The sequence below is a fragment of the Dermochelys coriacea genome, chromosome 7, assembly GCF_009764565.3.
Source record: "Dermochelys coriacea isolate rDerCor1 chromosome 7, rDerCor1.pri.v4, whole genome shotgun sequence".
Classification (NCBI taxonomy): Eukaryota; Metazoa; Chordata; order Testudines; family Dermochelyidae; genus Dermochelys; species Dermochelys coriacea.
The window spans coordinates 87961214-88033302 of record NC_050074.1 but is presented as its reverse complement, the minus strand read 5'-3'; the positions used below and the strand labels follow the sequence as shown (position 1 = coordinate 88033302).

Here is a 72089-nt window from a genome sequence, read left to right as displayed (position 1 = left end):
TCATCAAGAATCAGATGAGCACCGAGACCCTAGATTCCTCTACTACTTATAATATGATTTTTTTATTCCAATTGCTGTTAATTAACCTACCTTTGGATGTCGGCTTCGCCACTCCACTTTTATACATCACCAATTTCCGCTGAATTTCATGATCCTCTCTTTAGGCCTAGTAGGGACTGTTTTTACATGTTGTCTTAGACCCAATGAATTTAGGATGAGGCTCAGCTCTGCCATTTGTAATCAAATTCATGTTCCAAAAAGGGTTCAATTACCTTTTCCGCTATTGATATATTCTTCTTCCATTTTTGTCTCTGCCATACTCCAACACAGATATCTGGACCTCAAATACATTACTATCTTTTATTATAGCAGTACCATGGACGTTGGTGTCCTCCAGTCACTTCCCACGCACTCCCAAAATCCATTCCCCTTAGCTCCCCCATTCTGCATTTCACTGCAGTGCCACGTGAAAGTTAAGGAGCTGAGGCAAGCCTACCAAAAGACAAAGGATGCAAACAGTTGCTCTGGGTCAAAGCCCCATACATGCCGCTTCTATGATCAACTGCATGCCATTTTAGGGGGGGATCGTACCACTACCCCACCACTGTCCATGGACACCTGCAAGGAGGGAGTTTCATGCAGTGGGGAGGAGGATTTTGTGGATGAGGAAGAGGAGGAGGAGGAGAATGCGCAGCAAGCAAGTGGAGAATCCATTCTCCCCAGCAGCTAGGACCTTTTCATCACCCTGGAGCCAATACCCTCCCAAGGTGGGTTCCCAGGTCTGGAAGCCGAAGAAGGCACCTCTCGTGAGTGCACATTTGTAACTACACTTCAGGGGTTAAAACAATTGTGTTTAATGTTTAATTTGCCCTGAAGAATTGGGGTGCATTCACAGCCAGTATAGCTACTGGAAAAGTCCATTAAGGTGCCTGGGGATGGAGCAGGAATCCTCCAAGGACATCTCCATGAAGCTCTCCTGGAGGTACTCGGAAAGCCTTTGCAGAAGATTTCTGGGGAGGGCTGCCTGATTTTGTCCTCCTCGGTAGGACAAATTACATACCAAGCCAGTAGCAAATAGTATGGAATCATCACAGCACAAAGCATGGCAACGAATGGTCCTGGGTTTTGGTCACCTTCATGCAACATTCAGTCTTTATCTTTCTGTGTCAGCTTCAGGAGAGTGATATTATTCATGGTCTTCTGGTTGAAATAAGGGAATTTTTGTAAGGGAACAGTAAAAGGACATGCTGGGCTGTTTGTGCTTGGCTAAAAGGGATCATCCCTGAGAATAGCCATGCGGTGGGGTTGGGGGGAGGGATGTTCTGCACATCCACCCCAAAACCACAGCCCCTCCTTTTAAATGGCAAACCCAACTGGTATTTTTTGCTGTGGGAAAGGAGGGCGCTGCAATTTGAAACCATTCCCACATGTTATGAAGGTGGAAGAAGCCAACCCCGCGTACCCTTTGGCTTACAATGGCTGCTTGGAAACTGAATTCTGTTGCCCAGCCATGTGTGATGTGTCACCATACCGGCAGGTGCTCAATATAAAAGGCAAAATGCCACCTTGTACCTAAAACACATGTGCTGTCTTCTGTGAATTGCTTGATTCACTGAGAAAGAGTCTCCCTTTTGTTCTCAGAAATGTATAATAAATTTTACTCTCCCTTTTTATCCCCCTTGCAGGTGCAAACTATTCTATGCTCCCCGTATCATCTCTGTCCCTGAGGTTATCGCAGATTAGAAGGCAAAAAAAATGCACTTGCAGTGATGTGTTTTCCGAGCTCATGCAGTCCTCCTGCACTGACAGGGCACAGCTGAATGCATGGAGGCATTCGGCTGCAGAGTCCAGGAAAGCATTCAGTAAGCATGATCAGAACACCCAGGAGGCAATGCTGAGGCTAATGGGTGAGCAAATGGACATGATCAAGCATCTGGTGGAACTGCAGGAAAGGCAACAAGAGCACAGACCCCAGCTGCATCCACTGTATAACCGCCTGCCCTCCTCGCCACGTTCCATATCCTCCTCACCCAGATGTCCAAGAACGCGGGATGTGGGGAGGCTCTGGGCACCCAGCCACTCCACTCCAGAGGATGGTGCAAGCTACAGAAGGCTGTCATTCAAACAGCTTTGATTTGTAGTGTGGTTACAATAAGCAACGTGGCCTTGTCCTTCCCTCCTCCTCCACCCCATCTGGGCTACCTTGTCAGTGATCTCCCTTTTTTTTTAATAAATACAGAATGCATGGATTCAAAACAATAGAAATTTTACTTCCTTTGCCAGCTGTGGTCGAAGCGGGGAGGGGGATTGGCTTATAGGGAAGTAAATTCAACAAAGGGGGTGGTTTTGCATCAAGGAGAAACACACAAATTGTCACATCTTCGCCTGGCCAGTCATGAAACTGATTTTCAAGGCCTCTCTGATGTGCAGCACGCCTAGCTGTGCTCTTCTAATTGCCCTGGTGTCTGGCTGCCCAAAATCAGCTGCTAGGTGATTTGCCTCAACCTCTCACCCCGCCATAAACATCTCCCCCTTACTCTCACATATATTATGGAGCACGCAGCAAGCAGCAATAACAATGGGAATATTGTTTGTGCTGAGGTCTAACCTCGTCAGCAAACAGCACCAGTGAGCTTTTAAATGTCCAAAGGCACATTCTACCACCATTCAGCACTTGTTCAGCCTATAGTTGAACTGCTCCTTACTACTGTCCAGGCTACCTGTGTATGGCTTCATGAGCCATGAGAGCAAAGGGTAGGCTGGGTCCCCATGGATAACTATTGGCATTTCAACATCCCCAACAGTAATTTACTGGTCTGGGAAGGAAGTCCCTTCTTGCAGCTCTTTAAACAGCCCAGAGTTCCTAAAGATGCAAGCATCATGCACCTTTCCCGGCCATCCCACATTGATGTTGGTGAAACATCCCTTGTGATCCGCCAGCGCTTGCAGCACCATTGAGAAGTACTCCTTGCAGTTACATACTGGTTGGCAAGGTGGTCCGGTGCCAAGATAGGGATATGTGTTCCGTCTATTGCCAAACCACAGTTATGGAATCCCATTGCAGCAAAGCCATCCACTATGACCTGCACATTTCCCAGAGGATTGATAGCCTTGATAGCAGCAGCTCAGCGATTGCGTTGGCTACTTGGATCACAGCAGCCCCCACAATAGATTTGCCCACTCCAAAATGATTCCCGACTGACTGGTAGCAGTCAGGCTTTGCAAGCTTCCTCAGGGCTGTTGCCACTAGCTTCTCAATTGTCAGGGAAGCTCTCATCTTGGTATTCCTGTACTTCAGGGTGGGGGAAAGCAACTCACAAAGTTCCAGGAAAGTGGCCTTATGCACGCAAAAGTTTTGCAGCCACTGGGAATCATTCCATATCTACACCATTATGCAGTCCCACCAGTCTGTGCTTGTTTGCCGGGCGCAGAATTGGCGCTCCACTGTATCAACCTGCCCCACTGCCGTCAATTGCCACATCCCATGCTTTCAGGAATGTCCAAGTCCTCCTCACAATCATCCTCGTGCTGGAGTCTCCTAGCCAGGTTCTGCACATAGTGTAGAATTAATGTGCGAGATGTTTAAAATGCTCACAGCAGCAGCACTGAGCTGAGTGGGCTCCGTGCTTGCCATGCTATGGAGTCTGCACAGGTAATCCAGGAAAAAAGGTGCAAAATGATTGTCTGCTGTTGCTTTCACAGAGGGAGGGGAGACTGATGACACGTACCCCAAACCACCCACAACAATGTTTTTGCCCCATCAGGCATTGGGAGCTTCACCCAGAATTCCAATGGGTAGCAGAGACTGTGGGCTTGTGGGATAGCTACCCACAGTGTGCCACCCCGTGAGTCAATGCTAGCCATGGTATTGAGGATGGACTCCACCGGCTTAATGCGCTTAGTGGGGATATACACAATCGACTGTATAAAATCACTTTCTAAAGATCGACTTCTATAAAATCGACCCAATTTCGTAGTGCAGACAAACCCTTAGTTTGATACTGTACCTCCTTCCATTCCCAGGATTCCCAGGAGCAATTTCTCTTTTGCATAGCTCAAGACATGAGGCTAGGGTCAGAAAAATATTAAAGAAGGTTCATAAGTTGAATATTGAAAAATACTAGCGATAAGCCCAGGTCAAACTCCAGATTCAAAAACTCTGGAGGTGAGATCCTCACTCCTGTGCCAAGTGCTACGCAATGGGTAAAATGAAAAGAATGATGAAAAAGGGCTCTAAAAGCCCTGACTCCAGCTAGAGGAGCATTTGCTCAGTGCAAGCACTACACAAGACAGATATAATGCTGACTCTTGAGAACCTCCCTTAAGCCTGACACCTGGGGCCAGAAAGGGTGTGTCAGCAATGGTGCCACTGCACCTAGGGCTGCTGAGTTTCTGAACCCATAGGGCAGGCTTGAGAGGTCATGATTTGGCCAGCTGCTCTCTTAGAAGCACAACACAAAATCTTACCCTGGATTCTAGAGATGTTTGGATCTTATTCAGGCCTATTCAATAAAACCAACCAATCAAGCCAAAAAAGATGTAAATTTACAAATTAATTGGTAACACAGCTAACTAATCTGATAAAAACATTGCTTTGTTAAAGTAAATGTATTTTCCATACCAAAATACCTTTTATAAAACAGAGCACTCAAACTAGTAACTGCTAAGGGAGCAGTACTGGGGAAAGAATCCAATGGCCATACACCAAGTAGAGCTGGGCAAAAAAATTTGGCTGCAACTTTTTTGCCAAAAAAATGTAGATTTGACTCCACCAAAACATTTTGTGAATTATCCAAATTGTTTTGGTAGAATTCTCCTCTCACCTAAAAAAACAACCAACCAACCAACCAACCAACCAAACCCAAAACAAAAAAGCCTAAAGAAACCAAAACATGAAGTTTCAATATTTTCAAAACAAAATGTTTCCATTTCAAAATGAAAAGTCATTTGGAATTTATTTCAGTTTTATTTTAAAAAATATAACACATTTTAAAGAGATCAAATCCAAAAGAAAACATTTTGTTTCAGGTCAAACAAAATGTTTTACTCAACCCCAAATTATTTCTTTTCCTTAATGTTTCGATTCACCACTATTTTGTCAATTTTTCGCAAAAGCTAGTGAATTGAAAAGCCAGTTATATACACAACTTTAATACTAAGGTTATTATACATTTAACTTATTCCCACTGTATTCAATAAAACAAATAATTTGGCCTAACTGCTCCTTTTCATTTCTACAAGAGGAACCCAAGCCTGCAAAGTGATGGGAGGGTCTGTTAGGTCTGCAGCATCCTCCCCACTTCATCAGAACTCCATGAAAACCTTATCACAAGTGCCCCCTCATCAGGGTCTGCCAGCGCTGTGTGGGGCTGGTGAAAGGAAGGAGCCACATTTCCCCTTCCAGCCCATTGAACCTTGGCCTGCATTATTTTTTCCATATACTTCCTGCTATGATTCCTCAGAGCAACTGTGGCTACACAAATCAGATGTGAAGAATTATAACATTCAAAAACCAGTTGGAGAACACTTCAATCTCTTTGGTCACTCGATTACAGACTTAAAAGTGGCAATTCTTCAACAAAAAAATTTCAAAAACAGACTCCAATGAGAGACTGCTGAATTGGAATTAATTTGCAAACTGGATACAATTAACTTAGGCCTGAATAAAGACTGGGAGTGGATGGGTCATTACACAAAGTAAAACTATTTCCCCAGGTATATTACCACCCCCCATTGTTCCTCAGACATTCTTCTCAACTGCTGGAAATGGCCCACCTTGATTATCACTACAAAAGTTTCCCCCCCCCACTCTCCTGCTGGTAATAACTCACCTTACCTGATCACTCTCGTTACAGTGTGTATGGTAACACCCATTGTTTCATGTTCTCTGTGTATATAAATATCCCCACTGTATTTTCCACTGAATGCATCCGATGAAGTGAGCTGTAGCTCATGAAAGCTTATGCTTAAATACATTTGTTAGTCTCTAAGGTGCCACACGTCCTCCTGTTCTTTTTGCGGATACAGACTAACACGGCTGCTACTATGAAACCTGTGGCTATAGGGGAAGGGTAATATTTGGAGGTGCAAACCTCCTGTCCCTGATGGAAAAATCTGAGAAGACCTTGAGCTCACTCACATAGATATTACTGAGGGAGGGGATAATCCAGGACAAAGTGAAGAAGCAGATATTTTTGGCACTTGTATTAGTTCATTGACTGTAATTCATTTATTTTTAACTAAGCTTAGCTTTTTTCCTACTTGCTTGAATTTGTTTAACATTTTCTATACAAATTCAACCTATCTTTGTTTGTAATTCCACTCCTGTTGCACATAACCCATCCCCTTCTTGCTTCAGACCAGTGGGTGTTGCAAAGTTCAGCATTGCAATGCCAAACTTTTAGGTTCCTTGAAAATCACTTGAATCCACAACATTGAGTTTAATGCATAGGTACCCTCTACAATGCATGGGGAGAGACAGGTGCCTGAAAATGGGATTTACAAAACTAGCATGCTAGGTGACTCCCTGCCTCAACTAACCAATGGAAGATGTCAACAAAAGGGAAAAGTGCTGTGTCCTTAGTCCTTCCCTTCTTATGGAGTTAGGCACCTAAGTCTGGGCTGCAGGAAGGGATCCATCTGTTTGCGATCCACAGCCAGGAACCCTCTCCTGGAGTCAGGTGCTTAAACTGTTTCTTGCAAGAAATGGCTTAGACACCTACCTAACTCCACACAAAAGAGCTGTGGTGGGAGGCGGAGGCAGTGGCAACCTCTCTTACAACCTTTAGGGTACTCACCTGGGATATTGGACACCCCAGTTTAATTCCCCCCTCTACCTGAATCAAGGAATTTAAAGAAAGGTTCCCTACCTCTCAGGTGATTCCCTATTAGACTATGGGAGACTCTGATGTGGGGTCTCTCCATCTCTTTTGATGAAGCTGTTCCACTTTGTATAAAATAGTTAAGCATTAATTGGAGAACGACACTTTCCTCCAGTGGATGGAGTACACATATGAGAATTGGGAATCCCCCTGTTCAAATCTTTTCTGCCCTCCACCTGAGGGAGGCTTTGAACCAGGGTTTCCCACAGCCTGGGTGAGTACCCTCACCACTGGGCAAAATGTTACAAAGGAGACCACTGCAGCAGTTGCTTCCTTTAACATCCTGCCCTGTCCCCTGCCTGTGTTAGCCATTTTGTGTGGAGCTAAGCATGCTCAGAGCACGCTCATTGCAGGTGAAACAGGCATTGACACGCCTATCTCCACCTGGTTTGAGGATCATCTGGGGGTTAGGTGTGATACCTGGACACCTGCCTGAGCAAGCAGTGCACATGTTCTATGGGCACCTAAATTTATGCCTCTGTACCTTTATAGATAAAATGTATTTACTGAGTGAGTTTATGTGCCTGCGGGGATATATAGCAGTTGAGCAGGGCTTTTGTGAATTGCAGTAGCTCCTAAATCTGGGGTCTAGGCATCTATGTCTTTTTGTGGATCTAAGCTCAGGAGCTCAACCCATATTTGCCCTATTTTGCTCCAGTTTGTTCCACTAGGGCAAATGGGTGGTGTCAAAGAATTTCCTGAGTTGGTATGCTTTCCCTCACTGAACGATGCCTATTCAGAGTGGTTAGTACTAGACAGCCATAGGTTTGGGGGCTTTTTTAAGTCTATCTGCCCCGGTCAAGCAATTCATTTTTCCTCCCCAAAGTGGAGGAAATTAATTACAGCAAGTAGGTTTGAGTTTGAAATATATTTTAAATATTTAATTGTCTTTTCTATTGTAAAAAGAGGGAAAATGGTTCTTCTAATGTAAAGGATGACTTAGAATAGAGCATTGTAGACTGACAGTTTCACATATTTATGTAAATGGAAATATAAAACTTAATGCACCATGCCAATTTTCATTGTGCTTATCATCTGCTTCCCTGAAATAAAAACAGAACAGCTCTAATGCAAACCTAGTGAATTTAACTTTGTCAGAAATTAGCTGAAGAAGTTTTTCCCTGTCCTCCCCTCCACTCACTGCTACATATGCCTTTGCTATTGACACCCCATGTGAATAAAACGATCTTGGTATACAAATAAACAGTTGAGACTCTCTAGAGGGACATTATTCTCATTCAGTAAATGTAATTTCACTAATTCAATAAGCGTAATTGTCTTTTCCAGATCAGTCCATGCTTTGTTGTAAATTTTACACCTTTCTAGGTGGCCAGTTTGTTGTAAATGATACACTGAAATGTCAATGTATTTTCCAATTCTAAGAGAATAAGCTGTAAATATTTAAGAACAGGTGACTTGATTTTTATATCTGTATCTGACTTACTTGCTAACAGTATATTTTCTTTTATACTTTACTTAAATACTTTTTCATTTTGCTCTTACCTGCAAATAATATGGAATAGAGACACCCCACCTACACAATTCCAGACACTAGTGTTCACTGTTGCCACACACATGCACACAAATAAACTCTAAGCATTTATCTAAGCAGTGATAATTATATGCCTCTCTCTATAAGTAGAATATGCTTTAAAAATTTAAACAGTGTGGTAAATTAGCTTGGTAGAATCTCCATACTGCATTTAGAAACATGCCTATTTCAGGTTTCAGAGTAGCAGCTGCGTTAGTCTGTATTCGCAAAAAGAAAAGGAGTACTTGTGGCACTTTAGAGACTAACAAATTTATTTGAGCACAAGCTTTCATGAGCTACAGCTCACTTCATCCGATGAAGTGAGCTGTAGCTCATGAAAGCTTGTGCTCAAATAAATTTCTTAGTCTCTAAGGTGCCACAAGTACTCCTTTTCTTTATGCCTATTTCAAAGAACAACATTCGAGACATTCGAGGCTTGTCTGAAAATTGCTTTATGATGTGTTACAATAGATTAGCACCTTTGCCTAATGTTAAATTTTCTAGAAAACTATTATTTAATTTCTAACATGAAGTAAGATGTTCTTTTTATTACTTGCAATAAAATCCTAAAGTAGCCATAGTTACAGAGCTCTTAAAGAGCCAGAAAGTCTTTCTGGCATTTAACAGCATCACAGAGAGCAACACGAACAGAGCAAAGTAACTACAATGTGTTGTGGTGTTTGAGTCAATTCACCATATCATTGTACTATAGCATCACAGCACAGTGTCAGAACATCACAACATAATTATTTTGTTGCCCGAGGTCACTCTATTCAGTGCACTCTCACACTTTGACTACTAATACATGGGAATGAGCATGGCCTTTTCCTCTCTCTCTCTCCTGGGAAGGAAATGTTTCTCCTTGCCCACCAAACTGTTGGGTGGAAGAATGAGGGTTCCTAATGCTCCTATTCTTATTTCATGGAAGAGGAAGGGGTTATCACAGCTGGTCCCATACTACCACTCTATGCATCCAGTATGCCTTCAGCAGCCTCCCCTGCATCAGTAAGTCTCCTGGTCTCTGGTCCCAATTCAGCAAAGCACTTATGCAGGTGCTTAACTTTAAGTACCTGGTTGGTTTCATTGAGCAAAACCCTGGCCCCTCTAAAATCAATGGCAAAACTCCCATTTACTTCAATGGGGCCAGGAGTTCACTTATTGACTTCAGTGGGACTATTATATGCTTAAAGTTAAGCATGTCCCCAGGTGTTTTCCTGGATCTGGCCCTCTATGAGAGCTACATGGGTCTCAAGTCAATTTGTTCTCTTGCCTTTAAATCAGCAGCACAGTTAAACATGAAACTAAAAAGTGATCTGTTATTTTATCACTGTTACCCCTTTTGACTCAATCAGTTAGCCAAAGTTTGGGGGCACGGTGAGTTGTTTCTGTTAGGAGGAGCAATTGATTATGGAGTCAGGTATCTTTTATGCATTAATGTTTATTTACAGAAGAATATACAAAGTCTTGTTTTCCTGAACCTAGGAGGAACAAAACAACAGGAGGTAGTTTATTTGCTCACAGTTCAAGACCTTTTCAGGGAGCACTCAACCCAAAAGCACTCTCTCTAAACTTTTCCATGCTCTCAGTGCATGTTCAAGGTGTGTCTCTTGCTTCACCTCTGCTTTCTCTGAGTGCTTCTGTGGTGATTTTCCTGCTTCTCCCTCTCTCTCACACACTGCTTTACCAAAATAATTCTCAGTGAAACCCTTCCACCACCATGCACCTTTGTTTCAGGCAGTGAAAAATATCTGTGATTGGGGCAAAGACTGCTATAGTATCTTAAATGAAGGGCAGCGGTTATACCCGCTAGCTTCAGTGATGTTTCACACAACCTTCACCACTACATATTTCCAAGCACCATTACATAGAAGTATAAGTACATTAATTCCTTCACAAGAAGTAGCCAACTCTCCTCCCGCTCAATTTAAGTGACTTATTTATGCATAGCTATTATTCATATATTAGTCGCACATAGAAGAACCAATGAGAATCAAGGCCCCCCCTGCACTAGGAGCTATACGCACATATGTGAAGACTCAGTCCCTGCACCTAAAATGTATCAAGTACCTTTCAGAATATGTAATAAGGTAAATCCCTTCCCTAAAATATTTTCTGTGTAAAAGGACAAAACAATTTTTGTAATTGTTAATATTGTATTTTTGGTAATGTAATTTAACATTGTAAATGTTTAAAATGGCTGTACCTCCAAAGGGCTAGTTTCTCCCACACTTATTCATATCAGGCAATATACCTTATTTCATAAATATTCCCACTGAAATCAATGAGACTTCTTTTGGAGGAAGGCCTTGATCCTAAAAAGGTTTATGCATGTGCTTAACTTATTGCATTGGGAGTAGTCCAGTTGATTTAAAAATGACTATTAAGAGCATGTAAATGTGAGCACTTGCTTAACTTTTTGCAGGAGTGGAGCTTAAAGAGATACTTAACATGAGCCAGAGTATTAGAATCCAGACCTAAATACACACCAAATAAAAATTAAAATGATAGCATACAACAAAGGAGAGAGGAGAAAGATAATATATTTTTACTTTTCACATTAATGTAAAAATAGTTGCAGCTTTTACAATGGCAGTTTATCTGCTGGGGTCAAATATTCCAGATTTATTGTTTCCATTTTAAGAAGTTTTGCACAAATTAAAATAAAAATAATGTTAGGACATTTTTTTTAAAAATAGTTTGTCTTAACAATTGAATAACTACTGGAAATGGGATGTGTGTTTGATATGTTAATCAGTTTGTTAATGGAGGATATCTGTTCAAAAATTATTTGCTTAATGACTTGGAATATTTAAACAAACTGTTGTGTTACTCAGAACATCTGTGAAAGAAAACTCATAAAGAGATGTGATATCCTTTTGTACTGTAAAGTACAAAGAAAGCTATCAAAGAAAGTCTCCCATTAATTACCAGCTCAGAAGGACTTTGGAAAGAGATTCCTCTAGTCTCAAGCAATATATTTTTGATAATCTTCCCTCTAGAAATTTAAATGTGCTTTAAAGTAGCACATAAGCAACCCCAGCTTCCAAAAATATTTCTCATAATGTAAAGAAGCATCTATGATTCTGAAGAAAAAGTTGCAAAGTTTAACCCATTTGCTACCATTAGGGGTAGCATTTCCAATGGCATAAACATTAAAGTAAATAAATTATAGGATACATCATAAAATGTGATCAGAACAGATGGCTAGGCACTCTTTATTCTGCTGTAATATAAATACATACATGTATATATCTGGTTGCACTGAACAAGTATAATTCCTGGATATAAGAAGCACATTATCTCTTATTTAGCTATTAGAAATGGTGCAAATAATCTTAAAAGTCATCGGGCCAAATCCTTAAATCCTTACTCAATTTTTATTTATTCCTTAGACATCTAGAGTAAAAACCTGACTCCACTGAAGTCAGTGGCAAAACTCTCATTGACTTCAGTGGAGCCGGGCTTTCACCTTTACGATTGAAATCAGAATTATAATGCATGCTGAATATGAAAAATGTCCTGCCAAGGATTGTGTGAATAAGACCTGCTAATAGTTTTCTAAACTGTAAAAAATCCATTTTCACTTGATAACATCTGCAGGTTACTTCTTTTGTAAGCTGCGCTAGCCACATTCAGAACTTCCAGAATCAAAGCCGGAAGTTGATACTTTAGGGTCATGGTTTTAGTTACAAAGTCAAAATTCACTCAAGTTTTTCAGCAAATGGTGCACCAGCTCACAGGTGATCTCATTGAAAGCAGATCCAGTAGCAATATGATAACTGTAGCAAGACAAGGGACCCAAGATGTTCTTTCCTCTAACCTAGACTAGGGTGAAGAAGAGAGCAGGTGGGAATTGAGCAAGTTCTTCACTTTTCAATTCCCAAACTCAACTGACAGAGTGAAGAAGGTACAAAGTGACAAATCAGTGAGGGGAAATCCTCAGATCAACAGCATAACAGTAAAAGTGGTTTCACTTGTAATAAATCTGACATCTTTGATTTAGGCTACAGAGAATATTTTTTATGCACTTAATATTTCTATCTTCACAAATACTTGGAAATTCAAAAAGATATAATCTATAAGTAACAATATGTACAGCTTGGAAAAAAAAGAGACAAAAAAGGAAGGATCTTCAATTTTTGTGCAGACTTTCACTGTAGTATCAGTGCTGATGTTAATGGATAACAGGGTCTGATAATAGTATGCCAGTGGTTCCCAAACTTGTTCCGTCTGCAGGTTTGGCTGATCGTGGCTCCCAGTGGCCCCGGTTCACTGCTCCAGGCCAATGGGAACTGCTGGAAGTGGTGTGGGCCGAGGGATGTACTGGCCGCTGCTTTCAGCAGCTTCCATTCACCTGGAGCAGCAAACCGCGGCCACTAAGAGCCACGATAGGCCAAACTGCGGATGCGGCAGGTAAACAAACCGGCTCAGCCCACTAGGGGCTTTCCCTGCACAAGCGGCGGAACAGGTTTGGGAACCACTGGCCTATGCATATGTAATAGGCAATATCAGGGGAAGGTTTATTTACAGGGATGGATGAAGCTATTCTGAAAGAGGGCCTCTCCACAATTTTCAGAACCATGTTTGTTACTTTTTCCGTTGTAAAATATGCCAGTTGCAGAGTCTGGGGAAAAGACATGTTTGGAAGAGTTCTGAAATGTCCAGATAACATCTTTAATGACTTTTGGGGCACACTGCACTGCTGGATCTCATCCAAAATTTGAAGTAATGTGATTCAGTGAGAAACATTCTTATATTATTTCCAGCTGGGACTGGATGGTGAAATGCTAGAAATCTGAAGACAAAGGATCAAATGGGCAAAAGGGCAAGGAAAGTGACATTTTATGTCAAAAATGGTATTACCTCTTTCTGAGTCTCTGATAACTCAGAGGAAAATGACCTTTGAATGCTTATGGATCAGTGTTGTAACAGAAAGAGTACAAGATGGAATATTAGTTTGTGTCTGCTACAAACTACCAAGTCACTAAGGAACAGCATGACCTGCCCCTTACACACCTAGCTATAATATATAGGGGGAAAAGAATATGTATATTACTGGTCTGGACTTTATTCTGTTTGCACATTATAAATGTGATCAAGTTATGATCACTTGTACCTAAGGTACCATTAATTTTTAGTTGTGTGATCAGTTCCTTATCCATCAAGACAAATTAATTACGGGGACTGATCTAGTATAACAAGGCATAATGGCTTGAAACTGGGGTAGGAAAAATATAGGCTTATTGTTAGCAAAATGTATTAACACTAGAAGCAACTGGGAAACACAGTGGTCTGCTGAAGGCTCTGTCACAGTTGACCAAGATGAAGCTGTATAAAACATGTCAGGGTCAGAGAAGTCAGCAACATTAATGTAATATAAGGGTTGTAAATTACTATCTGCCTGGGAAATGAGATAAAAGCATCTAGCATGTGTTTCAATTCACCAGTATAAAGGCTGTACGTGGATTTTTTTTTCTGACAGCTTGTTCCTCCCTTTTGGTCTGTTATTTTCCATTTGTATTGTTCTATCACCTTTCCTTTCTATGAGCAGCAGTATTCCCTTTCTTCTCATTCTTTACCCTTTTCCTGTATTATTCAGCTCATTTCACTTTTTCATACAATAGTCTGTTCCCCTTTATTTCCCTTATTCTACTCACTCTGCTCCCTTTGCTTCTCCCTCTGTGTATTCAGCTGTCCCTTTAGGATCCTCCTCATTACTCTCTCTCTTCTTCCAACGTCCAATCCATTCTGTTTCCCTTCAGAAGCCTCCTTTCTTCCTCTTCTCTCCGTGCCCCTTCTTCCCCGAGGGAGACTGCTGTTAAGGTTGAGGGGATGGGTCTAGTCTTCTGTTCCTGTGTGCACCAGCAGCCTGAGGCTTTGCTGATTCCTTCAATGAGATGACTCTTTTTGTGGCTAGAAGAAGAGACAGCTTGGCTGTTGACAAGCCAACTGGTGGGAAGGTGGCATCTTGCAGCATCCCTAGTGAGACAAACAGAAACCAGCATGGCTCCCTCACAGCCATGAATCAATTAGCAGTCAGGTTCCCCCCCCCCCCCCATCATCCTCCCCCAAACAAAACTAAAAAACCTAAAAACCAAAACAAAACCAGGTCACACGGCCATGAATTCACAGTCCTAAATGGGTGGCTATTGGAGTGTGACTAAATATCCAATCACTTTTAGGAAAAAGTCCTGAAAGAAATTTTCAGCCTTAAGCAACTGATTTACAATATGAAGGCAATCATGATTATTTATATTGCAGTAGTACCCAAAATATGCCAGGCACATTCCAAATTTAGGAAGACATTTGGAGGACAAGGAAACTTGCTTCATGAGCCTGAAGATCTGCCAAACTGTCATCTCAGATACTTTGAAGTACTTGTTGAACCAACACTTACTTAGTTGCTCCTGCACAATTGTGCAATCAACACAGACAGCCCCAAAATATATTTGCTCTCATTATATACATGAAATTCAATACATTTCAAAATATGCACTGTCCTTTCTACATTCTGATGATCTGTATAAAAATGCAATAATATTTTATTAGCAGGAATCAGAAAGGTTTAAAAATAAGCATTGCATCTGTCATATGTAACTTCTGAGTTGAGAGGACACAACCATATGAGAAAATAGATCTTGGAAAAACAGTCGAGTAAGATATATATAATTGTTATTCAGTGTACATAGGCAATAGACAAACATTTCTGTAAATATGATTGATACAAGCTCCATCCATATGTACTCCATTATATGTGAAAGAAAATGCTTTTCTGAGTTAAATGTTGAATATGTAGCTGTATAAATTTAAAAAAAAAAGAGAGAAAATGGGAGAAATCATCCCCTTCAAAAGTTCAAATGGTAAAATAGATGCAATTCTGATGTACATGGAATCCTTGTTGAAGTTCATAGCACAAATTTATAAGACTAGAAAACAAAGTTGTCACCATAAGATAGGGTTCTGTATAATTTCACAACAGCTGTTGTGTGTTTCTTACCTTTCTTGTGTCAGGATATAGGGTATGTCCAGTTTCCCTACTCTGGTACAGTCTCCCCCAGCTGGTTGAGTGGTTTGTTCTTCAGCTTTCCTGTGGCTGGTTAGGTGACTGGATGTGATTTAGATTTCCAGCCAAACCACAGAATCCTCCCTTTACAGAATATCAGAATTCCAAGAAAACAATATATAGTCCTTTGCTGTCTCTGGGCCACAATCCTCCTTCTGGGTTCTTTAATCTTCTGCCTGGATACAAGGGAGTGAAGCGTGAGCTTTTGTCTACCCTCTCTGGAAACCCCCAGCCTGGGACCCCACACAATACTTAGATGCCAGCTTAGGTATCCAGCCCACACTACTTTATTTGTTCCAGGTCATTTTCCTTCTCCCACCTGCCTGCCCTGCAGGCCTTCAGAATCTTCACCCTTTGATACAGGGCTCACTGAACAGTCCATCATATGAAACTAGACATGCCTCCCCACCTCCCACACTTGACCTCTTACACAATATGTCTCCTTCTAAAAAACTCAGTAATAATAATGGGAAATTTCAATTATACCCATATTGACTGGGTACATGTCACCTCAGGATGGGATGCAGAGATAAAGTTTCTTGACACCTTAAATGACTACTTCTTGGAGCAGCTTGTCCTGGAACCCACCAGAGGAGAGGCGATTCTTGATTTAGTCCTAAGTGGATTTATAGTAAGGTGTTTTGTGGATAGTTCTCTGAAAACATCCACTCAATGTGCAGTGGCAGTCAAAAAAACTGAACAGAATGCTGGGAATAATTAAGAAAGGTATAGATAATAGGACAGAAAATATCATGTTGCCTCTATAAAAATCCATTGTATGCCCACATCTTGAATACTGTGTGCAGATGTGGTCACCGGATTTCAAAAAGGATATATTGGAATTGGAAAAGGTTCAGAAAGCGGCAACAAAAATGGTTAGGGGTATGGAACAGCTTCCATATGAGGAGAGATTAATAAGACAGACTTTTCAGCTTGGAAAAGAGACGGCTAAGGGGAGATATGATTGTGCTCTACGAAATCATGATTGGTGTAAAGAAAGTAGATAAGGAAGCATTGTTTACTACTTCTCATAACACAAGAACTAGGGGTCACCAAATGAAATTAATAGACAGCAGGTTTAAAACAAATAAAAGGAAGTATTTCTTCACACAACGCACAGTCAACCTGTGGAACTCCTTGCCAGAGGATGTTGTGAAGGCCAAGACCATAACAGGGTTAAAAAAAGAACTAGATAAATTCATGGAGGATAGGTCCATCAATGGCTATTAACCAGGATGTGCAGGAATGTTTGCCAAAATCTGGGAATGAGCAACAGGGGATGGATCACTTGATGATTACCTGTTCCGTTCATTCCCTCTGGGGCACCTGGCACCTACCATCAGAAGACAGGATACTGGGCTAGATGGACCTTTGGTCTGACCCAGTAGGGCCATTCTTATGTTCTTCTTACCCATTTCCTGGCTTCCCTCATGCAGCTCCCTTCCAAACTCCTTTCATATTTCTCTCTCATAGGAATTAGAAACTACTCACAGCAAAGCTTTACTGTTGCTTGGTTAATCGCAAAATGTGAGGGAAGGTTTCTCCTTATAGTCTCTTGAACTACTTCCCAGAATGCCTTGCTGCAGCCTACAATTCCCAGGATCACTCTGGAAACTATACCTCACAATATTCTGTACTCAAATTGAAATAGCTCCAGGCTTAGTAAATAGTCTCTCTCTAAGGTTCAGCATCTTGTTACAGACTCAAGAAATGGGGTTCCACATGAGCAGGAACAGGGGCATGGTAGTCTCTCATTCTTGTTCCTAGTGGACAAGAATCCAATATACAAAATCCATCATCACCATTAGCACCATTGTAATAATTTTAATTATTAACAATTTGCTTTTACACAGTGCTTTCTAGCCCAATATCATAAAGCAATTTACAAATGCTATTAATCATTATTATCCTTATTTTGCACATGTGAAAGTCAGCAGAGAGATCTACATTTTCAGTAGGGACTAGTTATTTTGCTGAGCATCTGCCTTTTGAAAAATAGGCTTTTTTACCATGTCTCAATCTGGGCAACCAAAAAAGAGACACTTAAACTCATTAGTCACTTTTGACCAGAGTTTAATGACAAGATTTTCAAAAGTATCCAATCAATTCAGTTTGAGACAATAAAAGCCAATAAAAGTTAAAATTACTAATCCAAAGTACAAATATATGGGATATCTTTGTCTGATTGCAGTACTCATTTGGTGACTTCTTTGACAGGGTTTAGAAATATGAGTACTAATGTCAGATTTCATAAAGCTATATTTAATCCAAGATATAAGAGCATGTTTAGTGATTTCAAAATACAAGATGTGGTCCAATAGTTCTATTTATTTTTGTAATAAATTTGTTTGAATCATACTGCAAGGGAATGTTTTTATTGAGGCATAAAATTGCCAGATCTATGGATAATTAAATTTTATTTACAAATCAAAACTATCAATATTTTTACCTACTCAGAATTAATCAATGTTCAGTATCTTTCTGCTTACAAGAGGTAATAAGCTTGGTGGGCTCATACTTATTAATAAATATTGTATTGTTAGTGCCTCATAGCTCCAACCAAGATCAGGATCCCATTGTGCTAGGAACTGCATGAACACACAGCAAGAGACAGTCCCTGGTCAAAACAGTTTACATTCTTAAACAGACAAACGGTAGGGGAAAAGGGAAGGATTTCTATGTCCACTGTGGGTTTGTTAGGATCATAGCGGATATTTGGGGGAGAAATTTTAGTCTCTGTTCAGGACAGACATTTTTATAGGGATTTCATGTTGCACAACATAAACGTAGGATAACATAATTGGAAACAATCAAATCTGGTTTGAGATGCATTGGCAAAGCTACATAAAGAAACTTCTAAGATGCCCGCTTGCACTGTACCTATTTGAAGCCATTGCTGTTCCTCATCTTTATAAGCATCAAATTCACCTAAAATATTAAAAAGTGCCCAACCCTTGGTTCATTAAGACATTTTAGAGAGCCAATATATAGCAGATGCAATGAGATTCTTGAAAAGGATCAAAAATGTTAAATCAGAAAAATCCACTAGGAACCAGATCAACAGCTCATGATGGGATATGGTAGTTCAGTCTAATAGGCTTTATTAATGATTTTCCTGGGAATTCAGAAATATATTTTGAAATGTTTAACTGTCAGAAATACAGAGCAAAGTGAAGAGGATTTAGTTTTAGGTAATAAGTATCCTCTACTGATCCAACCTGTTAGAAACTATCTACTTTTCAACTATTTTAAAAGTACGTTGATATATTTGTCTGTCCTAACTCCTTAATCACATGACCTGTCCATTGCTGGTGTAAAGCTTTGGAAAGGTAAATTAATAGTGTAATTTGAAAAGTCCCGTTGAGAACATAGATTGCCTAATATGACACCCACAATCAATACTAAATTTGGAAAAGAGAACTAGGGCATTTTTTGCATGTCATAAATACGTTATTTGAAATGTTCCCTTGGATGTTTGGCCTATTGACTCTAAAAAGTGCTCTGAACTAAAGCCTTGCTGGTCAGCAACTCAGCCACATATCATTAACCATGTGGAGGGAATTGCTTCCTGTGTATTATAAGATACGAAATGGAAACTGGATTTTTAAAGTTTACTTTTTGATGTAGGAAAGTGAAATGGATTTGGTCAGAGGAAATGTGTGGGCAAAAGGGTAGCAGAGGCAAAGACACAGTGATTAACAGCATAGATTTGAATCATTTTGATAGAGCACACCTTCTACAAGGTCAGATTCTCTTCCTTGACTTGGCCTTAGTGGGTATGTCTATGCTTCAAATAAAAATCCCATGGCATCAAATCTCAGAGCATTGATAGACTCTCAGGGCTCTGGCTGTGGGGCTAAACATAGCAATGTAGACATTCCTGCTTGGGCTGGAGCCCACACACTAAGACCCTTCCACCTCGCCAGGTTTCAGAGCCCAGGCTCCAGTCCCAGTAGGAATGTCTACACTGCTATTTTTAGCCCTGGAAGCTCAAGTCAATTGACACAAGCTCGGAGACTCAACACCATGGGTTTTTCTTTGCAGTGTAGCCTTACCCTTCATGGCACAAATGTGTCAGAAAGTTTCCTGGTCTCACCAAATGAAGATTCCCCTGGTGTTGGGGAGTTCCAGCTAGCATGGGTAGCTCCTATGGAAATAAACCCATAGCAAACTTCACTCCAGCTATTATCACTGGTGTAGTACTCCCTGGGTAAAGCCACTCATCTGCTCCAAACAATGTCAGGCTAGAACAAAACTAGCCACAAAAGCAAAAGATCTTAAGTGGTTTATTTTTGGCTCCCACCATCCAGCAGGTAATGGGTGCAGCTGAATGGGCATAGACTAGACCTTCTTGACAAAGTAAATGGGAGAATCTCTTCTACCATGTTATCAAAGACCTAGTCTAAACTACCTTTTACAAGTGTAATATTAGCACATTAAATAACATGTGACAACATGTTTTAAGAGTCTAATATAGGGAATTCACACAGTCTTTAACATGTGCTGAACTGAGTCAAAGCCGAGGCTGCCCCATGCTAACATCCCACTTTTAAAACTCTGTTCTGGACAAGACCTAAGCTACATAATACATGGAGTGACAGGCACTTAAATTTAGTTAATATATTTTAAGGCCAGAAGATCCATTATCACGGTATGTGGTAAAAAGCTGCACATTTCATTAACTGATTATAATTGTTTTTGTCTCACAGTGGTATATTGTAAGTGTCTACACAAGAATGTAGCAGAAAGAAAAGAACAAGAAGGACAAGAAAAAAAACAAGAACAAGAAAAAAAACAACAACAATCAAATACCCAATTGTAACTGCTTATTATAGTGCTGTTAGCTACTTAGATCTTCAGTTAACTGTAATACCAGATTTATAAACAGATAATAATTGGTGTGTGTGTTGCATCTAATTTTTAGACTCAAGTATCAATTGGCAATACTGTAGCTGTATGCAGTTTTTTTTTAATCAAAAATACTTCATAAAATAAATGAGCAAAGTGCATACTGCATAGATTCATGACTTTAAGGTCAGAAGTGATCATCTAATCTGACCTCCTGCACATCAGAGGCCACAGAACATCACCCACCCACTCCGGAAATAGACCCCTAACTTCTGGTTGAGCTACTGAAGTCTTCAAATCATGGTTTCAAGACTTCAAGTTACAGAGAATTCATCATTTATACTAGTTTAAACCTGAAAGTTACCTGGGCTGCACAGTGACGGGGAAGGCAAAAACTCCCCAAGGTCTCTGCCAATCTGACCCAGGAGAAAATTCCTTCTTGACCCCAAATATGGCAATCAGTTAGACCCTGAGCATGTGGGCAAGACTCACCCAGAATTCTCTGGGAAAGAATTCTCTGTAGTAACTTAAAGCCTCTCCATCTAGTGTCCCATCTGCAGCTATTGCAGATTTTTGCTACTGCAGTCACAGGTGGGCCAAATGCCATTGTAGGCAGTCTCATCATACCATCCTCTCCATAAATTTAGCTAGCTCAATCTTGAAGCCAGTTAGGGTTTTGCCCCCACTGCTCCCCTTGGAAGACTGTACTGGAACTTCACTCCTCTGATGGTTGGAAATATTTGCCTAATTTCAAGCCTGAACTTGTTTATGACCAATTTACACCCATTTGTTCTTGTATCCACACTGGCGCTTAACTTAAATAACTTTTCTCCCTCCCTGGTATTTATCCCTCTGATATATTTATAGATTCCCACAGACTTTTTTTTTTGTAAGGCTAAACACGCCAAGCTCATTGAGTCTCTTCTCATAAGGTAGTTTTTCAATTCCTCAGATCATCCTAGTTGCCCTTCTTTGCATCTGTTCTAGTTTGAATTAATATTTCTTAAACATGGGAGATCAGAATTGCACACAGTATTCCAGATGAGGTCTCACCAGTGCCTTGTATAATGGTATTAACATTTCCCTCTCTCTACTGGAAATTCCTTGCCTTATGCATGCTAGGACTGCATTAACCTTTTTCACAGCTGCATCACATTGATGGCTCATAGCAATCCTGTGATCAACCAATATACCCAGGTCTTTCTCCTCCTCTTTTGCTTCCCCAGCTTATAGCATACTTGTTAGACAACCATTTGTCTTCTCAGTTTTGTATAAGCAGGATTCCAATGGAACCCTTTTATATGGCTTTTGAGGACTTGAATACAATGTCTCCGTGTCTTTATGAAATGTGGCAGGATGTGACATTGAAACAATTCCTCCAAACTATTTCTATGTCTTAGGAGCTCTAATAATTGATCTTTTTAATAATGCTACTGTTGGAGAGTATGGAATTTAAGATACAAATGGAGACTTCACTGTACAACTAAGAACCACCTCCAAGGGAGCTGCTTCTTAGTTGCAAAATGAAATCTACAATTAAACCGAAGTTTCCGGTACAATTTTGTGTGACCTCTAGCTAAAGACAGCTCCTGCTAGAATCCGATTTTTACCTCAATAACCACTCCTGGGCTAGTAAGTTTCACTTAAATATTTGCTACATAATAGGTGCTATGGTCAGCAATGGCCGGAGATTTAGTTAATATATTTTAAGACCAGAAGATCCAGCATCATCATCTGGTCTGATGTCTTGCATAACTCAAGCCATAGGATCTCACCCAATAATTTCTGCATCAACCCCGTAACAATTATTTGAGCCACAACATCTCTTTTAGAAAGAGAGTCTGGATTTAAAGACTTCAAGTGCTAGAGAATCCACCGCATCCCAAGGTAAGTTGTTTTAATGATTAATTATTATTACTGTTTGGATTAAAGTTCTTAAGTCTCTCACTATAAGGCATATTATCCAGACCTTGAATCATTCTTGAAGCTATTTTCAGAGCCCTTTCCAATTTCTCAATATCCTTTTTGAACTATGGATGCGAGAAGTGGACACGGTATTCTAGCCCTGGTCTCCCTCATGCCAAAAAAATGCCAAATACCATGTTCCTGTACCTACCTTTCTTAAACATGAAAAGATTAGGTTAGCCTTTGTAGCTACAGCACTGAACTGAGAGCTCATGTCAATTGGTTATCTACCATGACTATTACATTCTTCTTGGTGTCACTGCATTATAAGATACAGCCCCAATCTTGTGTGACCTACATTCTTTGCTCCTAGATGTATAATCTTGCATTTGGCTGTACTGAAATGCCTGTTGTTCAAATGAGCCCAATACAGCAAACAATACAGACCAGGCTGTATAACTGATCTGCTTTTATCCTAATTTACCACTGCACACTGATTTTTATGTCATCTCTAAATTTATCAGCAATGATTTTATATTTTTTTCCATATCATTGATAAAGGCAGTGAATAACATGGGGTTCGGAAGAGTTCTCTTTGGGAATCTACTAGACATACCTCTACTGAATAATTCTTGATTTACAATTAGATTTTAAGATTGATCATTTTACCTGTATTTAATACATTTAAAATGTGCTACATTGATTTTGTATAGTACTCATTCCCGCCCTCCCTTTTTTAAGTAGAATATCATGTGGGCCTGAGTCAAATGCCTTACAGAAGACTAAGCATATTATGTCAAGACAGTTACCGTTATCAACCAAACTTGTAATATCATCAAACATGATCTCACGCCCTGCTATGAGTGTGAAGATTTTGGATTTGAAAATCACATCAATCATATTAAATTGTATCATCCCCTGAGATTTAAAATTAAAGCTTGACCAATAACTGACACGCTGATACTTCCACAATGGGATGCATCTCTGAATTCTTCATGTTTTAAATATATAAGAATATGAACATGGCCTTACCACTTAAAGATGTAAATTTCGTATATACACTCTTTTTAAGATACCTCTCTGAGATCTGGTTGGCTCATTTGCCCTATTTAAACCAGCAGCAGGAACAGCAAGCGTTTCAACAAATGAGTTCCACGCTGTTCCTGCTTGATTTCCTGGCATCCCAGCCAAGCATGACTCTTGGGTTCTCACTTGTGGTTCTGCTCTCCAGTGTGTCTCTTGCTTCTGACCTTTTGCTATCCTGACCCAGCTGACTCTCGACTCCTGTCTCATGTCTGTGGATCTCTCTCTGACTACTAGGTCTAGCCACCCACAATCCAGGCGTGACAGGAAAGTGCAAACTTGTACTCAAACAAGCAGTCATTTCTACAGAGGGCACGGGATGCGGGGTGGAGGGGAGCGCTGTGGAAAAGACCACCACCACACTTTTACTTGTCATTACAAAGGAAACCCTCTGGTTTGCTTGACCTTTGCTTCTTTACTCTCCTTTTGTTTGAGAAAACTCATTTTTTGTTTTGTTTTTGTTTTAAAGCTCCTTGATCTATTTGCAGCTGCTGACGCAATCCGTGTACCATATCAACTCTATTGGCTGCACAACTATGTGTTTCACAACGATTATTGATCTCCAGTCAGTGCAAGAACAAACAACCTTTGCTGACCTACTCTGAATTTCTGGCATTTTAATCTGAGAGAGAAATATTAGAAGTTTTTTTCTCTCCCACAGTTAGCATAAGCACATCCCAGAATGAAATGGACAGCCTTGATTAGTATACTTCCTGCTAAAAAATAGCTTAGTTAAAAACACTGTGTGCCATTTTACAAACTTTAATACAAAATGTACAGTTTATTGATCAATCGTACCATAATCTAGACAAGAGAAAAATCAGAAGTCATTAATGGCAGAAGACCTTTGTATGGCAAACTACAAATATCAGTATATGCCAATATTTTTCCATCTACCTCAATGGCCTGGAGAATAAGTTACATGTACTGTTAAATCTATACGGTGCCCAGTTGATTTATTCTGCTGAACACCAGAGACGGGCCAATTCTAATTCTACTTTACTGCAAAGCTTTTGTTATCAGAGCTAGGGTTAATTTTTCAGCTGAAATTGTTTTCTGGTGAAAAATGCAACTCTAGCCCCACAAACATTTTATGAGTGTGTGTGTGTGTGTGTGTTTTGCTGAATTGTCTGTGTTTAAAAAAATTGAAAAACTATTTTGATTTTTCAATTCAAAATAAATTTTGTTTAGAAATTTTCTTCAGTTTTATTTTTTAAAGTAAAAATTTATAAAACATTTGAAATGGAAACAAAATATTTTATTCAACCCAAAACACTGGGTTTTGCCCCCAAATTGATTTTAAAAAAATTCTGCTTCATTCAACCTCAAAAGTTTTGGGAGAGACTTTTTGGAATTGCCAGTGAACCAAAAATCCATTATTTGCACAATTCTAGTTGTTACACACTACTCTATAGTGCTTAGACAACTGCAATCTAGTGACCCTACCAAGAAGTGCAACATATTATGATACTTGGTAAATATAATGGACCAAATTCATACTTGGTGGGTAATCGATTGCCTTCGGTTGAATCACTTCTGGAATGGATTTGGCTCCATAGACCAACCTCAGAGGTGATGTAAATGGTGGTGCAAGTTACACAAGTAAAGTGTGTAACTTCTATGTTTGATGTGGTAGAAAGGCAGGTAGTAGGACAAGCAACCTACAGAAGGTTCCAATTTCTGAAGCCAAAAAAGTTCATGAGACTTTCTTGCTTTTCCTTACAATCTCTTACTGCTTGTTTTTTCTGATACTGACCACATTTCTATCTTCTAAGCCTGGAAGTTACCCTACTGTGAAGACAACTGGATAAATGTTATCTTAACATTTGTCCTTTATAATCTGGTCTTTTTAGATCTCAGGCTACATATCTAGTCTCGTATCTGTCCTAGTTTCAGATAAGTATCTTAAAAAAGAGTGCATATAGTAAATTTACCTCTGTAAATGGTAAGGCCACATTCATATGCTTATGTATTTAAAGCATGAAGAATTCAGAGATACATCCCATTAGGGAAGTACGGGTGAAGTTACTGCTCTTACTGTATTGTGGATATGGAAAGAGGGAATCTGTATCATCTATAACACAGACATAATTTGAAGTCAGGAGCTGGCCCACATACAGAACTGAAATAAGAGCCAACCTCCTGCTCCCAGTTCATCATTTTAAAACCCTCTACTCACCTTTCGTACTTCCTCCACTGAAGCAGGAGGAAATATTTCAAAAGACCTTTATAAATTACTCTAAGGATTAGTTAATAAAATATTATACATCCTTCTATCAGTTTGGAAGAGATTGCCAAGATTGCCAATACAGGCACACAGCAGGAATTTAACGGATGCTGAAACAAAATTACTATTCTAATGATGATTACTTTACTGATAAGTTTCTTAACAAAATGAATGTTTAGAGAAGCTGATGGTGCTTGAAATTTGTTATTTTACTGTTATCACAGTTGCTAGAATAATTTCTGGGCGGTGGGCGCATTTGCCACTATTGTTCTCACTTAGATACTTTAAATTAATGTGCAAAAAATGCAGTCAGGACTTAAGTAGGGGATCATGTCTGAAGAGGGGTTACAACTTTTTTTAGAACAAAACTAGAACAAAACTTTCACTTTTAGAACAAAAACTGATGTTACCAAGGGGCTATTGTTGAGATTTTTGGCTGAGACTTGAAGCAAAAATCTTGAACATCTTACAGAAAAGCTTCTTCCCATGAGACTTCCAGATTTTTCTTTGCAAACTGGGAAGGTCAAGATGAGCAGGTGCATTTCTGAGTGGTTATCATCGATCCAAACCTGTAGATTCAGTTAAGGCTGTTGTTAAGCTAGCTGCATTATAGCACTTGTTTTGGTACACTATATTTGAATAGTTGGGGGGGTATAGTACACAGACATACCCACAATCTTATTATATATTTGCAGAATGAGCTGCAGAGTGAATCAGCGTCAGCAGTACCAAGAGTTGTCACATATTGGTACTGGAGATACTACTCAAGATATCAGAAATAATTGTCACAACTTGATGTTGCACCCCATAATGCTTTATGGGAATATGCTTATGAATGTATATATGACATAACTGGAATATGTTTTATGCTACATATGCCATGTAACATATCTCTGTAAATGTTATGATCTACTGAATATATTCATCCTATTTGTATGCATGTATCATTTTTGTATTTGAAATGATGAATATTAGCTACGTACTTGTTTAATTTTAAGTAGCCTCAGTGAAGCAGTTGGTCAGCTTCCTGAGAAAAGACTATTCTCAGTAAGTGCCCAATCAAAAAACACTTAAGCTAACAATGAACTTGGAGACACCAATGCACATCTGAGCTTTCCCAGGAACGTGGCCTGGCTGGTAAGGAACTCAGTCATGCACGGACATGTGATTTGCCCATGTGACTCCAAAACTCCATCTTGGAGCTGAATTCTGGATAGGAGAGAGGAGGGGGTCTCTACCCACAAGAGAAAGTCTATTGGAGACCCCTCCATATTGTTTTCAGCTGGCTCAAGAGATAGATAGCCTCTCCACCCCAAAGGATACCTGAAAGAAACTGGAACAAAGGACAGTAACCACAGGGGTGTGAGAGATTGCTGGACCCAGACTAGAAGAAGCCTAGTCTGTAAAAGAAGCTTACTGAGACATCTGTGAGGGTGAAATTTCATCTGTATTCAGTTTCTTACTGTATTAGGTTTAGACTTGTGTGTTCTATTTTATTTTGCATGGTAATTCACTCTGTTCTGTTATTACTTGGGACCACTTAAATCCTACTTTTTGTATTTAATAAAATCACTTTTTACTTAATACATACTCTGGGTTAATTAACAATACCTGCAGGGGGCAAACAGCTGTGCATATCTCTCTATCAGTGTTATAGAGGGCAAATAATTTATGAATTTATCCTGTATAAGCTTTATACAGGGTAAAATGGATTTATTTGGGATTTGGACCCCATTGGGAGCTGGACATCTGAGTGTTGGAGACAGGAACACTTCTTAAGCTGTTTTCAGTTTAGCCTGCAGCTTTTGCGGGACGTTGCTCAGACTAGGTCTGGGTTTGTAGCAGGGAAGCATGTCTGGCATAATCAGGCAGGGTTCTGAAGTCTCATGCTGCCAGCGAAAACGGGCTCAGGGGTAGTCTCATCACATCAGTTGGCAATCCAAAGAAGGTTTCTGTGATCCTACTCGTCACAACCACCATTGACAAATGCTGTATTTTTAAATTACCCTACATGTGTAAATTATAGGTATGCATATATTTAATATAACAGATCTAGTGTGTGCATGCACACAGATAAAAGGTTGAATTCATTTGAAGGGAGAAAAGATACAAAATTAAGGCTCTAAACAGTGTGGACAGACCCTTGAGCTGGGTCTTATGTGGAGCCCATTGTCTTCTAATCAACTCTATGCAGATCCAATTGCTGAACTGAGGTATGCATTTCAACTTAGGAGCACACCACACTTCAATCACATATATCCCCAGAAAGTCTCTGATATTGTACACACCATAGGCGTAGATACGTGTGATTGTCAGGAGTATGATGGAAGTTTTGTTTTGCCAATAGCACATATATCCACAGTAAATCATCTTTAGATTTTTCCTCAATAGTATCTAAACAAATAGATCAACTTGAAAGACTAAAGAAAACTAATATGAGGCTATTAAATGACACAGAAAAAGTAAGATACTTGAAACGAGACCTTTAAAGTGCTTCCTCTTCTAAATATATAAATATATATATCTGCTGACTTCCTGGAGTGCTTCATTCTTCTATAAGTGCCCTCATAGAGGATCCCTCTGAAGTCTTAAGAGCCCTTAGTGCCATCATCACTTTATCCTTCCCTTCTCACCCTGCTGCCTGGATTAATGCATCTTCACCAGTCACATGCTTGAAGTAAATGCCATCTTTCTATTCCAACTGATCTGCAGCTCAGGAGTCTGTTCTCCTCTTGTACATACCACTGTATCATAATTTCATGATTTTAAGTACGAAAGCTGTTCTTTTATTTTACATTTATATAAATTAGCCTAAATCCAGTAAAATAAGCCAGGCATTAGGAGGACAATATGTTGAACATGAATTAGCTAGGCCACTTTTTTTTCTTTTGTGGGATTAAAAGGTTTGATAGAAATATTGCACAATAACCTCCTGGAATTGGTAGTTCAGACTTATGTGTGGAATGACTGCCTTAACTCAGGCAATGAACGCAGCCTCTCCCACTCCCATTCCCTCTCTTTACTATCCTGTTCCTTAACCTTTCTCCTATGCAAACAGTCATTCCATCTCCAGTGACTCTCCTCCCTCCTCATTCATTTCTGCCTGCTCTCATTCACTCAGTCTCCATTTTAATTTCCCTCCTCATCCTCCCAAACATTTTCCTCAGTGTTATTGTGGAGAGAGAGAGCACGTGCTCACAAAGGGCAGAGTTAAAAAAAAAGACAGTGAGAAGTGGGGAGGAGAGAGGAAAGATTAGAAGGGGAGTCCCTTGAGCCCACATGACAGTATCACACGAAGGGGCTGAAAAAAGTGGAGCCCCAAAGGTCTGTCTCCTTTTACTCCAAGGCTGACAGCTTCAGAGGGCAACTCATCTCTGTAGCAGATACCTAATTATGTCAGGACCCATATTTGCAATTCTTATTTAGTTTATTACACTTGAACCATAGAATTATCTAATCCATTATTGTAGAAACATTCACAGGTGCTCAAGGCAAGGACATGCTCTGGGAAGGAGAACACAATAAGCAGATGTGCAATTTTTTCAGGCTTTGTCTGTTACAAACACAGAAGTTGTGATTGGCTATTCATCTTATCCGTAATTTATCCTTCTCATGTTTATTGATTAAAAAAGTTATACTACCCGAGTGTGACTTTCTTACTGACCTTGAGAGTTTACTTGTGGTTGCCACAATGCTATACTGTCACTCACAGCTGGTTTGTCATAATTGTGAACCTGACTTTATCCCTTTTGCCTTTACCCCTCATGATTGAGATTTGTCATGAGATTAAAAATTTGATTTGTTTGGCTCAACATGCCAAGAGTAACAGATACCCAATTAGAATTCCTTCCTGCTTTACTGCTAGGCAACTATTTTTATAAACTTATAACTGTCTTGAAATAAATGAAATTGCCTACAGTATGAGTGATCGTTTATCTCTCAGGAATGTTATGCTTTTATTGTAATAGTTGAGTGAGAGAGCTCTCTATTTCATGAATCTGGAAGCAAAGATTAGACTTGTTGCCTATAGATTAAACCTCTTTATAATTAACCTTTCAATTAACCTCCCATCACTCCTTTGTAAAAGGCCATAAATACAATTGATACCACACTGCCTCTTAACCACAGAAATAGCTTTAGTAAGATAAAAATATGATGTATGGGCATAATCTACAGAGAAGTATAACACTATAGTTCTAAACAGTGCCATTAGTCACTAGGTTCACCATAGAAGGCAGAGTTTTGTGACAACAAAAACCAATAAAATTGAAGCAGAATCAAATAAGGTTAACATTTGTTTATCAATATAATATATAGGAACATAGTGAGTTATCTGGGAAAGAATTTAACTCTAACGCTCAATTCCATAGAGGAACACTTGCAAATGTCAGTGGCATTACCAAGATTCATTCAGGAGATTTACAAAAATGCTGTATTAAAAATGTTGCCATTAAGACTTGTAAAAATGCATTACCTGCTTCCTGGCAAGAGTTAATAGACCTGTAATGGCTATAAAGTGATGCTCCAAATGAGACCCTTGTCTCGCTGTTCTGAATAGGAGTTTTGCTATGCGGAAGATTTTTGTGTTTTCCACTATGTTGAAAGACATTTTTCCCCCCATGGGCAAAACTTGCCTTTTCATCTTATCCAATATTCCATTTACATTTATGATAAAAAAATTTCTACCAGTGAAAATGACTGTTAAATTCACATTTGGTAAAGGTTATGAAACATTTAAAAAACTAAAGAAAGTTTATTTAAATTTGCTTATTATGAGCTGTTAGTTTAATTGTACTGATTTACATTTGTTTGGTTTTTGCTTTGTAATAGTGTCTTTATTTTAAGGTATGCCAGTGAAATACCTGGTTGTTGTGTGCTGCTGTTCAAAAGTTTAGAAATTAGTTTATTATATTGGCCTGTAATGAGGCAATAGTGTTTGCAATAGGTATGGGCAAACTGGTTTGGATTAAATAACAACTGATCTTCACCTTTGGCCAAAACACAAACAAAATCAGTGAGGTTTGAAAAGGTTTAGGTAAATATTTTTATGTGCCCCCCCTTTCAGAACTGGAAGCAGAAATATCAAAATACTGCAAGGATAGCCCGTCTTCTTTCTGACTCAGCCAGAACCAGGAAATACCAGACTCTGCCCATGAAAGTACATTTTCCAGGAATTTTCAGCCCATTTTCTTGGCAGAGAAAGTTAATAATGAATTTGGATCTGCAAAAGACCTTACATATTTCACCAAACTGCATGAAAATGTCACTCCTTCAAAAGGTTCTCATATTACCCTCTTGAGGGTGTAGTAGTTGAGAGCAGATACCATTTATTCTCCCATGTGATTACTCACTCAAAATGAAAATTTCTACTTTTGTGTAGCTTGAGACTTGAATCATAAATGAGCAAAACTGTTGCAATCTAGAGACATTATTATGGATGTATGTGCTAACATATTACAATAGTGTAAATATATATTTAAAAGACAAAGTTCATACCTGATGCATAAAGAACCGCATTTTCAGATTCAGGAATACTTCAATTTGCATGTATTTGTAGCAAAGTTGTAGTCCATGGTGCAGATATTGTATAAAAAACAGTATTTAGCAATCTCTATCTTCTAGCAATCCAGGAATTTGGAGACACTTTTGGGCAGGTATATCCAGTTTCTTTAGGAATAGAGTTGCATCCTCTTCCAGTCTGCATTTGTTTGAGGGATGAAATGGTGCAATTCTTGTTCTCCAGTGTCCACTTGTTTGACAAGAATAACTCTGAACCCAACCTGCAGGCTTCCCGTACTCCTGCAAGGGCTATTTGGTTAGTAAAATTCTTTGAGCAGGAGTCAAAATTAGAGCTGGGCAAATGACGGCTTTTTCAAATGAAAAAAAAGAAAAAGAAAAAAAATATTTCGGTTTGGATCAAAACAAATCTGATAATCCCAAAATGTTTTGGTGAATCATAAAAGTCCATTTCAGGTCACATAAAAGATATTGTTCTATGTGGACAATTTTGTTTCTGGGCATTTTTAAAGGGCTAGATTCACAACAGAGGAGGAATGGTAATGTTCACCTTACAACCATGAGCCCAGTAGTTAGGGCATTCACCTGGGTTGTGGGAAATCAGAGACTGAATTCCTGTTGTGGAAATAGGGGTTTGAACCCAGGTCTCCCTCTTCCCTGGAGAGTGCCCTAACCACCAGACAATAAACTAGTCTGTGATGGGGCTCGTTCAGTTTCTCGGACAGAAGCTGTTCCATTTTATATAAATAATTAAATGTTCACTGGAACAGGGATATATGCTTGTGCCCCCCAGTGTATTAGAAGTAGGGTATTAAAGTCAGTCTCACTCTCTCTTGAATAGTGACTATTCAAGTATTTTATACAAAGCATAACAGTTTCAACCAGGAGAAATGGAAAGAGGGTGGGTAGGGGAAAATCTGGGTTCAAACTCTCATCCAGAGTGGGTATGGAAGATGGGTCTCCCACATCCTATGTGATTGCCTCTTCAGTCCATTTTATGAAAGTAGTCCAACATTTTATTTTGGCCAGAAATATTTGGTGAATAAACTATTTGTCCAAAAAGTGTCATTCAGCTCTTGTCAGTGTCTGAAGGGAGGGCTGGATATGCAAGAGCTAGTTCTGGCTCAATGATTTATCTGATCATAAACACAAAATGTAGATTAAGCTAAAATGCCTATCCTCATCTTGGATAGATTTGTGTACTTTTCTTTGTAAACCATTGGTTTCTTTATTTTGATTTTGTGCTAGAAGAAAGCAGTGGGGGATGTTAGGACAAAGGTGATGTGAAATAGGAAAGGAAAGAATAACATAAAAAAAGTGAATATCCCTGCCTGGGTACATATATTAAGTTTTGTTTTTCAATGGAAGGAAGGTAAAGGCTACACCAGCCTCAACTTCTCTGTTAAATACAAATCTCTAGGTGGAAATTTGAAGCACAAGGCTAAATTTTAACAATACCATGTTTTCATAAAACAGTCTTATGGTTTAAAATTCAAGCCCTTTCAAGTAAGTAAGTGTGTAGTTCATAGACAAAAACTAACAGCCCTGAGAAAGCTAAAATATCTGAGAAGAGAAGGAACACCCACTGTTGCATTATGGGAGATATGCTTCAGAATGAAAGAACACCACAAACTGAGGTTTGGAAAAAATAGTTATTTTTCTCCATAATAAATAGTCTGTAATCGGCCATTATCGATTTTCCCCTTTCCTTTGAAGCATCAGCTAGAGGCCAAAGTCAGGAACAGAATGCTCTCGGGTAGACCATGAGTATAGAAGTTTCTATGTTTATACCAATGTATTTTTTACTTTAAGGGTCACATTTTGAAGTAGGCTCTACTGTGTGTGTTCTCATCTGTGCCCTTAAAAAAAAAATCAAATCTGCACATACAAGGGCCTTTTCAGCACTTGAAATATTGCATTTGTACACATGCACATACAATGTCCAACAATTGGACACAACAATGATACTGAGGATAGAGCTTCACGAAATTAGGCCATGTTTTGAAAATATGTCCCTAAATATTTGCAGAGGTTCTTCTAAAAATCTGACAATTAAACCAAAACAAACCCAGCAGCAGCAGGAGGAAGATATAAATATATGTTTTGGCTTTAAATGTCAGTATCAATGCTTGGTCAGAGGATCCATTTTCAAATTTCTACTGGAGGGATTGCTACTGGTGAGGCAGGCTCTCAGCCTATCACCTGTATATGAGACTGGCAAATGGTCATGCAGTAGTGTTGAATGTTTTCTGATTTCAGAATTAAAAATACTCCTTTCAGCTGTAAAAAAACAACATTAGATATTGTCAGAAGGAAAAGAAACCTAACAGTCTTACATATGCACATCTCCCCTTGAGGAACTTTGGCTCAATCTTGAGCGGTCATTCAGAATTCACATTTTTCCTTTACAGTAATTTTTAGGAACTTTTAAAAAATTTGCAGAGAAAACAAATACCTGATTGAATAGGATGGATGTCACTCAGACAGGATTGCAATGTTACTGCTGCCCAAGAACAGGATTGCTGTGTACCCCACTAGCTGCAGAATATGTGGAGTGGCTCTGAGAAGAGGCAGTACCTCTGGCTTCCCAGGCATTCCTCATTTCTCAGTAGGCCTCCTGTATTATGCTGTCAAGCTTTGTACATGCAAACCTTACATTCCTTCATTGAAGTGAAATTGTGCACAAATTGGGTAGGGCTTTGCATTGTACTACTCCTGGCCAATAGAAAAGGAGTACTTGTGGCACCTTAGAGACTAACAAATTTATTAGAGCATAAGCTTTCGTGAGCTACAGCTCACTTCATCGGATGCATTTGGTGGAAAAAACAGAGGGGAGATTGATATACACACACAGAGAACATGAAACAATGGGTTTATCATACACACTGTAAGGAGAGTGATCACTTAAGATAAGCCATCACCAGCAGCGGGGGGGGGGGAGGAGGAAAATCTTTCATGGTGACAAGCAAGGTAGGCTATTTCCAGCAGTTAACAAGAATATCTGAGGAACAGTGGGGGGTGGGGTGGGGGGGAGAAATACCATGGGGAAATAGTTTTACTTTGTGTAATGACTCATCCATTCCCAGTCTCTATTCAAGCCTAAGTTAATTGTATCCAGTTTGCAAATTAATTCCAATTCAGCAGTCTCTCGTTGGAGTCTGTTTTTGAAGCTTTTTTGTTGAAGTATAGCCACTCTTAGGTCTGTGATTGAGTGACCAGAGAGATTGAAGTGTTCTCCAACTGGTTTTTGAATGTTATAATTCTTGACGTCTGATTTGTGTCCATTCATTCTTTTACGTAGAGACTGTCCAGTTTGACCAATGTACATGGCAGAGGGGCATTGCTGGCACATGATGGCATATATCACATTGGTAGATGCGCAGGTGAACAAGAATTATAACATTCAAAAACCAGTTGGAGAACACTTCACTCCCCCCCCCTGCTGCTGGTGATGCCTTATCTTAAGTGATCACTCTCCTTACAGTGTGTATGATAAACCCATTGTTTCATGTTCTCTGTGTGTGTATATCAATCTCCCCTCTGTTTTTTCCACCAAATGCATCCGATGAAGTGAGCTGTAGCTCACGAAAGCTTATGCTCTAATAAATTTGTTAGTCTCTAAGGTGGCACAAGTTCTCCTTTTCTTTTTGTGAATACAGACTAACACGGCTGCTACTCTGAATCCTGGCCAAAGTCTCAGCTGCTGTTTCTCAGCAAACTCTACCTCACCCTCTTCACTACTCAAATGGTGCTATTTTCAGCTTTTCATTTTTCCAGTCAGTTTTCTTTGCCTTCTTCCATACGACTTCTAATACTTCTTGTTAACCCTCTCATAACTGTGTAGCAGGCTCCCTCTCTCTAATCATTCAAACTCACCTCTTTTGAATGGCCCTCAAATGCCAGCCCATTTTTCTATTTCACCATTATCCTCCTGTTCATCACTGTATATTCACACCACGCCCATTAGAGGAATTGCCCCCCCCCTTAACCAGCACTAGTTTTTTTAAGTTTCATTTATCCATTGGGTTTCCCAGCATGTTTTATCTAATGTTTGACTTTCAGATTGTAAGCTTCTTGGAACTCCAGGGAGGCTGTGTCTTTATTTTTGTTTTATATTGAGTCCAATGCACTATTGGGGCTTAACAGACAAATAATAGACAGCTAATTAGCTGATCTGTGTGGGCAAACACTTCTTTGCACATGCAGCATGTTGCATGCAGACATAAGGTCCTTGAAGTCTAAATAGAAGGCTGCCTGCACTGTACACGCTTTTTGTGGCTATTCATATTCTAGATTTATTTTTGCTTGTGCTTTGTATTGAATAATATTACCAGACGAATGCTGCTTTAAACAGCAGCTCTGTGTTCAAGGTCAAACAGCAAGGAACAGTTCTATTTAAAATGAACTCCAGGGACCGGAGCAGAAATATGTTATAGAAATACAGAACTGACCCAGAATGATACTTCAGTGAAAAAATAAATGAATTTGTCTCCATTTCAGACAAATAAGAAACAAGATGAGAACTCTTTCCTTGTTTGTGCTGAAACGAAAGGGAAAGGAGGTTTAGAGTTACAGAGCTTATATTACCATATTGCATTACCAGTCAGTCACTGGGTCTCAACATTTCTTGATGTTTCTCTTTCAGACTTATTCTGATCTCCTCCTAATCCAATTGCTTCTGAAGCAGGATATTTCTGTATAGAGGAATTTCTTAAAAAAAAAATAGAACCATAAACATGCTATTATCTATGGGGGACGGATGGACAGGGGGGACAGATGGACTTTTTGGCCTGAGGGCCACATTGGGTTTCGGAAATTGTATGGAGGGCCGGTTAGGCGAGGGGGTCATGGCCTGGCCCCCACCTCTGATCCACACCCCCCCAGGACTCCTGCCCCATCCAAACCCCCCATTCCTTGATGGCTACCTGGGACCCCTGCCCCATCCACATACCCCTGCTCCCTGTCCCCTGACAGCCCCTGAACCTCCGCCCCTAACTGCCCTCCGCAGCCCCATCCAACCCCTCCTCTCATTCCTGACTGCCCCCCCACCGGACCCCTGCCCCATCCAACCACCCCCTTCTCCCCGTCCCCTGCCTGCCCTCGGAACCCCTGCCCCATTCAACCCCCCTCCTTCCTGACTGCTCCCCCCCAGGACCCCTGCCCCCATTCAACCCCCTGTTCCCATCCCGACCCCTATCCCCACCCTCTGACCACCCCCCGAACCCCCCTGCTCCGTGTCCCCTTACCGTGCTGCCTGGAGTACTGGTGGCTGGCGACGCTACAGCCCCGCTGCTGCTGCCGCCACCGCACAGCACAGGGCAGCGGGATCTGCAGCTGCGCTGCCCCAGGAGCTCACAGCCCCGCCACCCTGAGCACTGCGCCGGCGGCGGAGCGAGCTGAGGCTGCGGGGGAGGGGGGACAGCAGGGGCAGAGCTGGGGGTGAGCCTCCTGGGGCAGAAGCTCTGGGGTCGGGCAGGAGGGTCCCGTGGGCCGGATGTGGCCCATGGGCCGAAGTTTGCCCACCTCTGATCTATAATTTATAGTTATAAAGAAGAACCATTTATGTTTTCTAGCTATTTTTGCTCTCATAATCTTTTCAAGAGGCCCATTATGTAGTTAGTTTTGTTGCTGTTGTTGAGAACACAGAGATCTTTGCTCATATTTATTTGACTTTTTGATTCATGCTTTTCTGTCACACTGGCTCTATTGTTACAGTATTTTACCTTCATCCTTTATGAACTACCATCTGAGTTCAAATTAGTACAGCACACTCACAGTGAGTATTGACACATTCCTGAGAATGTCACTATATCACTTCCCTCCTTGACTTCCAACATAGGGCATCATTAATTTTAAAATTCTTCTTTGTATTTAGATGACTTATCCTTTTCTAACTTTGAACTAAATGGAATCTATACTCACAGGAAACAAGGAAGTGCATCCAGGTCTCCCAAGTCCCAAGGATTTAACCACCCAGGGATTTAACCACAAGACCAGCCTACTGCTGTTTTTGATAGGCAGAATGTATCTGACTCCCAATTGGTCAGTGGAAGGGGACGGGGAGGCAATGTCTTCCAATCTCACTACCAGTGGTTCAGTCTCTGAGTTGAGCAGAAGAATATCCCATAATCCTTATCACCACCTACTGCCCCAACAGTAAAGCTAGAATCTATGAGCATTGCAAGGCACAGTGGCTACAGTTAACCTCAACATCTTCACAGTCCTGGATATTTCCAAGTTTCCTCTGACACCAGCACTTGCTGTGATAAACTGCTCAAAGTGACTGTGAGAGGGTCATGAAATAAATTGAAACTGAGTCAGGAGGTTGGTGTGTGGAGTCAGAATGAAAAAAGAGTAGAGGGGGAATTAATGGTAATCTAGATGTATTTCACTGTGTGCATACCTCTAATACACTGCAAAAAGTAACAAGATGTATGGAACAAGGCAGATCATAGGAACAACAAGAGGAAAGTCAGTGGGAGAATCTACTCAACATCTTAGATGTTTATACACAAATGCACGGAGTATGGGTAATAAACAGGAAGAACTGAAAGTATTAGTACATAAGCTAAATTACAACTTAATTGGCTTCACAGAGACTGGAATAGTGGTACAGAGGGGTGTAGCTTTTTAAGAGAGTATGAGCAGGGGAAAAAAGGATTATACAGCAAGAATATATACACCATTTCTGAAGTCCAGGAGGCAAGAGGAAGACCAGCTAAAAGTCTCTTCGTTAAAATAAAAGGGGAAAAAAGACAGCAGTGATATCGTAATAGGGATCTACTATATGTCACCAAATCAGGAGATGAGAGATGAAGCATTTCTAGAACAAATAGCAGAAATATCCAAAACATGAGATTTGGTAGTAATGTGAGACTGAATACCCAGACAGCTGTTGGAAAAGTGATATGGCAAAACATAAAATGTCCAGTAAGGTCTTGGAATATACAGAGGACAATGTTTTGTTTCAGAAGCCAGAGGAAGTAACCTAGGGCACAGCCTTTTTAGATTTGATTCTGACTAACGGGGATGGGGGTGGGTTGTGAATCTGAAGGAGGAACGCAGTTTGGGTTAAAGTGATCATGAAATGATGATTTCAGAATTCCAAGGAAAGGAAGAATTGAGGGCAGCAGAATAAGGACAATGGACTTCAGAAAAGCAGAAAAGCAGACTTTAACAAACTCAGAGAACTGGTAGGTAAGGTCTCACAGATAGAAAATCTAAGGGAAAAAAGATTAGGAGAGCTGGCGGTTTCTAAAGACACAATATTAAAGGTGCAACAGCAAACTATCCTGATGGAAAGGAAAGATGGATAGAATAGTAGGAGGAGCTCTTTAATGACCTGACAATAAAAAAGAAATCCTATAAAAATAGAAACATGAACAAATTTCTAAGGAGGAGTACAAAAGAATAGCACAAGCATGTAGAGATAAGATCCAGAAGCCAAAGGCACAAAATGAGATACACCTAGTAAGGGACACAAAAGGCAGTAAAAAGAGGTTCTTTAAATACGTTAGGAATAACAGAAAGATGAAGGAAAACATAGTTCCACTACTTGGCAGGGAAGGAGAGCTAATACTGGATGATATGAAGAAGGCTGGAGGTGTTTAATGCCTATTTCATTTCAGTCTTCATTAACAAGGTGAACTGGGAACAGGTACTTAAACACAATATTAATAACGGGGGGGGGGGGGAAGGAATGCAAGCCAGAATAGGGGGAAAACAGGTTAAATAATATTCAGATAAGTCAGATGTATCCAAGTGGGCAGGATCTGATGAATTTCACCCTAAGGGTACTTAAGGAGATAATTGAAGCAATTTCAGAACCACTAGATTGCTTCAGAACCATTGGTGATTATCTCTGAGAGCACATGGAGGATGGCAAATGTTGTACCTATCTTTAAAAAGGGTGATAAAGAGGACCCATAAACTAGCCAGCCTAACTTTCATACCTGGAAAGAAACTAGAACAAATTATTAAACAATCAATTTGTAAGCACCAGGAGGATAATAGAGTGATAAAGAATAGCCAACATGGAATTGGCAAGAACAAATCATGCCAAACCAACCTAATTTTCTTCTTTGCTGGGTTAGTCATCTAGGGGATGAGGGAAGAGCTGTAGGCATGATTTATCTTGGTTTTAGTAAGGCTTTTGACACAATTGCACATGGCACTCTCATAAGCAAACCAGGAAAATGTGGTCTAGATTAAATTACTCTAAGGAGAGTGTACAACTTGTTGAAAGACCATATTCAAAGAGTAGCTATCCATGGTTTGCTGTCAAAGTGTGTGGGGGGGAGTGTATCTAATGGGTTCCCCCGGGGTCTTTACTTGGTCTGCTAAAAGTCAATATTTTCATTAATGACTTGGATAATGGAGTGAAGATTATGCTTACAGAATTTGTGATTGACACCAAGCTGGGAGGAATTGCAAATACTTTGGAGGACAGAATTAGAATTCAGAAGGACCTTACAAATCAGCTGTTGGCTAAAATTCTTATTAATTTTACAGCTCAGTACTGGCTCACAGCTCGGGCTGTCACCCCAGGGTGGGTGGGAGGCTCCAGCTAGAACCTGACTGCCCCCCAGGCTCCCAACTACCTGCTCCAAGTAGACTGCTGCCCCCAGGCTCCTGACTCCCAGCTGGGCTGCTGCCCAGGCTCTCCACTCCACGCCAGGCTTCTGGATGCTGACAGCCCAGGCTCCCAGAGTGCAGTTGCTCTGAGCCGAGACAATAGCAGCGTGAAATTGACTCTGGTAGGCTCTGTGCTGTGAAACTGATTGAATTACTGCAGTAGCCATAGGTCAGCCTAAATTAAGTCGACCTAATTTTGCAGTGTAGACTAGCCCTAGAAGGAATACAAGCTAACAACAGAAACTTTGTGTTTTTTCAATTTCTGTAAAGAACCTAGCACATGTTTGGTTGCTCAGGATCACAGTGTACCCAAACCAGCACATGGAACCACAGGAGCCTCCACACAGCATTGTGGCATGTCTTTATGCCCTAACTACCGACTGAGCTAGGAGTTAATTACCGTGCAAGACAATAAAGATGTGACACTAATCTATTAAACTGGCATACAGTAGAATAAAGCAATGATTTATATGAATTGAATAACTGATGTTTTAGCATGTTCTTGACACTAGACTGACCCAATAAAAAAACCTAATCAAATAATGAGAATGTAACAACATTTGTGAGGGAACCTGAGGAAAATTAATGAAGAAGATTAAATCACTAGTTCATATAAACCTATCACATAACACCAAACATTTCTTATTTTCTTTAGTGCACCTATTGCGTACAATAGTACTTTGTGGTTTTTTTCCATTTTGCTTTTCATCAGAGGCTCTAAAAACATATTATTAAATATTAATTTAAACCTCTAACAGGCTTGCGGTGTTTGCTTGGAAACAACTTCACCCTGGTAGCAAGAGTTAAGCCTGCTGAGAAAGTGCTGAGTTGTATGTGTTGACTCACTGAGGTAGGTTGCTCATTACCCCACATGAAAATAAAGGAGAGTGGAATGGCTTTGCTAGAGAGACAACTTAGGGTGTGGGTTGAGCAGTTCTGAGGTAGGAACCTGAACAGAAGCCAGATCTGGGGAGATCAACGTGAGGTTTTTTTAACCTCGTTAATTTCTTTGTTACTAAAGCCAAACCACAGGAATGGATTGAGTTTCAGACTCTATGCAACACAGTTGATAGGGAAGGTGGCCTGTAGTGTTTATATACAATTCATTCCATGATCTGTACTGGGATTTTTTTTAAGAGTACCTAGTATAGCATCTGGGTCATGTTAGTCCACTCGAGGTTTTGGAATTTTACTAGAGAGTTCAGCTAGTTACTGTAAGAGAAACTGTGTTCTGTGAGCTGCTGGATTAAACAATGGTCTGTGGAATCTTAATCTGAAATTAGTGTCTGTGTAATTCCTTCCAGAAGATTCTACTTAGTTATGACACAAATACCAGCTACAAGGATGAGAAAAATCACAAGAAGAGATATGAGTGCTCCTTCTAGCTGTCAAATTTTTAGATTGTACAATGCTGCCCATAGAAAAAATAGTCTCCCCACTTGTGGAAGCCACTTTCTTGCCATGCTGTAAACAACACTTTAGTGACTGTGCCTTGCTCTGTCAGATCAGATGTATTATAGACAGCATTTTGAGTGGGGATATCCTCCAGCCTGAATCAGAAAGCTGTACATGTCCATCTTAACTTTAAAAAAAATCCCACAATAGAGTATGCAGAACATTGCTAACCAAGGTTTTGTGACAAGAAGTCGATCAAGGGTCTTCCTCATCTCTCACAGCCAGAGTACAGTTCGCAATACTTCAGTCTTAACTTAAAAAATAAAAAGTTCCTGAAGTCCCCTGAGTTTCCTGTCTACGAATCTCATTCCACTTTTGGGCCCAGACGAGGACACTGGCTTGAAAGGTTAGAAAATCGATTCTTTGTGATGAAGGAACATGACTTTACCACAAAACATGCTACACTCCCTCATTTTCCAAGAAATAAAGTGCATCATATTTTTAAAATGGTGCCTGACACTGTGCATAATAAGGACCAAGAAAAAGCAAAAAACAGCACTCTGAGGGTATTTTAAACAACATAAAAACTCCAGCTATGAACAATGTACATTCTGGTAAGCATGTCAGTGAGAAGGGGAAAACATAGATGAGTATCATGCCCACCTATATTGCCTTGCAAGTTCATGTGAGTTCACAAATGTGGATCATGAGATAAGATGGCGGGTAATAGAAGGATGTTTGTCAGCTAAGCTGAGAAGAGAACTTCTCCAAGACCCCCAAATAACTCTTGTCACAAAACTTGACACTGCTTAAGCGAACAAGATGTCACAAACACATGCTCAACAAATGGAGAAGGAAAACTGGCAACAAGTGTAGAGACAGCACACGCACTCCACTCTAAGAACTCAATCTGGAATCGAGTGAGATTTCTCAAGACATTAACCAATCCCGGAAAATTCAGGGTTCAGTCACAAAGATGACAAATGTAAAATGCTACAAATGTGGAGACTCATACTTACATCAAGGTGACTGCCCAGCAGAAGGGGTTGTCTGTCATCGCTGTGAAAAATTAAACCATCATGGAAAAATCTCAACTACTCCCTGCAAAGTTGAGAAACATTTCCAACAAAGATATCAAGATCAAGCAAATGTGCTTCAAGCTGACACCTCAGAAGATGACAGCTGTTATTTATTTTCTCAGGGAATACTGTGAAGAAAATCTTCTGAGCACAGTGTTCAATCATGGCACATCATCATCATACCAGGAAATGAGACTTAAGTTTTAATTGACACCAGTGCATTTGTGAATGTGATGAATCAATATGTATATGATGCCATACCACAGAAACTACTTTTATAACCCATGGCAATAAAAGTATCAGCCTATGGAAATCCACGGACAATGAGTAGAGTATTTTGGCTCATTTTAATACATAGTGACTAATGTCATAGACACATTGATTAGTTATACCACCTCAAGTGCAGTAGGAATGGTTCAGACAATCCAAATGGTACAGCCTAAATCAACTCCTCCTCCTAAATCAACTGCATGTCTCATGGGGACATGTTCACAGGAAATGGGAAGTTGAAAGGACAACAAGTAAAATTGTACATTGATAGCACAGTTCGGCCTGTAGCTTTATCATACACAGATACATTCCTTTCTATGTCACAAAGCTGATGGAAGAACTAGAACATCTGGAAGAGCTTGACATCATTGAGCAAGTGGAAGGCCCCACAACATGGGTTCCTGTGGTGTTTAGATGTTGCTTTAATTATTAGAATTGGGAGCACTGGCTGTTGGGAGTCTGAAAGGAAACAGGAAGGAGGGAGGAGGAGCTGAAGAGGCTGAGGGAGAGCTACCAAGGGTGCAGCAGCAGCTTGGAAGAGGTTGCCACTTTAAAAAATAAAATCCTGTTGAAGTTTGTTAGTGCCTTGCCTGGCTACTACAACAGTTTCATTTATAGTAGTAACCCAAACACACAATCAACCAGGCAAAATCCAAATTTGTGTGGATATGCATTTACCAATCATGCTGTCCAGTGTGAGCAACACATTACCTCCACTGTAAATGAGATTACTGCACATCTGCATGGATCAAAAGTCTTCTCCAAGCTTCACTTCACAACAGAAAACCACCAACTTGAGCTCTGCCCCGAGTTAAGATCCATAACAGCCTTCGTGACATACATGGGTCTATGCCAATATAAATTACTCAGTTTTAGCATTTCTCCAGTGGCTGCTATATTTCAAAACACCATATGTGAGGTACTAACTGGATTCTCTCGTGCTCTCAATATGAGTAATAACATATCAGTATTTGGCACCACATCTGAAGAACAGGACATTCAACTGTTTCTGAATGACTGCAGGAGAAGAATCTCACATTAAACCCAGACAAATGTGAGCCCAATAAACCAATATTAGAATTTTCTGGGTACACATCCTCCTCATCAGATCCTAAAATTGGTAGACGCCAGTTGTGTTGGATTAGGAGCAATCCTCAGATGTCATTTCAAGATTCTGACTGATCACAAACCTCTATGTCAACAATCCATCTTTTTCCCCACCAGCTTACTATTAGTGGCGGATGCTCAAAGGATAAGATTGTGATTACAAAGTTTTGTATTCACCTACCAAGAATAAGCATGTTGCCTACTTCTCCAGGCACGCTATTCTTGAAACAGCAAACTATCACAACACTATGGAGAAAGCAGAAGCTCATGTAAATGTCATCCTCTCTTACACCATTCCTAAAACTGTCTTGTTACAACAAATACAAACAGCTGCAGAGTCTGATATGTCTCCAACTGGTCATCAAAACCATTCAAAGTGGTTAATGGAAGAAGATGCTACTCAGGACACAAGAGAACCCACTCACAGTCTCAGATAAACCCTGTAAGTATTATTAATCAAGTTTAAAAATGGGCAAATTGAGGTTGAGTGACTTACACAAGGTCAGTGGCAGTGGCATAGTTGAGAATAGAACACAGGAGACTGGATTGCTAATCCCTGCACCAACTATTGCACATTGCTCAACACAGGAAACTCACCGCAAATATATGTTTCTTCATCTATGTCATGTCTGAAAGTTAATTAAAACAAATAATTTTAACAAGAAGCGTTTCAGATTTTTATTTTCTAAGAATAATTTATTTTGTCATAAAGATAGATACTGAAAGCCACTTTGTCTTGAGATTTTTATTTCACCCAGCAATCCTATTTATATAAATAATCTTGAAGGCTCTATATTAATTCTTAGTACTGCAGGATGATTTTTCTTTTAGTTGTAAATTAGTTTCTTCTTAATAACACAGCCACCAGTCCAGAAAGTGCAGGTGCATTTTCCCCATCCTTATCAATCATGGCATAAGAGGGTCTGAAGCCTGATGTGACTGGGATAAACTTACTCTAGGAAAATTTTAAGTGGTATTCCGCATTGGTACAGCTGTACCAATAGAGCAATGGTGGAAGTTGTCTAGTAGACAGGACATAAGCATTTAACCCAGAGTAAAGTTGTATTATATAAAATGCCTTTGTCCTGTCTACTCCTCAGTTTCCTCTCTTGCTACCACCAATGAATGGCACCAGTGCAAATAAGACTAGTGAATTTTGTTAGGATAGAAAAGACCCTGGAGACCAGACTGCAGTTCTCTCAACTTTACAAGGTGATGGTTTTGATTTTTCTTTTTCTTTTTATCTCCTTGATGTTTCATGCTTCTGATGTCATTGATATATAGTTTAGAGAGGAGCATAAAATAGGAAATAAACTACCAAGGAGACCACATGACAGACTGCCTGATGGTATAAGATCTGAGGCAGGGAGCCTCATTTTTTTCATCCATGAAGAAAACCACTAAAAATCTATCAACAATTAAAATCTTTCTGCAGGCTACAAAATATACCTTCAAGATAATCAAAGACAAAAAGGCTTCAGCCAGACTCAAAGTCCATGAAGCACAAATGGGGAAAAAACATCCCTCATCTCAAAGAGCAGAAGAAGAAAATGGAGATCCAGCCAGAGTCAGATGTAGAAGAGCCAGCTCTCTGGTGGGGAAAGGAATGAAGATACTCACAGAAAGGCATAACAAAAAGAAAAGTGCAAAATGGAAGCCTTTGGAGAAAACTAGATATGGAATAGAATAAAAACCAAATCCCTCATCGGCAGAGTTACTGAAACTGAGAAGTGAGTGAGCACTCTAAGTAGGTTCTGCCTACAACATAGGTATCACCTAAGACGGATCATCTTGCTAGATGGTTTTGAGGGACTAGATTCCAGCAGACTTCAGAGCAGAATTTCTTGAACGTATATTCCATGCAGAATTTCAAGACAGTCTCAAATGTTAAATAAACTTAAAGAATTTCTTCACAGCAGCCATTCCCCACCCTGACGTTTTCCTGTGAAGTTGATTTGTCCTCATCAGAAAAGAAGCCATGCTGCCCCTAATATCTTTCACTGAGACTTAAAGAGAAGATATTAAAGAAATTAAATCCTTGGCCCAGGAATCCTTAATTTTGGCATTCCTAATTTTTGAGTGCTTGATTTTGCAGCCTTACCAGATTTTTTAAATGTAATCGCCTAATTTTTTAAAAAAACAGAAAAGTTTCATCGTAGTGGAACCATATTGATCCTGCACATAGATCAGCAGCAGGGTTGAAATCTTTACATCCACAGTGCAGTCCTCAACCACTTGAGCTAACTGAGTATCTGATAGTGGTAGATGATGTGTTCTATGTGGACCTGCCATTAGAGAGGTATGGAAACTAGAGCTGTGTAAATAAGTGATTTTTCAGTTTGCTGGCCATTGTGAGAAACCAAAAAATATATTATTTTCATGCCAATCCAAAACCAGTTTCTTGGCAAACAGAAAATTCCAAAAAATATTTATTTCAGGTTGAACACAATGTTTTGCTCAACTTGAAACAAAATTGCACTGTTTCACTTTTGGGTATTTTTCAACTTTTTATTCTTTTCTAAGCAAAGGAAATTTTGGAAGTGAAAACCTAGATTCACATGGGGACTTAGGCCATTCACACACAAAAAAGAAATAGGAAGAAGTGGTGATGGCAGCAGTTTTGTGAACAGTGCCTATGTCCCCTTGTGACTAGCCTGAAAAATCAAAATTTCATTTCAGAAATGTCTACATGAAATGTTTTGACATTTCTGAAAATTTTCTTCTATTTTCTACCAAACCATTTGCTATAAAATTGGCACGCACTTCTGAAATGTTTCAGTCAACCCAAATCTGCATTTTTGGTGAAAGAAGTTTTGGTGAAAAAAAAATTTACACAGATTTAACGGAGATGCACATTTTTGCCAATGAGTTTCACAGTTATTTGCTAGACAGCAAATACTACTGAGAATCAAGAATGATGGTTCAATTCCAGGTTCTGTAAGAAAGCATTCTTTAGTGATTGCAGACTCTTCTGCCTCTATCCCCTTTCCCCCTCTCTACAGTTGCCACCCCTCTCCCATCCCCAGCTGTTATCAACCCCAGCACCTCCTCCCCATCTGTCTCTACTCCTATTCCTCCTCTTGGCTCTTGCCCTTGCCACTATCCAGCCTCCCTGGCTCCTGCCCTGTTCCCCACCCTTGTTTATCCTCCCCACTATGGGCACCTGTCCATTCTCCCTTGTTCCTATTCCCATGTCTTCTGCACCCTTCTGCTCCTGTCCCCCACCTCCCAGCTCCTGCTCTCAGTCCCTCTGTCCTCTTTATGCATCCCTTTCCTCCTCTCCACTCCCTTGTTCCTCACTTCTCCACATTTGAATCAACTGCTCCTCCTCTTCCTCCATGCTCCCTGGGCACCAGTAGGAGAAGCACTGAGATCACAAGAGAGACGATTTCCCTGCTGTCAGTTCCTATGCATTGTGCCAGTCACCCTCTGGTTCCAAAAAGGGCAATTGCAGGGAAATCCTAATCAGCCCCTGCAGTACTCTACCAGAAAATGCTCAGTTGGCTCAGTTCATATGCAGTCCAGTTGGCACATAGTAGCTGGGTCATGCTCACTGCAAATCTTTGGAGAATTTAGCTGCCAAAGTTTAAGTGAGCATGAGCAAACAGACTTTTTAGAGGCTTATAACATAGCAAAATTCAGTGACTTTTCACAGGGACAGCAAAAAGGCTAAATCTGAAGTAGACTTATAGGTTCAAAGGCTAGAAGGGGCCATTGTGATCATCTAGTCTGATCTCCTGTATAACGCGGGGCATATAACTTACCAAAAATAATAGAGCATATCTTTTATGAAAAACATTCAATCTAATTTAAAAATTGTCAGTGATGGAGAAACCACCAGGACCCTGTGGTAAGTTGTTCCAATGGTTAATTAATCAGTTAAAAACGTACACCTTATTTCCAGTCTTAATTTGTCTAGCTTCAACCTCCAGCCATTGCATGTTTTTATAGTCTCTGCTAGACTGAAGAACCCACTATTAAATATTTGTTCCCCATGTAGGTATTTAGAGGCTGTAATCAAGTTACTCCTTACCCTTCTCTTTGTTAAAATGAATAGATTGAGCTCCTTGAGTTTGTCACTGTAAGAAATGTTTTCTAATCCTTAATCATTCTCATGGCTCTTCTATGAACCCTTTCCAATTTATCAACATCCTTCTTGAACTGTGGAGACCTGAACTGCCACAGTATTCAAGCAAATGACCAATGTAATAGCAAAATAATCTCTCAACTCCTACTCAAGATTCCCCTGTTCATGCATCCAATGATGTGTTGCACAGGGAGCTCATGTTCAGCGGATTATCCACCAGGACTCCCAAATCTTTCTCAGAATCACTGCTTCCCAGTATACAGTACTCCATCCTGTAATTGTGGCCAACATTCTTTCTTCCTAGATGTATATATTTAGCCATATTAAAATACATATTGCTTGCTTGCACCCACCTTACCAAGCTATTCACATCACTCTGTATCAGTGACCTGTCCTCTTCATTACTTACCACTTCCCAAATTTTTATGTCATCTGTAAACTTTACCAGTGATGATTTTATGTTTTCTTCCCAATCATTCATCAAAATATTAAATAGCACAGGGCAAAGAACTGATTGCTGTGGGACCCCACTAGAAAAACACCCATTCAATGATGATTCCCCATTGATAATTATGTTTTGAGACCAACCAGTTAGACAGCTTTTAATCCATTTAATATGAGACACGTTAATTTTCTCTTTCTCGTTTTATAATCAAAGTTTTATAATCTCGTTTTATAATGTGGTACCCTGTCAAATATCTTACAAAAGTCTGTTACATTAATATTATTACCTGTATCAGCCATACTTGTAATCTCATTTAAAAAAAGATATCAAGTTAGATTGATTTCCATAAACCTGAAGTCCTAGCTCCTCAACGAAACAGTGTATGAATGTTTTTAATATGGGCAAAACAACATTTTCCCCTAACCTTGTTCTTAGAAATGCTGAACCATTTTAGATGAAACTTTTGGAAAAACAAATGTATCTGAGGCAAATACCTGGCATGGAGAATTTCATCTTGAATGATTAAAGTTTGGCCAAATTATAAATAACTGAAAACAGGCTTCAGAAAACACAGTCTTACAATGAAAAGTGTTGACCAATCTCAAATACAGGCATCAGTACCAGTACTACCTATTGGATATATATCCTTTAATACGTCATCATGTATTTGTTATCATTGTAATTCTCAGTTTTCACACTTAATAAACAATCAAACATTCTTCCAACCCTCCTCACATCCCTAAAAATAGTTTATTAAAGTGAGGATCTTTTGGATGAAAAGGGGAAAGTGTTTCAGAATAGGTTTATGTGCATTTTGAACTCCATCCAGGCAAAAGAAAATTATATTGCTTTTTTTCCCCAAAACAAGCGGAAACTTTTCATGTTTGAGGCCAAAATATAAAAACCCCAGAAGGCAGGTATGGTATTACTTAAAGTTATATTACTGGAACACAATACTTGAAGGAAAATCTATAAAAAAACTTTCTCATCTATCTATCTCTATATATGCGCATTTCACACTGCAGCAGGGCCATTCTTTATTAAGGTTGGGGCCCTTCCAGCACCACACTTGCAGAATTAGAGGAACAGAATTTAATTTACCAAAATTTTGTTAGAGATTCCTCAGCACCATGAAGAAGAAAGAAAGGGTGTCCCATTCCAAATAGACTACTACAGGTTTGATTTTCAAAAGTACTGAGTGCCCATTCAAATTGAAGCTAATGGGAGGTGTGGGTATATAATATCTCTGAGCATCAGGCCATACATAATTTAGGGTTATTTCATATCAAGCATTATAAACATTTAATAATGTTTTGCCCCCATATAGTACCTTTAATCCAAAGATTTCAGAGTGCCTTACAAATGGGTGTATCATTTCCAGATTACATATGGAGAAACTGAGGCAAAGAACAACTATTTTATTTGCCTGAAGTCCCACAATAACCTAATCAGACCAGGACTCCAATCTCTCCATTATTTTTAACCACTAGCCTAGGCTCCCCTCATTAGGAAGAAATAATCCTATTCACAGCCCTAGAAATCAGTCTCTCAAATAGTTGCTTAATGAGCCCCACAGAACATATTAATAGAATTATATATGGAGATTGGGTAGTTAGAGGCTGCTCAAATCTTTTTTTTTTCTTTCAAAAATGCATGTACATTATGATCTACAAAATTAAACAACAGAGACCACTGGGCCTTGGCTGGGAATGGAAGCCCATTCTACTAAACACAAACAAACAAACAAACATATTTCCGCCCTAATATCCATGAAACAACTCCAGTGCAAGTCTCAAAATAAGGCAACTAGAGCAGTTGTATGCACAAGACACAATGCCTGAGACACTTAAAAGAAATCCTCCTTTCATTTATTTAGTAGAAATTTATGAAAACAAGATACCAAGATCCAAACAAAATGACTACTATGAATGTGGGACAAACAAACACACACATTACAACATGGTGATTACAAAAAGCATTACAAAATATTGTCCCATCCTGGAAATTATACATAGTACAATAACCACAGACAAAGAAATAAATTTAAACTTTCCTTTCCTATTACAAAGAGTAATAGCCATCTTTCTTCCTTTTACTTAGGTAAATTTAAAATGTTCTTAATTTGATGAATATTATATAATCTTTCTCTTGACATATAATGTGCTTAGATGAAAATTGTTAATATTATTCACCTGTCACTTAAAAAATTCTTAAAGTCAAACTATCACCAGTACGAAGAGGATCACATTATCTTGGAGCACCTGGGGCACCTAAACTAAGACTATGTTTACATTTGAGCTGGATGGTGAGATTCCCAGCTCACCTAGACATACTGGTGCTAATTCTGGTTGAGCTTCTAAAAATAGCAGGTAGCTGGGGTAGCATGGGCAACGATGGGGCTGGCTGCCTAAATCTGTACCCAGTTGGTCTGGGCATGCACATACTTGGGCAGCTAGCTCAAGCTATCATCTGTGTTACCCTGCCTACATTGCTATTTTTAGTGTGCTAGCTCAAGCAGAGCTAGCATAGTTACATCTATGGGGTCTGGGAATCACACCTCCCAACTCAAATGCAGACATAGCATTTAGGGATTAAATTTAGGCTATCACTTGAATGTAAGAAATCACTTATAGGGGAATACAGACCTTATATAAAATCAAGACATTTATGTTTTAAATGGGTTTCATCTACATGGGCTTTAACATAATGTTCCTCTGTCAAGAACAAAGATTTCAGAAGATGAGTTCCAAGGTAAAATTTAGGGCTAAAGTTACAAGAGGGATTTAGGAAGCTAAGAGTGTCTTAAGGCACTTAAGTGCAATATTGGGCACCACTGACATTCACAAAGTGACCGGGTCAGCTGCTGCCTAACTCAACACTTGCATTAGGCACCCACATTTCTGCCAGTGGATTTGCCCAAAGATGCCTACATGCTGACACCACCTAGCAGCTCACTCACGCCTAAGCTTGGTGGGATTCATGAACTAGGCATTTCCTCACCTGTCTCCCCAGAAGATTCCAGAAACTTAGTTGATCATAGAATCATAGCACCATAGGGTGAGAAGGAACAGCAAGGGTCATCTAGTTTAACCCCCTGCCAAGCTTCAGGATTTGTTGGATGAATGTTAAGTGACTGGTAGTTGCTAGAGTTCTTTTAGCTATTTTTAAAGGATTTTTTATGTTGAACTTTCCATAAACTGTTGGCACAATATCACCTTAAGATCTTTCACCAGAATAAGACCATCCCAACTTCCTCAAAAGTAGTCCAGATTTTTGATATTTTTGAAGGGGCAAGAGGATGGGGAAGGACCACAGACTTCGTCTCTGTGGTATGCAAAACAAGGCACATTTAAAAATTGCTTATTTAAGAGAGATTTTTCCAAGTTGGTACTAGCCAAGTACAACCTAATTTTCATAAAACTTCCAGGTTGGCCTCATTTAGAGCTACGCAAATTAGTCCGCATAGAACAAATCAGGTATAAGGCTTAAGAACTTGGCGGGAGGTGCTGTAAGGCTGATTATTGTGGCTTGCAACCTTCAGCCAATCAGTGTTTTAACTTTATAAAAAATAACATTTTATTTAAAAAAATACTGAGTCATTTTTTTTCAACAATCAACATGGGTCCAAAACTTTGAAGGCCTGGGCTGATACCAACTGATCAACCTAAAAGTCTGTCCAGCTCCCTCTACTTAGTCTTTGGTTCTCACATGAAGCAAAAGCACAAGACATGGTGGAAGCACTAAAAAACACAATGTTTCTTGTCCAAATGGATTTGCTATTTGCAAAAATACATGAGCTATATAGAAAATGTTCCTGTATGTATATACAATCATGATGTATGAATTGGTTCACTTCCAGATTTTCTAAATATTGCTCATATTTAATTATTTTTCAAATCCCAAGACTATCCTAGGAAATTCACTTTTTATAACTTAATAGTGCTTCATAATATAGATACAAAAATACTCATCACTTGGTCAGAAAGAAAACTCCATTTCATAATATGGTCAGATGGATTAAACTTTGTACTTGATATTCCAAATCTTGCAGATAACATATCAAGGTTGCCCAAAATTGGGAAAGTGGTCGAAGCCTAATTTTAGTTATAGGAAAAAAACCTTTCACTCTGTAGAGTGGCCATTTTTGTTTGCTACACTGGAGGAAGTGAGCTGTGAAGAGGTCTAAGTACCTAATCTGCAAGTGTTGAAGTTTATATACATAATAGATATAAAATTAAGCATATGCATTTTTGCAGGCCTGGGGCCAAAAAGGGTAAAAATTCTTTATGCTCACTGTGATGGACATGGGGCTGATCTTTAATAATTTATGAACATTGTCTGTGAGCTGGTTATTGGAATACTTACTATATGGCTATATTGCTTACTGTAGGCATATGTAGGTTTTGTTTAATAGCAGTGCAGAATTTGTTTTGCCAAGGCTGGGAGCCAAAAGATCAAAAAGGACACTAAACAGTTAAAAAGTCACTCTCTAGGAAGACTGTAGGGGCAGCTGTCTGTTCACAGAGAACAGTCTAACACAGGAATAGCCTCCATGGGAGTGTGCAAAGAAGCATAACCTGCCTGTCTCAATTCCTCAGGATGGCAGGACTTAGGGTAAGATAGACATGTATGTGTTTTTGTTGTGTAGACATTCTTTTCCCCCTGTGTTTATTCCTACTGTTTAGATTAAACAATCTAAAGGCTTGAGAAGGCTGTCTGGTCACAAGCTCCCAAAGAGAAGACTTGCAGGTACCATAGCATAGGGCCTAGTCTAAGAGCAAGAGAATTGCTGGGTTTTCCCCAGGACACGTGAAGGTATTTGTACCGTTGCGGTGCGGAGGGAGGGTCCATGTACCCATACTTTGGAAAACGCTGTCCAGAGATTTAGTCATCTATATTTTAACGTTAACAGGTTAAACAAATTTGCCTCTTTCTCTCCATTTTTTACTATTGGAATTGAACCCTAAGCAATACAGCTTAGAAGGAATCCTGACAAACAGGGGTTTGGGATTTAATGCACTTCTTGTGTAAGACCTCTTCTGTTGATTTACTCATATGCTGCTCAGAACCACAAAACTCACCTCCCACTCCCATAACTAGGCCAATACAGTAATATTTGCACCATCTATGCAACCCTCTCTCCCCATCCTTTTTACTTTTCTTGCTAATTAAAACCGAGGTAAAGTAATTATGTTATTTAAGAATTAGCATTACCATGGATAATGCCTACTATATAACAACTATAGCCCAATCTTCAAAATAAGTATACAACTATTACAAAATCTGCTCCTCTCCTGATGATTAAATGGTAAAGTCAATGTCATAAAAGTGATAATTCTTCTAAAATTAACATATTTTATAAATATACTCAAAACTCTAAATACTAATTATTTTAAAACTATAAGCATATCCATTAATTCCTCTGGGCAAATAAAATCCCTAAAGTTGATAACACTGTGGTGATATAATGCCAATAATGAAGAGATTTAACACTTCCTAGTAAATTCCACTAGTATTTTTCAGTCTAGTCAACTTAGTCTTTGTGTTTGACAATTCATTCACAACTCCAGCAAGCTCCATAAGACAGGCATATGCACTCTTTGTGCACCATTGAATAAATTAAAGGAGAATGACATTCTCTATTAATATTAACCTATGCAGTTATATTCCCCTTTGTGATGGGGTGAACAAACCCCTCACTAGTGAAGTGAGGATTAAAGGAGTTGCTGGACACAGGACGCCATGCCCCGCAGCACCTGCTGGGCATACTCACAGTGGAGACAGAGTTTAAAAGAGAGCAGTGCAGCTCAGTCTGGACAGACTGAGCAGAAGAGCAGTTGGGTGTTGTATCCTCCTACAGATAAGTTGTCGAGGCTCCAGGTGGCCAAGACCAGACCTTACCGTCAAGCTGCCATCGGACCTTCAACCGAGGCGGCCAAGGACCACAAGCCACTCCAGACAGAGGGAGACCCGCTGGAGGAGTAACCTGAGCAAAATCCAAAAGGGACCTCAAGACAGACCAGTGGCACTAGCAGAGGAACTGAAACTGGGGTAGAAAGTGCTCCAGGGGGCAGGTGCAGGGGCATCTGCCCCTGGCCACATATTTTCAATTATTTCTTTGGGCCCCGGGTTGGAATCCAGTGGAGCAGGGAGGTTCCCGTGCCCAGCCACTGACTACAGGCAAAGCTGCCTCCGACTCTTGCCATTGGGTGACACAATCACGGACTCCAACCACTAGGCAAACTGCCACTAATTCTCACCATTTGGAAACACAGCCAGTGACTACAGTTTCTAGGCAAAGCAGCCACCAACTCTTTCCACTGGGAAATACAACCATCAACTCTGGCTCCTAGGTGAAGTGGCCATTAACTCTCGCAATTGGATCACACAGTCTGGAGTATCAGCACTCGGCAATACCGTGGATATTGGACTCAAAAACCCTCTTTGCCACTATCTGGCGATACATTAGTGTTCCAAAAACAGAAGAACAAGGAAAAAACCACTATGAGTGAAACAGTGACTCCTGAGAACTCAATGAGAGTTCTGCCATTGATTTAAATCGTGCCAGTATTTCACCACTAGTATCTGAAACAGAACACATGACTCATCATATCCACTAAAAAAACTGGAGTCAAACTGCAATTCTCCAATCCTTGCCATTTTCAGTGTATACAATGATTAAACATTCAACAATAAATATGAGAATCAAATAAAAATGATTGGAAAATTACTGAGGAACGGGGGGAATCTTTCCTACTATAAATCTCCTGAAGATTCTATCTTGAGTTAGCAAACTTTTCCCATCCCCTTCTACCAAAGAATTCCTAACATTAAATAAAAATGCATGGCCAACTTAAGCAGAGACTTGGAGGACACTTAATGGAAAAATATATGGTCCATCTTTGAAGAGATGAAAATCTGTGTCCCTAGAATGAGTGTTCCCAATAGAGACCCTAGCACTTTTGACAGAATATACAGTATTTTGAACTGGTAACAAAGGCAGCTAGATCCTAGGAGAAGGATCTTTCATATGCATTAAATACTGAAATGAATAAAATACAAGAGACAGACAATTTAATGCTATGTGAGCTTCTTAAATAAACACCTATTAAATATCTCAAATTAGTAACATCCACTCAGATTAAATTTATCCTTAATAATCTATGCACATGACTAAAACCAAGATACTGGAAGTTAATTTTTACTCTAGCTTCAATCTATGTTTATTTCCATTCTGTTTAAGCGTCATTTCTTGTTATATTTATGCAAATGAATCATTCAATAAAATGATTAAATAAAAAAAAAGCTTATAGAACCACAGGCATTCGTCTTCTGAATTCTTCTGTAATCTAATCAATTATGTTACACTGTATTTTCTTTTCTAGGTCTTGAGGATATTTTAGCACACTATATTATATTCTATATCTGTGTATTACGTACACACCTATAGTACATTTTGATGAAGCAAGTAGGCTAATTGAGCTCAGATGTGCTGGGAGCTGTTATAAGCAGTGCTGAAGCAACCCACAACTCAGCAACAGGCAGAACATAGTTAGAAATTATCCCAGAACAGTTAACTCCCAGGGAGTCTGGAAAGCTGATAGCAAGAAAAAAAAGGCACTTGTGGAGCACCACGGGCTGATGACTATAAATTCAACACAAGATAAATAGTTCTGCATGTAAGAATGTTATATTTTACATGCTAACGTTAATCACTCAAAAGCATCTCTGAAGCACTATAAGAAGCTCTAAGGAATTTACAACAAGTCTTTGCATGCTGAGAGCATCCTTGAGTTGGATCTGTCAGAATATAGTTCACCCTTCCACAGCCTGAAAGAATCCAGATTCCAACATGCAACACTGGAGAGGCATCCCACTACCGTATCATTACCGTGTGTTATCAACATCCCTTTTTAGGATCATATAGTTGGTTAGTCAGTGAGTTGCATTACATTTAATCTCCACTAATCTTCCATTTTAGCTTGAGAGATAAAAGCAATTAAAAGTAGGAAATGTTTAATCAGTGAAGCTTTCAATATTCATTTTCAGGAAACTAGAGCACTCATTACTTTCTTCAATCAATGAACTTCTTTAGTTGGTTGAATGCCACATGCAACCCTAAATATACAAAATAAATACTTTCATAGTCAAGAGATAAACAACTAAATAGCAACCGGCCTGTTTTTGAAAGAAACCGAGCATCCATCTTCAGATGAACGTCTCTATGCACCTCTGAAAATCAGGTCTCAAATATTCAGGAAGTAGGACCTGGTTCAGTGTTGGAGAAATCCCTTCAGGGCTTCAATCTGTTGAAATCTAGCCTTTCATTCTACCCCAGAATAGACTAGAAAAGAGACTTGCTATGTAATATCGGGAGCTGCCCCTGCGTAACAAGGAAGGAACTCAGTCTTTTGGAAATACAATCGGGTGCTTCTGTTAGCAATCTTGTTGCTTGGTACTGGCTGGTTTTATGCAGCAGTGGGTGGCAGATTTGCACAAGACCAGGTTGATGTAATAACTGTGGCCAAATAGGCTGACCTCAGTTCTGAGTTTAACTGTAGGAAAGTGGATAAAAGTTGATAAAATAATCCCATCTCCTAAAACAATAAAGGTTGATGGAAAAGACACAAATGTTAAAAAGACTGAAATAGTCCAAACAACTAGCCTTACTGATATCACTCAATGATTTAGATCAAGCCTAGTAAGTTGGATCAGAAATCAATGGACCAAAGTTGGTGTGTCAGAAATGAAGTCTAATTGGTGGACAAAATAATGAGGGGAGGCTATTTTACCCATCACTCCCTTTTGGGGTCCTTAAACACACACACACACACACACACACACACACACACACACACACACACACGCGCGCGCGCGCTTTGGGAGGAGCAGGGGGAAGAATCAAATTAGATGTCTGGGAGATGGGTGAACCGGATGGAGCAACCTTACCTTCATGACTGACACCCTCAGCATTTCTCGGTAACCAGGGATCTGCCATAGCACTGGTGAGCCTTCATCAGGACCCCTGAGAGAGGTCCTGATCAAACTGGGCCATAGAGAGGAACCCAGATGACATCACCATCTCCAGCAGCTCTGGGTAGATCCCAAACACCACCTAGGTTGTGAGATTTGGGTTCCTGTTATGACCTCTTCCTTCATGTGTCATTTTCCTTCATCCACCTTGTTTCTTTTCCCTACCTCTCTCCTTTGCTGCCTTCTGCATTTTTTGCAACACTGTGAGCCTGTGACCAGAAAGGCAGTTAAAAACAGTGCCCTAAATAACCTGATATTGGTACAATTTGCCCACTTCGGAGTGGCTGATCAAACCAGGTGCTGTGCTTGTGTTTCTGCAGCAATCAGGGTGCAAGCAAGAGGCAACAGAAACTGCATATTCTTTCTTTGCTGTGCTTTTCTTTCCCCTTTTGTGTATCTTAGCCTTGTTGATGTCCAATCTTGTTTCCCTGAAGACAAAACAACAGCTCCAACCTATTTGAACTAACTTCTTCTCTCCTCCTCCTCCTCCTACTGCTGAATCTCCCTGTTTGGGTGCACCACAATGCCTCAGTTTCCCTTCTTTTGATCAAATACTATAGAGCAGGAAAGTGACCAAGTATTGCGAACATCAGAACCTCCTCTATGTGCCGCAGCATTATCTATGGGTTCAGAGTAGCACCGTGTTAGTCTATATCTACAAAAAGAACGGGAGTACTTGTGGCACCTTAGTGACTAACAAATTTATTTGAGCATAAGCTTTCATGGGTGTTCTTCAAAGAATAGTTGCAATCAATAAGAATTTTCCCTACATATTATTTCAGATTTCTCCCCCTTCTATGTCATCACTGTAAATGATCTAAGTCTGATTGCAGTCAGAGATCTTTTTAGTATATCAGAGAGCAGTTTAGATACTAAAGGAAAGCCTTGGTTTCCTAATGTTACCTAATTTTGGGTGATACTGGATACATAGTTGTCTTCTTGAGTGGCAATCACAAGTTACCATGAACAAGCAGAAAAAAAATCAATGACTGAGAGCATTTTGAGTAGTGTTTATATTCATTTTGCTGAAAGCCACTTATTCTCCATTTATAAATGTGGCAGAGTCACTTAGAGAGGGACAGTTTCTACCACCCTTTCTCATTTCAAATGGCCCCGTATGCAGCAGTTAATTCCAGTGCAGTCAACAAGCCTACCCAGGAGTAAAGTTATGAGTTAGCATGAGTAGTGCGGAAGAAACTAGCCCATCATAAGTAAAATCAAATAAAATGAAATTTTTTCTGTGTCATCTAACAAGCTTTTGATGGTTAGCAATACAAGGAGCTTAATCACTTTTTTTTTAAATGGGCCACTCCACTGCCCTGAACCTTCTGTTTTTACAACTAGACTGTAACCAAACTTATTTGGAGATTCTAAAAAAGTTTGACTATGCTCTATTCACTTCCATTTTTAGGCGAGTTTCCTATTCAAACCATTAGATCACACTCCTTTGAAGTGATAAACTGATGATGCTGAAAGACTGTTGTAGCTCAAGCTTGTACAACAGCATTTAAAACAGGAATACAAACATCTGGTTTGCAATATTTGAACTCAAGTATTCCATAATAATGGATTACTGTATGAATTATATACATGATATGAATGTTGGTGCTGAATATTTGCATGTTATGATTATTCTACATTGTTAGGTTTTCTTTTTGAACACATGTATCATTACTAAGTGTGTGTGTGTGTGTGCGCGCGCGCGTTTATATACGTATGGGATTTAGAAAATTATACTGTGGGATTTGATAAATCACACCACTTTTCTATCTGCTTTATAACTTTAATACTTAATAGTAATGTCTAGTTTTTATATAATACTTTTCATCTATAGATCTCACTGGGCTTACAAAGGAGATAACACTACTTTGATAGGCAGAGAAGCTGAGGCACAGAGAAGTGAAGTGACTTGCCCAAGGTTACCCAGTAAACCAGTGGCAGACCCAGGACAGAACAAAGTCCAGAGTCCCAGTCTAGTGTGCTATCCATTAGACCATACTTCAGTACTCATCACTTCCTCCTCCTATCAATACACAACAACTATAAACTACCATTCAAATGAAATCACACACCAAAATGACTTTACTTATTCTCTGCTTAGTTACTATTCAGTATGAATTAGGAAGAATGAAGGAATAATATTTGCATCAAGAATTAAAAAGTACCTTACAAGGCAGGTAAAGCAAATTAAAGTACTAAACAATAGTATATACTAAACAATAGCTGAATATTGAACTCGCCTGGTACTAATTTGGTTCTCAGAGCTGAGTGAGATCCTAATGATGTCAGATCCTATCACAAATTTCAGTTTATCACATAACTGGACTCACATAACATAAATAACCTTGGAGGAAGGTCACCTGTGGTTGGAATGTAAGATCTATTAGCATGAATCTCTTGGGTGAATAATAAAAACAAAATAAACATGATTCTATTTGCAGTATTACTTTGACGGTCTTCAATATAATGACACAAAGATGCTCACAGTTGATACAGAAATGAATGGTGTGAACAGCAACTTATCTGCCCTTCCCAAATCTCTTGCTCTGAGATCAGCTACTTTAACTAGCCAACAAGTTCAGAATCATAGAATCATAGAATCATAGAATATCAGGGTTGGAAGGGACCCCAGAAGGTCATCTAGTCCAACCCCCTGCTCAAAGCAGGACCAAGTCCCAGTTAAATCATCCTAGCCAGGGCTTTGTCAAGCCTGACCTTAAAAACCTCTAAGGAAGGAGATTCTACCACCTCCCTAGGTAACGCATTCCAGTGTTTCACCACCCTCTTAGTGAAAAAGTTTTTCCTAATATCCAATCTAAACCTCCCCCATTGCAACTTGAGACCATTACTCCTCGTTCTGTCATCTGCTACCATTGAGAACAGTCTAGAGCCATCCTCTTTGAAACCCCCTTTCAGGTAGTTGAAAGCAGCTATCAAATCCCCCCTCATTCTTCTCTTCTGCAGACTAAACAATCCCAGCTCCCTCAGCCTCTCCTCATAAGTCATGTGCTCTAGACCCCTAATCATTTTTGTTGCCCTTCGCTGTACTCTTTCCAATTTATCCACATCCTTCTTGTAGTGTGGGGCCCAAAACTGGACACAGTACTCCAGATGAGGCCTCACCAGTGTCGAATAGAGGGGAACGATCACGTCCCTCGATCTGCTCGCTATGCCCCTACTTATACATCCCAAAATGCCATTGGCCTTCTTGGCAACAAGGGCACACTGCTGACTCATATCCAGAGTTTGAGAGTACCATGTTTTAAATGTGTAGTTGGCAGTAAAATCAGGCAACAGTTTTTTCAAAGAAAAAAAGAGATTTTTGAATTTTTGCACATTTGAAGAAGCGTAAAAGAAAATACTCTTGCTGATGCTCTTCAGTTTTTTTCACTTATGACAGGTGTTCTTTGTTAATGAACACTACTTCTCGCTTAAATGTAATTGGCATGAACTTCAGTACCTACTCTGTCTCCTTTGAGCCATAGTCATGGAGTCCTCATTAGTCAACACCCAGATGGTGCTAGCCCCCTTCCTGTTCTGGCACAGAGAATCCTGGGAGCATGCCAAAGTCATGGATAAGAGTATGAGGAGTGTGCAACACTCCAGAGTTTCTGCACAAGCATAACAGCAGCTAAAAAGCTATTAGCCTGCGTCTCTAAACCCTGAGGGAAGAGGGTGGGGTGAGAAAAACATCAGAAAAATCAACTATGAAGAACAGTTCAAATGCATCAGATAATTTAGCCAACATATTCTGAAATCTCTTTAAAATTGGCACAATGTGCAAAATGGGTCACATCAAATTATTTTTATTATTGTAGCACCTAAGATGCTAGTTACAGATTTGGACTTTGTTGTGCTGGACACTGTACAAACACTGAACCAGAATTCAGTCTGTGCCCCAATGAGCTTACAAACAAGTCTGATCACCTTCTGCAGTGAAATAAATTTTATCAAATGTCAGATTTCTGGATTGTGGATTTATTTCTGGGTATTTATAAAAAGCTAGCTATTACAATATAACAACCAACCTGGACATTTTCCAAACAGCTTTGAAAGTTTATTAAAATAGCTATGGAGAAAAAATATACAGTAAAACTTTGTATTACATCCAGCTTTTCATCTGAGAAGCTCACAACAGGAAGAGAAACAATGAGAGAGAGAGGGTCAGTGGGGCTGTATAAGCGTGACTGAGGACAAACGCTTGGCTCCCTGGCTTTTGGATAGAGACCATAATTTGACAGGTTTCAGAGTAGCAGCCGTGTTAGTCTGTATTCACAAAAAGAAAAGGAGTACCCGTGCCACCTTAGAGACTAACAAATTTATTAGAGCATAAGCTTTCGTGAGCTACAGCTCACTTCATCGGATGCATTTGGTGGAAAAATGCATTTTTTTCCACCAAATGCATCCGATGAAGTGAGCTGTAGCTCACGAAAGCTTATGCTCTAATAAATTTGTTAGTCTCTAAGGTGCCACGGGTACTCCTTTTCTTTTTGCATAATTTGACAGTCTCTAAGAATAATAAGGCCCAATAGTGGCATAGAGGCATACACCACTGCCTCATGTAGGGGAAGGGTGAAACTGCTCCATGTTGGGGGAACTCAAGCAGAGTACAATTAGGCTGAAAAAACAAGTTTCTAGTAATAATTTCTAGGCCTGGGGAGAAGAAGGGCTGCAATAGCTTTTGCTGGGAATGTAATGTTCCTGTTGCCTAGTGTGGAGGTGGCAAAACAGGCAGCAGGAGGATGCTAGCACAGGCTCCTAGGGATAAGATTTCTCTATTCCCCAGCAGTAGCCACTAGCACCCTCCTGTACCAGACAGCATGTGGGAGATAAACTCAATGAGTAGTAGACATGGTGGAAAAGAGGGGTGGGGGGATAATCAAATTTACCCTTAAGGGCGATGGATCAACAGGTTCCATGGCTGATAATTTCCTCTCCCCAGAAACAAAGAAGGAGAAACCCTTGACCCCACTTAGTCCTCTTTGCGCCATTCATTTCTTAGAAGAATACATGTGGGGGTGGGGAGGGGGGGAAGATAAATCAAGGATAACCAGTTCTATTCCCCATGTTACAATCTGAATTAATGTAGGTGAGTATTTTCCAGGGATATGTCAGAGCTGCATTTGGCATGGACTGAAAAAAAACATCCCTGTCACAATATGGGCTGACCCTTTAAGGGATTAGTGCTTGGTTCTACCTGTTCCTTATCTGGTCCAAGGTGATGGGTTTAGGCTTAGGTCAATGCTTAAGACAAGTGTGTAAGCATCAGGTTATAGGAAGCCCTGCCACTGGGTTACTATCAGAGAGAGGAAGAGCTGGGGGTGTTAGGAAAGGGAAGGATTCGCCAGAAAATTCCAGTCTCTGAAGTGTCTGCTAAGAGGGTTCTTGTCTAAAAGGGACCCAGAGGCAGAGTGGAGTGAGGAAGAGGCTCTTCACACTAGCCAAATTAAAAGCCCTGGCTGGGGTTACCTGAGATGAGGACAGAAACCTTATGAGGGAAGAGGCTTAAGAAAATACCAGACTACAGGACCTAGGATTTGGAAAGGGCTGTGGAGGTCAGGACGGGGTTGAGGAAGTTGTTGCATGGGTGGTGCAGAGAATGAGGAAGTTGTGTGTACTTTTTATAAATCTCATATGCCCCTCTGGTTACCTGTGTGATATTATCCTGCCTGAATACATAGAGTTAAGTCAAGGGATGTTTACGGGAGAAACTCACAGGAAACAGAACAATGGCAAAGGTAAGGGGCTATGATAAGTTATACCAAGAGTCCTTGAGGAAACAATGGGGAAATACCCCTGGTCTAGTTCAAGATAATCAGGGGTGGTATATTCTTCACATTTCAAAAAACCCAGGATCAAAAAAAGGAATACAAAAGCCTTAAAGATGCTGGTCTGAAGCAGAACGGGCGGGGGGGGGGAAGGGGGGCTGCTCAGGGACAGCCAGTCAGAGTTGACAGGCAGGCAAGGAAACAGAGGGAGCATGATGTAACCACCACTTTCTGCCTTTCCCACTAAGAGAAAGGGATTAGCTGGGTTCAGGGGAATTTATAGAAGCTTGCAAGGAAAGAATAAGATAAGGAGAAATATATGAATAAAGACCTTTATTTTTACCCTTTGCTCTGTGTGCAATGTGCCTTTGGGTCAAAAAAATAAATACTTCATTCTGAAGCCACTGTAACCAGCTCCCGGAGGAAAAGGCTTACAGATGCCAAACTCATTTGGGAGACATAGGGGAATGCAGCCCACAGATCCAGTTTAAGGGTAGTTCCACACATGGAAAGGTGTAGAAAGGCAAGCCTGTCATTCCTAGAGCACACTCCCCAGGGACAAAAGGGGTCCTAAGGCATGGTGCCATTAACTAGGAAAGGAGAAAGACTTGTTTTGGTTTAGAACAGTTAAAATGTCCTCTTAATAAACCAGACCTGCAAGGAGGGACATTTTAACTTACACGAGAATTTGGGGCAATATCTGAAAAACCCAAGAGGAGAAATTAAGGCAACAGGAGGGCCTGGCTCTAGTTCAGGTAAAACTTTGTTACAGTCATCTACAGAGATATTTCCATTCAGCATAATTTTAATGGTATCTAATGTGGATGCCCCCAATTAGAGGAAGCAGAACAATGTCATAATACAATCTCAGTCCCTCCCTTTTCAGGTTCTGTGCTGACTATTGCTCATCTGGAATTAAGGATCTGGCCCAGAGAGCAAAATAGCTGCACAATGATCATGTCACCCAGTTGTGGTCATCTCATCTCTGCTCTTCCAGGTGTTTATATTCATCTTTGCTTAATTTGAAATAAATAAAAGCAAATAAGTAAAGAACACTGAATGCATGAAATAAAAGTCAATACAAACTAACAGTTCTACAGTATGTTGATAAATTTAACAAGTTGGGGCAGCTGTCACATATAAATTAACAAATTAAAGTGTTTGTGGTGGTAGAATTTCTCAGTTCAGAAGAAGCTCTTTAATACTTTTGTTTTAAATCCTATTTTATGGCAGTATATTGGCGTTTAATTTAAATGCCCTTACATTTATAAAATAATGGTTTTACATTAACACGATATAGTAAGTGCCATTGACTACCAAGAGATTCACATAAGTTCATTTCGTGATTGCAGACCCAACATTAGTTATTTCAGTTTTCTTAACTAGAGTTCAGATTGCAGAGTAATCACTTTTTGGAGGTAGTAGTTGCAATTACCAATTAATTTGCAAAATATGCTCTTAGAGTACGTATTGTACTGTAGTTAACTGATAATCACTAAAGCTGGGTGAATAATTTATTGGACTAATTTAATCTCTTCTGTTTGCAATTTGTCTGAACAGGTTTTTTTGCTCTTTTCTCAAAATTATTTGCTTAATAACTTCTGCAAATAATTCTTGGTCTCAAGGAGTGTTTAGTGTCAGTTTGTTATATTTGGTATTCTTAATTCAAGCTGTTTTGACTGTGGGTATGGATATGCTTTTGTTCCCTGATTGGATGAGCATACCTGTAGAGGTTTCCAGTGTAAATACACAAGAGTATGATTTAGAATTTTGCTCGGTTAACATTCACTTAACATTTTCTCCTTTCACAAATATTACACTAGTCAGCTGACTTTCTAAATATTCAAAGGAAGGAAACAGAGAAATGTCACTGACTGAACTCAGTCACAGCATATATTTTGAAAGGCTTTGATTTTTTTCAAATCTAATTTCCCCAGTTCTACCAGTTCCCAAGATGCAAAAGGGCCTTTAGATCTATAATAGTTGCTACATGACTACTCTTCCAGCTTGTAGTGCTGGTTCTGGCCATCCATTCTGCCCTCATTCATGTGGAAGATGAATTAGAAGAATCCTATCTGCCAGTTACTCTGTGGTAAGGTGACCAGATGTCCCGATTTTATAGGAACAGTCCCAATATTTGGGGCTTTGTCTTATATAGCCTCCTATTACCCCTCCCCCCCCGTCCTGATTTTTCACACTTGCTGTCTGGTCACCCTACTTTGTGGCCTGGTAAACATAGATACCTTTTTACAGGGGGTGACAATTGTCCTGAGACAGGATGCTGCTGCTTTTAGGGGCAGTTAATATATATCCCCTCACTCTAGTAAGAGCATTCTATGCTGTTGGATATGCACATGTTCCCAAGGCACTTTTCCAGGGAACCATTAAGTATTATTTTCATGTCTCTAGTTCATGCATTTTAGTGCATCTTTTAATCCATGCACAAATTATCTCTTTAAGGTAACTGTGCTGCTGTATTTATTTATTTTTACAGAATTAGGGTATGAAAGGATACACTAATGAAATCCAACCAACAAAGAGAGATTCAGGTTAGACACTACAGAAAGCATATACCATACCAGAGCTGAAGTTTAGATGGCTGTAAAAGAAAAACAAAACAATAAATCGAACTGTAATTACCAAATCAATATTCCCTGGGGCTGCTCCATATGTAGCTCTTATTTTAGGGAGGGTCAGACCCCTGACACTGCCAGAGGTAGGGAGGTGTGTGCGCCTGGGACTGCTGATCATCCTGGCCCCTCATGGATCTCATCTGATCTGTAGGATTTTGTGGTAGGTTCTGTGGCCTTTTTCCAAAGAGAGATCAAAACCCCACTCTGAAAGGAACAATATGGCGGGATTTCTCCGAGGCAACTATTGCAGAAATTATAGAATATCAGGGTTGGAATGGATCTCAGGAGGTCATCTAGTCCAACCCCCACACAAAGCAGGACCAATCCCCAACTAAATCATCCCAGTCAGGGCTTTGTCAAGCCTGACCTTAAACACCTCTAAGGAAGGAGATTCCACCACCTCCCTAAGAAACCCATTCCAGTGCTTCACCACCCTCCTAGTGACAAAGTTTTTCCTAATATACAACCTAAACCTCCCCCATTGCAACTTGAGACCATTACTCCTTGTTCTGTCATCTGGTACCACTGAGAACAGTCTAAATCCGACCTCTTTGGAACTCCCTTTCATGTAGTTGAAAGCAGCTTTCAAATCTCCCCTCATTCTTCTCTTCTGCAGACTAAACAATCCCAGTTCCCTCAGCCTCTACTCATAAGTCATGTGCTTCAACCCCCTAATCATTTTTGTTGCCCTCTGTTGGACTCTCTCCAATTTTTCCACATCCTTCTTGTAGTGTGGGGCCCAAAACTGGACACAGTACTCCAGGTGAGGCCTCACCAATATCGAATAGAGGGGAACGATCAGGTCCCTCATTCTGCTGGCAATGCCCCTACTTATACAGCCCAAAATGCCATTGGCCTTCTTGGCAACAAGGGCACACTGTTGACTCATATCCAGGTTCTCATCCACTGTAACCCCTCGGTCCTTTTCTGCAGAACTGCTGCCTAGCCACTCCGTCCCTAGTCTGTAGCGGTGCATGGGATTCTTCCATCCTAAGTGCAGGACTCTGTACTTGTATTTGTTGAACCTCATCAGATTTCTTTTGGCCCAATCCTCTAATTTGTCTAGGTCCCTCTGTATCCTATCCCTACCCTCAAGCGTATCTTCCACTCCTCCCAGTTTAGTGTCATCTGCAAACTTGCTGAGGGTGCAATCCACGCCATCCTCCAGATCATTAATGAAGATATTGAAAACTGGCCCCAGGACCGACCCTTTGGGCACTCTGATACTGGCTGCCAACTAGACATGGAGTCATTGATCACTACCCATTGAGCCCGATGATCTGTGGACGTCAGCTTTCTGTCCACCTTATAGTCCATTCATCCAGCCCATACTTCTTTAACTTGCTGGCAAGAATACTGTGGGAGACTGTATCAAAAGCTTTGCTAAAGTCAAAGAATAACACATCCACTGCTTTCCCCTCATGCACAGAGCCAGTTATCTCATCATAGAAGTCAATTAGGTTAGTCAGGCAGGACTTGCCCTTGGTGAATCCATGCTGACTGTTCCTGATCACTTTCTCTCCTCTAAGTGCTTCAGAATTGATTCCTTGAGGACCTGCTCCATGATTTTCCCAGGGAATGAGGTGAGGCTGACTGGCCTGTAGTTCCCCAGATCCTCCTCCTTCCCTTTTTTAAAAGATGGGCACTACATTAGTCCTTTTCCAGTCGTCCGGGACCTCCCCCGATCGCCATGAGTTTTCAAAGATAATGGCCAATGGCTCTGCAATCACATCAGCCAACTCCTTTAGCACCCTTGGATGCAGCGCATTTGGCCCCATGGACTTGTGCTCATCCAGCTTTTCTAAATAGTCCTGAACCACTTCTTTCTCCATAGAGGGCTGGTGTCCTCCTCCCCATGCCGTGCTGCCCAGTGCAGCAGTCTGGGAGCTGAACTTGTTCATGAAGACAGAGGCAAAAAAAGCATCGAGTACATTCGCTTTTTCCACATCCTCTATCACTAGGTTGCCTTCCTCATTCAGTAAGGGGCCCACACTTTCCTTGACTTTCTTCTTGTTGCCAACATATCTGAAGAAACCCTTCTTGTTACTCTTAACATCTCTTGCTAGCTGCAACTCCAATTGTGATTTGGCCTTCCTGATTTCACTCCTGCATGCCTGAGCAATATTTTTATACTCCTCCCTGGTCATTTGTCCAATCTTCCACCTCTTGTAAGCTTTTTTTTGTGTGTGTTTAAGATCAGCAAGGATTTCACTGGTAAGCCAAGCTGGTCGCCTGCCATATTTACTATTCTTTCTACACTTCGGGATGGTTTGTTCCTGCAACCTCAATAAGGATTCTTTAAAATACAGCCATCTCTCCTGGACTCCTTTCCCCCTCAAGTTATTCTCCCAGGGGATCCTGCCCATCAGTTCCCTGAGGGAGCCAAATCTGTTTTTCTGAATTCCAGGCTCCGTATTCTGCTGCTCTTCTTTCTTCCTTGTGTCAGAATCCTGAACTCTACCATCTCATGGTCACTGCCTCCTAGGTTCCCATCCACTTTTGCTTCCCCTACTAATTCTTCCTGGTTTGTGAGCAGCAGGTCAAGAAGAGCTCTGCCCCAGCTGGTTCCTCCAGCACTTGCACCAGGAAATTGTCCCCTACACTTTCCAAAATTTCCTGGATGTCCTCGTCCCGTGGATTTTTTTGTGAGGAGGAGACATGTCTCTTTGTATTATCTGGTAACAGGAGCTGCTCTTGCAGATTCTACCCATCCAGAAGCAACTTTAAGACCATGGGAGAAATTTTCCAAAGATGATAGGCACCCAACTGCTATTTACTGATCTGGTTCTTCTCTGCTTTATGTACCTTTGAACAGCTTCCCTAGCACTGTTTTTATCGGGGGGGAAAGAAGGGGGAGGGAGGGAGAAGGGGTTGGTTCATCTTTGAAGAATATTTTTTTCCCTTAAAGTACTGGTGGTCAAAGAGGAAACCTGGTGAAAATAATTGGCTCTCCAAGACTCTTCGCTCCTACTATGCAGCTTTCTCCTCTTAGATTCATATATGATGCAACAATTTACATAAATAACAGGAAAGTGCAAAGAAGACCTGCTGAGGCTTTGATAAACTTCCTTTTTCCAATCACTTACATTGGAGAAATAACTTAAGTAATACAAAGCTTGTGTAACAGTATACTTGACATTTAGGATTTCAGAAATAAATCTATTTTTAAAAAAAAATCCTTGCTTTTAATTCATTATAAAGGTTTACTATAAATATATTATGTGCAACAGCAGAATGCATTTATAAAATGGGTTCTTCATGCTAATGCCTTAAAGTGTAACAAGAGTAAATGCCTGAAAAGCCATGTTCATTAGATTCAAATTATTACAACCAACCAAACACTCACAGTTCAAGTTTCATTACTATTCTCCTTAGAGAGTTTTTATGAGACACCTTGAACTTTTTAGTTTTGGCTTGTATTAATGTAGTGTGTAATTCTGTATGGGGATCAAGTTAAAAGCTCTACTGGTTGGAAGTAAAGAACATTTGTAGTGTTCTTTAAAAATGATTTTGTTTTGCAGTGCTGCATAATTCAGTTAGAATGAAGATGAGATTACAATTGAGGGCTGAAAAATCTAAGGAAAAACACACACTTTCTTTTGTTGGGGGGTGGGTGAGATGAAATACACTGTAGCCAATAAATATAATTATGCCAGAATTCTGCTGAAAAAAAAAAAAAAGAACTGGCAAAGCACTGTGTGGGGGTGCATTTTTATCACTACAGAAAACTATCTGATCTGCTACTCATGGGTCCTTTTCTGGGAGGGTGCAAAGCTGAAGGTAATAGAACTATAATGGACAGCTCCAAATTAAATTATGCTGTTGTAATGTGGCATTAGTTGGCATAAATTATTTCATTTCAATTAAGAAAACAGATACATGGCCCATAGCAGGTATTGGTGGTATACTAGCATCAGATAAGTTGGCCTGTCTACAAAAAAACAAACAAACAACAACAACCAAAAAACAGTGAGATAATAGCTTTTGGATAGAATAAGCAGGACTACTATCCTCAATAATAAACATAAAGTTGTATTATTAAAAAGACTACCAATATTTCAGAGAATTTAAATGGTTACTCTATAAACATTTTACAAGTGTTCACTCACTCCAATGCTGAGGGCCAGAACAAGGCCTATGTAACTCTTTAAATCTCACTTGTATCCACAAAACAAGTCTTAAGTGATGCATGGCCTTGAGCTGGACCTCTGCAAAGGAGTGTATGTCAGAGTGAATTAGGCCCAAAGGCCTCCAGCTGGAGGCCTCACCAGCCTCACTTCCTGCCACACCCTATCCCAAAGAGGAGCAGAAAAGAAGTCCTCCAAGCAGCCTAGAGTGGTTGCAGGGATGCAGCCAATGACAGAGGTTGCAGGGAGCAGCTAATCAGGGCCCAGTAGGGCCATATAAAAGAAGTTGTAAAACAGAGCCCAAATGAGTTACTGCCTGGAACTGGAAAGGAGAGGACTGGTTTACTGGTTGGTGGAAAGAGCAGCAGGACCCTAGACAGCTCGGTGATGGCAGCAACCAGGAGAGCCCTTGAGTAAGGACTGAGCCTGCGGAGGGCTAGAGAGAGACACCTATCAAGGGGTATTGAGATAGGGTCCTGCTACACTGTATTCCCTGGAAGGGGTCTGTTCAGATTCACATACAGACATTATATATGACTCAGGTGGAGGGCTTTGACAAATACCAACCAGAAATAGATTTCTACTTCATTCCATTCTCTGGATGGTATTTGGATTCAGTCAGATGCAATAACTAAAAAACTGCTGTAATCACTGTTAACATAATATATACAGTGTTTTTTGCACTAATACATATTTCTGATAACCCTGTCAACATACAAATATATCTGTCCTGCTTGTTTGTGGGTTTATTTATTGGTCAACATTTAAAATCAGCTATTGTCATCCCTGTGGGTATTTTAAAATCAATGTGAGACAGAATAACTAATCATAAAAATCAGAGTAACATGTCAATATAAAATATTACATATATTGTGATATAACAACTGAATATCACATACATAAAGGAGAAGTTGCCCAGTGGAATGCTACATCTGGCTACTGATGTCAGCTTTGAGAAAGTTAATTGAAACCAAGCATCCAAACACTTATACCACAATTTAAAGGGTTAATAGGGAGCTCTGTTCATACAAATATACAATCTGTTCTCAGATACCAAGAACCATGCAAGGAACTGCATGGAAGTGTGTAGCTCAATAACAGTCTGAGGAGAGGGGATTCTCTAAAGGCCAAAAAAAATCATATTGCCTGGAGGGACAATCTGTCTGAATACCAAGAGCCATGCATAAACTAGGAGGGAGTGTGTAGCTCAGAATAGCACATGGAATGTGAATTCTGTCAAAAATCCATATTGCTCTTGGGGACATAATGGAAGTCTATGACAGTTTCTGTAGACACAGAGTAACTTGAGACTGTTCAAACTTAGTTTCAGCTTTCCTCCTGCATACTTTTCTTTAAAGATTGCAGTGATCTGACACAATTTCACCATTCCCTATTTACTTGACCTCTTTTGTTAGGAGGTGCTATCCCCATTCATCTGTTTCATCACTGAGGCCAGCTTCTACCTCATCAATACATCCTTTTCTTCAAAAAGCATTTTCATGGAGCCCTTCTGCACATGAAATGACTTCCCCACTCTGCTCCACAAACTCCCCACTCTCTCCTTATTTAAATCCCTCCTGAAAAGCTGCCCTCATATTTCCAGGTAGGGGAAAAAACTGACTGAAGAGGGTTAGGAAGAAACACCCCCTGTGGATAGGTTATTTCAGAATTGGGCACTATGGGATTTCTTGCACCATCTGATACTGGTCACCATCAGAGAAAGGCTACACATCACTGGCCAGATCCAATATAAGTCCTATGTCTTTTGTGAAACACACTTTGGGGTACAGTCAGATTACACCTTGATAAATCAAGGGGTTCACCTGAGTGCATTATTAATTCTTAAGACAACAGGGTGTATATTTGCTCATAATAGGTAGACAAAAGCTGCAATTTTATCCTTGGGGCAAACTGTATGGTAGGGCTGCCCTGGAGCCATGGGCCCTGGAAGTCCAGAGTCCCCAAGAGCCTCCTGGGCAAGCTGGCAGTGAACCAGGTAGGATTCTGATGAAACCCTGCCTGTGGTTCATTGGAATTTCAAACATAACATTTTGGGTGTAATCAATCAGCAGTTTCCAGTGAAACTCTGTTTCATTGGAAAATTCCCAACCAGCTCTCGTAAAAGGACTATAGACAATGTTAAAGCCATCCTATAAGAAAAAGAAATGTCAGCAGCAGAGAAGATGACAAATTAAAGTAGCCTTGAACCAGCTCTTAATTATGTCCACGCACTTAGTCACATCAAGTGTGAGAAGCTGCTAGATTAAACAAAAAATTCACAAAGAAGCAGCAACCTCTACACTATCTGGCTTCCCATATCTTAGGCAGACTGATCCATATTCTTTTTGGTTCCTATTCGTATGCTGAGATTTCTCCTGAGGCCATGCTTATTCCTTGTTGTGAGTCCTTAGGCCCTTTCTGCTCTCTATCTCTGGCAATGTTCAGCCAGTGAGAGA

General features: G+C 40.1%; 2 long non-coding RNA genes across 2 annotated transcripts; both read right to left on the bottom strand.

Annotated features, from left to right (window-relative positions):
* Positions 1 to 13925: 13925 nt before the first annotated feature.
* On the bottom strand, positions 13926 to 57147 carry LOC122460974. The gene is made up of 3 exons (XR_006282647.1): positions 57022 to 57147; positions 15410 to 15651; positions 13926 to 14391 (listed from the first exon to the last, which is right to left on the bottom strand). It is a non-coding gene; the product is annotated as an uncharacterized LOC122460974 (long non-coding RNA).
* LOC122460973 lies at positions 26982 to 49863 on the bottom strand. Its single transcript, XR_006282646.1, has 3 exons — positions 49852 to 49863; positions 39833 to 39843; positions 26982 to 27117 (listed from the first exon to the last, which is right to left on the bottom strand). It is a non-coding gene; the product is annotated as an uncharacterized LOC122460973 (long non-coding RNA).
* Positions 57148 to 72089: the final 14942 nt, after the last annotated feature.